Below are 72089 nucleotides of genomic sequence, written 5' to 3' on the forward strand. Positions count from 1 at the left end.
TCATTGTATTTTCAAAAAAAGAAGAAGAAGAAGAAGAAAACATCAACTTAACATAAAAAAATAGTAATCAAGAGTAAGGTTATAGGTTCGAACCTTAATGTCATCGTTTATAAAAAAATAATATTAATACAAGCTATAAAAAATGAAAATATCATTTGTTTTATGAGTTTCTTAATTTAATCATATATATTTATTTTTAAAGTGAAGAAATGGATTATATAACCTTTGGGTGCATTTGATTTGCTTTTATTGTCATTGTTAAATGATATGTTTTTAATAATAATTATAAATTTTTATATTATTTTATTATGTTTCTTATATTTAAAAATTTGCAAAAAAATTGTTAAGATAATATTGTTTTCATTATTTCCTTTGTAAATTATTAAAACAAGAAAAAAAATAATATAATATTTGTATCTACACTGACCCGTACTTGCACAAGTGTGGATCCCGCGGTAGCGCTGTGTATGTATGGCATGGAAATATCTAAAATATTCCCGTTGCATCCACTTTTTCATACATCCTTTAAATAAAATTCAAACACCAATGGCATGTTAGCACATAAAAGAAAAGAGAGAAAAATAGAGATAATCACTGGCAAATATCTTATTAAATACAAGCGTTCCATGGTACTAAAAATGCGCTCGGCATCATGCATGTTGCATGCTAACACACCCGGAAAAACATGAGTAAATAAAAATAACACAAACAAAAAGATTTTAATTTAATTGCATACAAAATTGTGTTTCTTGATTTTGCTTTTCTGCGATGATAATTCCGTGTCTCTTGAGAAAGAAAACAGTTGTTGCTTATGAACCACGTATAATGTCCACCGAAACAAAAAAAGGTGGCGTCAAATCCAAATCAAAATCTTATAACAACGAACACGATGCGTGACGCACGTCTAACTAAATTAATTAATAACTATTGATTAATAAGAAAACCTGTCAATAGGAAGTGGACTTGAATTACTTACACAGAACTCGATACGTTTATGATCCAGTACACCGGCACCTTACAGGATACTAATATCTGAATATGCCACGTCAACAAGGAATAATATCCATCCGTTGATTGTAGCAGTTTTTGTTTACAGCCACAAGATGGAAACTCCATCACGTATTGGAAAATTGCTCTTTGCCTTTTTGCAGCCTCATTTGGTCTTTGTTTGCTAGCCTCTAACTAAAAGGAAATTTGATACCTGCGGTTCTTCCCAGTCAACAACGCAACGCACCATTGAAAGGGAAAACGACGGAACAACAGTAAAGAAGAAAAGAAAGAGAGTGGTTTACGACACTGTGCTGGATTCTCACCAGCTCAATTGCTGCGGAATTCTGAAGCGATAGCTGATCCGTAACCTATGCGCGATTGAATCATCTACCAGAACAAAACGACACGCGGGTTTTGAGTTTAGGTTCTGATCGATCGACGATGCTGGCGAATCATCTCCAGAACGGAATCGAAACGGCGAGACTCGTTTGGTCGCGGATTCCCAATTCAGAAGAATCACAGTTCCTCGACGACGCCGGTGGGCTATTGAAGAAGAACGATGGAAGCGGTGCTGAGAGCCTTGACTACGAAGTCATTGAGAATTTTGCTTATCGCGAAGAGCAGGTTTTATTTCATTGATTTTCTTCTGTCTCTCTCTCTCTCTCTCTCTCTCTCTTTTTAATTTAATTGTTTTCTTCTGCAATTGTTCTTCCTCAATAATGAATTGATATTGGGCTGTGCTTTGAGATTTGTAGGCGCAAAGAGGGAAGGTGTATGTGAGTTATTTGCTGGTGGTGAAATGGTTCTTTGCCTTGCTCATTGGCATTTGTACGTTCTTGAATTTTTATCTCAGCTTTGGAAGTGCTATTTTAATGCTAACGCACTTTTTAGTTTCCCTCTTGCGGACATTCAATTTTAAACGCGATGCTTTAGTTAGTTATTGAGAATAGCAAATCTTGTGTTTGTTTTGCATAGATATCCGAATTAATTTGCTGATTATAGTTACGCGTGCAAAGAGATGCGTTTAAATGTGTAGGATACTCCACTTGATGTTAAATCTGCTGGTTCCTTCTAGGCTTTACATCTTATATTTCAATATCTGAATTTTCTTCCATTAGGTAGCGCTTTTTTATATGCGGGCAACCAGAAGGAGAAGTAGCATAAATGAGTGAAAACGGATTAAAATGTCCTTACGTAGAATGCTTTCAGCGGCAATTCTTTCCTTATTTAAATTATTTATTGAGACTATTTTCCTTTATTACACTACTGTTATTTTATTCAATGGCAACTGTTTACTTTAACACACATTTAAGAATAAATTTTAATGACTAAGAATTTAGTAAATTTTTGGGGTTGAAGTTTCCAATTTTATCAAACACACCTTCAGTTCGATTCACACCTCACACGTCTTTAATACTATCCTCATAGCAATTTTCCAACTTCACTTTTTTTTAATGCATATTTTTCTCTTTGATTGCTTGCAGGTACTGGTCTTGCTGCTGTTTTCATCAATATTTCCGTTGAAAATTTTGCTGGCTGGAAGTTCTCAGTGACATTTAATATAATTCAGAAATCATATGTTGCTGGCTTTGTTGTATATGTCCTGATCAACTTGGTGTTGGTGTATTCTTCTGTCTATATTGTCACACAATTTGCACCAGCAGCTGCTGGATCTGGTATTCCTGAAATCAAGGGTTACTTAAATGGTTAGATAAACTCTGCCATGTTTCTTGGTTTGTGTTGAATATTGATCCTGCTTATCCAAAAGTTCCATGTATACTGAGAGTGCTGATTCTCATTTATGCTCAGGAGTTGATATTCATGGCATCCTTCTTTTCAGAACTTTGATTGGAAAGGTATGATGGATTGCATTTTTTTTTTTTTTGAGAGAAGAGAGGAGGAGAGAAGGGGGGGGGGGGGGGGGGTTGATTTATAGAAATGTGTCTGTCTGTTAATTGCAAGATTCTTCTTATGTGCTACAGATATTTGGAAGCATTGGTTCAGTGGGAGGAGGCCTTGCTTTGGGTAAAGAAGGTCCTCTTGTCCATACTGGTGCTTGTATTGCTTCTTTGCTTGGACAAGTAAGTACTTATTACTCAGTATATGCTAGTATCTATAGTATAAAGTAAGTTAAAAGTAGTGTATTCAGATAGTAGATGCATGAGACCTTACATATATCTCTTTTCAAAACTTTATTTACCTTAAATAACTGAATGAGACTACCAAGTGATATTGATACCACCTTAAGTGTCTATTATATTTTAACCGACCATTTTGATGAACTACAGTTTGTACTTAGCATCTGCCTAGATTACCTAAAAAGTCCTCAGTGCATGACCATAGCCTTGGCTATTCCTTTCTGTAAAGAACCAATTCAACCTAAAAGCTTAAGCTGTTGGGTGAGGCTACATTAATGGTTTTATATATCTCAACACGCCCCCTCACTCGAGAGCCCACTGGGCTTGAAGAGTGGACAATACACAAGCTCACCTACCTGTGCGAAGAAAGAAATTCCACTAGAAAGAAAGTGGGGGGCGGTGAGGATTGAACCCGGTACACCGAAGCTTTGATACTATGTAAAGAACCAATTCAATCCAAAAGCTCAAGCTGTTGGGTGAGGCTACATTAATGGTTTTATATATCTCAATACTTTCTCTCCTAAAATGATAAAAATACACCAGGCTGTCCAAAATTTAGCCTGAAATTAGTAATTGGATCATCAGCCTGATTTCAGTCCAATAGTAGTGACTAGTGACCTTGCTGGCCCAATTCCAGCCCAAAATTAATTATTAGGCCAGCCCGATTTGACCCTGAACCCATGCAGGTAGAAGTTTGATTCTTCATAGATATGTATCATTAATTTGAGAAACATTTAAATATTCAATGCACTTTTCCCATGGCTAGGTTCATCATCCAGCTTAATATGTGCATATATTACACAGGTGAGGTATTGAGTTGTGTTGTTTGCATTTGTATATTTATAGATAACCATTTTCTGATGAGGTGGCAACAAAAATTATCATCCCAAAGGACTTCAATATATAAAAATTTTATTGTATGTGTATGTATGTAGGCAAGAAACTAAAATAATCTTTGATGTCATGTCTTGAGCAGGGTGGATCCACAAAGTATCATCTAAATTCAAGGTGGTTTCAAGTATTCAAAAGTGATAGGGATCGCCGTGATCTTGTAAACAACTTTGTGCCTTTTAATCTACTAGTTTTAACTTAACAAATTTTACATGAGTAGAGCCGAGAATGTAATTTTTATATTGTATTCCATGATTCCCCTCCTTCCCTTAACATGGATGAAGAAAAAGCTCATTTTTAATTTTGTTGATGCCTTGAAAAGGTAACCTGTGGCTGTGCAGCTGGAGTTGCTGCTGCATTTAGAGCTCCGGTTGGTGGTGTATTGTTTGCATTGGAAGAGGTTACATCTTGGTAAGGATTTTTAGTTCTTCATCGACTGATTCTGTTTGCTTAGAAGCTTGTGCAGTAAAGTTAGTGTGTCTGTTTTAGTTATATTTATTTATCACTGTTGTACTTACAATTCGTTTCCTGTGCTGTTGAAGGTGGAGGAGTCAACTGATGTGGCGTGTCTTCTTCACTTCTGCTATTGTAGCTGTTGTAGTGCGAACTGCAATGGGGTGGTGTAAGAGTGGAAAATGTGGACATTTTGGGTCAGGCGGATTCATAATATGGGATATATCAGAGTTAAGATCTGAGCTATCACCCTTTTCTCTGTCAGTTGATTATTAAGGTTTTGTTTTCTTCCTTTCTCCTTCTTGACTGATTGTATTTTTAGTGGTCAAGAGGATTATTCCTTTGCAGAGCTATTGCCAATGGCTATTATTGGGGTTATTGGAGGTCTACTAGGTAGGAATATTTGCCCTTGTTTTGCACTTAAATTGTGTCATGGATTTTAGTTTGCCTTGGTTCATTTGTTAATTCAGTGTAAAAAAATTATAGGAGCTTTATTTAACCAGCTTACACTTTATATTACAACTTGGCGTCGAAATCATCTTCACAAGAAAGGAAGCCGAGTCAAGGTATGCTGTTGATTTTGATCTGATTGTTATCTGCCTCTGCTTTTGTAAAATAAAGAAAAATCAAAAGGGTAGATAACTAGATATTAAGAAAGAAGTAACAAGAGAAAGAACTGAAGTGAAGTGAAGAAAGTGATTATTGTCGATAATGTTATTGTTTATTCTTATGAGGGCGAACCTTAGAGCAGGAGTAAGGTTGCTCCTTTTGGTCACATGTTCAAATCTTGGAAATAGTCCCTTTACAAAAATGCAAGGGTGAGACTGTGTATAATTGACCTCGACCCTTAACCTCGCAAAGTCGGGGAGCCTTATGCACTAGGGTTTGTCTTTTAATGTTATTGTTTATTTTGTCTCTGGTATATTTTCTTCTCTCTCATGTCTGTTTACTTTTTGCTTGTTCCACCCTTCCTCTGAACTGCAGATTGTTGAAGCATGCCTTGTCTCCGTTCTAACATCAGTCATTTCATTTGGTTTGCCGCTTCTAAGAAAATGTACTCCATGCCCTGAATCTGATCCTGCATCTGGTATTGAATGTCCACGGCCTCCAGGAATGTATGGGAATTATGTAAATGTAAGACCATAAGACCATTGGTTTTATTTTGTTTCTTTAATGTGCCTTATTTTCTTCATAACTATTTTTTGTTTGATCTGTTTGTACTGATTTTCAATTATCTTTATCCTAATCTTCATATTTTTTATGCTACTTAATGACTGTGCAAACTGGGAGTGAATGAGGGATGAATTCAATATTGAAGCATTTTTCTTTTGTTTCTTATTGTGAATTGTGAAATATCTCATGTAGTCTTCTTTCAATAAAAGATCAAATTTTATTAGAGGGAAAAAAGAAAATTACAAAATGTCGTGAAATGTTGAAGCAAACAGTGAGCTTGAATAAGCTCAAAACTACAGCATAAAAAGACTCAATACTCAATGGGGTTTTCCTATCTGCATGCCAGACTAGATTCCCATAAAAAAAATGGGCAAAACACTGAAGAGAGGTCATTGAATGCTTGTTTTAAAAGATTTTGCCCCTCTTCCCTTCTGTTCTCAATGTAGATGTTCTTTTGAATTTAACTCCTTTCTTTTTGAGATTGCACTTTGGTTTTAATTTCTTTTGGAGATTTTATTGTAATTTTCTGTCCTTTGCAGTTCTTTTGCAGCAAAGATAACGAATACAATGATCTTGCAACTATTTTCTTCAATACACAGGTCTTGAATGAACTGGAAATCTTAGTTTGTTTCTCTTGTTACATTACATTAAGTTAGTTTTCTATTGTTTCAGGATGATGCCATAAGGAATTTGTTCAGTGCAAAAACGATACATGAGTACAGTTCCCAAAGTTTATTAACCTTTTTGGTATTGCATTCTTGCTTTCTGCTTTGGACTTTGCATACATCAGACAGTATGTTGTGATGTTTTCTATGTTATGATTATAATGGAAATTTGGACTTCGGCATATGCTAGTATCTGCATGTTTGGCTTGTATGTAAAATTTTAATGAGAATACAGCAAGGAGTCACATGATAGAAACCAGTAACAGAATGTAATTAAAGATATTTAGAATGGAGGTAAGGTTGTGTCAAAAGGGCATGAAAAATCTACTTTCTTATGATTAGGATGCAACAAATAATCCATTATTTTTTCATCGAGGCCTGTTCATCAAAGTTACTACTGGAACTCCAGTTGATGTATCTTCATGTTCCTATATTGGATAGAGTTGGAACTTGGTACTTTTGATGCTTTACATGTTTCTATGGTGATGATTATCTCTATTATCTGGCAGGTTATGTTTTATGCTTTAGCAGTGGTGACATTTGGTACTGCTGTGCCAGCTGGTCAATTTGTTCCTGGTATAATGATAGGATCAACATATGGACGTCTTGTTGGCATGTTTGTTGTAAAATATTACAGAAAGCTCAACATTGAAGAGGGAACGTGAGTCTGTTGCCAGTTGTTTTTCTTTAAAATAATGATTAACAAGAAACACTTTTCCTTCCTACTATTTATATGAGTTCATTTTATCAATTGATCAATCTTTTATCCTGTTTTCGGGGTAAGGCATGGTCCCCCCTCCTTCCTCTCCATCTTGTTTGTGATGTCCATCTTTTATACTGAAACCTTGGATAAAGTGCAAAGGGTAAATTTGAAGCAGTGGAAAGTTCAGTTCTCAGTTAAAATTACTTTCAGGAATCTTGTTTTTTGTTGGGCTCCAGTCCACTCCTCTTGCATTTTTTTTCTTTGGTTATTTTGGGGAGGGCTCATTACATTTTTCTTTTATTGTCTTTTCACCTGGTGTGGCTCCTTCAACACTCTGCGTGTTGCGTTTTTTTGTTCTTCATTGACGATTGAGTTAAGCCTGCCTTAGCATCCGTGGCACAATTTTTGAACTTGTTTTAAGTATTCAGAACTTCTGATATCCTTGGTTGGCAACTCTGTTGGTGGGTTTCACCTTTGTTTGCTGCTGATATCCTTGGGATTGTCCTCCAGAGTCCAGACAATTTGAAATGACAGCTGAAATGTGAAATTCAGCAACTGTTACTATTATGAAGGATTTCCTCCTTTCAACTGTTTGTTTTAATAGATGCTGCACATGTATGATACCCTCATTTAGAACTTCTGCTACTGATTTATATTTTTTTGTGGGATTGGAATATAACTTTTTCTATTTGAGCATCTAGTATCCAGAATGATTTTTTATATTTTCCTTGAAATGTACATGTGATACTTTTCTTATCTTCAGGTATGCTTTGCTGGGAGCTGCATCTTTTCTTGGAGGTTCAATGCGGATGACAGTGTCTCTGTGTGTCATTATGGTTGAAATCACAAATAACTTAAAATTTTTACCTCTGATTATGCTGGTTCTTCTTATATCGAAGGTATGATTATTGAAATTCCCCTTTACAAAGAAAAGTCACTTCAAAATGTGCTAAGTTTTTCCCTTACAGGCTGTTGGTGATGCTTTTAATGAGGGTATTTATGAAGAGCAGGCTCGATTGAGGGGTATTCCGTTACTGGAATCAAGGCCTAAATATGAAATGCGTAATATAACAGCAATGGAGGCCTGTCGGAGTGAAAGGGTGAATTTAATTTTAAGATTGTTTAAGAAATTCTTATACATTATCAGTTATTATCTAAGTAAATTGTGTTTTGCTGCTAGTTATTATCTATAAGATTGAGTGGTAGGGTGAAAGCAATTTTGAAATTCTTTTAAGAAATTGCTTTTAAGATGTCGTTAGTTGTTTGGAACAATAGAATATATGTTTGGGCTACCCAAGTTTAAAGGAAGCCTAATTAAACTACTGGCCATCCCAGATTCTTTCTAATATAACCAGCTTAGAGAAAAAAAAGGTTGTCTTATATTTCAAGGCAGATTGAAATATTTTCTTTCTCCAGGTACGGTGTATAAAAAGGAAAATGAATATGGAGAGAAGGAGAGGAGAAAGGGGGGATTCAAAAATAAAAATCTGGTTGAATATATATAGGCAATAAATTATGGTAGTGGATACAACCTAAATATCATGGGGTGAGCTTGACCATTATACCTGGGGGCCAAAGAGAAAGCACACGGTTTTTTTTTTAATACATATAAAACATTTAAGTTAAAAAAAATTACTTAATTAAGTGCTGCTTATAACAGATAACGTGTATGAAAAATGAGGCTCACTGGTTAAATTATGTTTCACATACTGTAATCCCTTTCGCAGCTGATTGTATGTGTAAATCTGTCTATTGAAGGTGGTCTCTTTCCCTCGTGTTGTTAAGATTTCAGATGTAGTTTCCATTCTGCAGAGCAACAAACACAATGGTTTTCCAGTATGTATAGGTCTTGTACTCTCTTTTATGATAATTATCCCTTGCATTTTATAAGTTGTATTCTAAAATTTACTATGCACAGGTGATTGATCACACAAGAAGTGGAGAACCACTTGTTATTGGATTAGTGCTTCGGAGGTGAGCAATGAACATAATAAACTTTTGTCTATTCTGATATCTTTTTGGTTGTAACTCGAAGTTAAAGCTTGAATCACTTGAAAACTCCAGCTTATATATCCTTTTCTTCTGTGCAGTCATTTATTGGTGATTCTGCAGTCAAAAGTTGATTTCCAGCATAGTCCTTTATCCTCTGATCCCAGAGGTGGGGGCAGGTCAATAAGGTAAGGCTTCATGAGATTTGTTTAGTTTGGCCTTTTTCATCTGTATTCTCAATTTCTGATGACTTTTCTTAACTTCAAGGCATGATTCTGGTGAATTTGCAAAGCCTGTTTCTAGTAAAGGAATACGTATTGATGATATACATCTAAGTTCTGATGACTTGGAAATGTACATAGATCTTGCCCCATTTTTGAATCCCTCACCATATATTGTGCCAGAAGATATGTCCTTGACAAAGGTCTGTGGTTTAAAATCCTCTATATGAAATCTTTTTCATTTCTATTCTCCATTTTTCTTGTCAGATAATTATGATGTCTTGCTGATGGCCCAGGTATACAATCTTTTCCGCCAACTTGGTTTGAGGCATTTATTTGTTGTTCCTCGTCCATCTCGTGTGCTTGGTTTGATAACCAGAAAAGATTTGTTGATTGAGGTATTCTTTCTTAGTATCTGTGGAATTTTTTCGTGTGTTGGAGTTGAATCTACAGATTTTTTTTTCCCCTTATTATACTTTGTAATTGAGCAGGACACAGAAAATGTGAATAATCCATTAGAGCTCCAGTCAACTAGTGTAAGGTCTCTGATGCTTTACTCATTCTACATCCTATTCAGTTTTTCAAATTTTAAATTTAAATATTTTGTCAAGCATATTTGTTTAGATTCTGATAGCTGTTTGAGTTTTTCTTTGTAGTGGATTGTCACGATAACAAAATTATGGGTTCTATTTTGGTGGCTCTTTGCAAATTTTAATCTGATATTTAGTGTCAACGATGTAATTGCTATTTATCTGTCCAGGCTTGCACTTGAATGCAACTTGTCTGAGTACCATAATTTAGAAACTTAATTGATTATTGTTTTGAATAGTGCTCTCGAGCTTGATAGGAAGGTTATCCATGTATTACTAGAAACTGTATGGTTACATTTCATCCTTGCTGACAATTATTCTCTTTTAACTCAATGATCTTTTCAGAAAGATGCCATTATGGCAATGTATGCACAACTTTACTGAACAGAAAGGTGTCATTATGCATTTGTTGACATTTTTGTCAAATTGTCTCTTAAAATAATTGATTATTCATTCGAGTGAAAACTTCTAATCAAGCGGTACTTTTTATTTATGCTTGTTCATAAATGGTAAAGTATGCAAGTGACCTGTCCAATCAAAGTGGAATTTTTTATGTTGTTTTTATATATATATAGTTTGATGCTGTTTGCAAAGTTATTTTTCAGCTTCCTGTGAGATTATGAGCAGCTTATACATGGCTTGTCCGATTCTAGTTCCATTAAGGATGAATGAGATGTAAAACTTCTATGAATTTTCATTTATTTTTTGTTATTTTTCTGCAGTTAAATTTGTGCAACAGTGATGCCTTTGCATTGTAAATTGGTTATGCATCTGCCAGGGTTAACAAACTTACTCCGATAGATTGGTTTAAGTAAGTTGTGTTCATGATTTTCTCATTACAGAATGTGGCATCAGAATAAAAGATTGACGACAAGGAATGCAGATGTGGAGCGCCCTTTGCTAAATGGTCTTCTGGTTCAGAATCAGACACCTGACTAATATTGCCTGTAACTTTCCTGCAGATTAGTCCGTTCCGCTTCCAATTTTCCTTCTTGATCATTCTTTATTATTTGATGTATTCACGTTCAAAAAGGTTAGAGAACCCAATCTTTTGCATACCCTAGAATTTTGTATATTGTCCGCTAGGGAAAGAGGGAAGAGAATTCATTACAGATGGGTCAAATTATAGTTGAATTTAGCATGATCGATTAAAATCAGAGTTATCTTTACATTTCTTTTTGGTTGAGGTGTCAATGTAATGAGGAGCGTCTATACTCCTTTGTTAGTGTGTTTCGAAGCCTTCACGTAAACTAATTTGACCAAGGTTGAGTTGATTCAGTTAGGTTATCGAATTAAAGTAAAAGCATTTATTGTTATTTTTTATTTTGTTTTTATCTTCACTCTATTATTTTTATATAAAAATTTGAATATTTTTAATCAATTTTAAAGTAAATATTAGTTCCTTACTCATTTATGATTTAAGAATTTAAAATCTATGAAGCACTGACATTTCAAAAATCTTGAAGTGTTGTGTTACTCATCGATATTCTGACATTTTTTGACACTCCAATACACGTTGCAAAGACTCAAAAAAAAGTTACGTTGCGTTGCATTTTGAGTTTCAACTATTAAATTTGTTAGATTATGATTATAGTTTTATTAAGTTTAATATAAACGTTTGAGATAATATTATGTTTCTTTGCAAAATTGATGGGTATTTTAAGTTTAATTTTATTTTTTTGTTAAATTATTAATACTAAATATAATATACTCTATATAATTAAAAATATTATATAATATCAAAACGTGTCTTAATCCGTAAATAAAAATTTGGCTCGGCCGTTAGGAGTGTGCAAAAATATTGGTTCATTTGTCCTGTCTTTGATCCGACCTTGACCTGACCCATAAATACCTATTTTTTTAAACTGGGTTTAAATATTGATTCACTTATATTTGGGTAAATTTTATACCTGACTTGTTTTAATAATGACTCATTGACTCAAAACTTAACCCACACCCATTAATTGAAAAAAAAAAGAAAAAAACAATAACGTCAAATTTTTTTACGTAAATTATTTCAATCAAAAATTTTTGACGAAAAATATTTTCATCAAAATTTGTGACAAAAAATATTTTTTTAAAAAAATTGATGGAAAATTTTTTTTTCAAATTTTTTTATGGAATTTAAATTTTGTCAAAATATTTCAAAAAAAACACATTCATCAAAAAATTTGACGTACATCGAAATTTTTTGATGAAATTTTTTTTTATCAAAATTCTATACAGAATTCAAATTTCGGCGAAAGTTTTTGACGGAAACATTTTCGTTAAACTTTTGACAAAAAAAAAATTTAATCAAAATTTTTAGCGAATCACATTTCCATCGAAAATTTTCGACTAAATATTTTCGTCAAACTTTTTGATAAATAATATTTCCATCAAAATTTTCAACGGTACACATTTCTGTCAAAAATTTTCATAAAATTTTTTGACAGAATATGTCGATAAAAAATTTTGGCGAAAAAAATATTCGGTCAAAATTCTTTAGAGAATCTAAATTTCGTCAAAAGTTTCGAATGAAACATTCCCCTCAAAACAATTTTCGTCAAAATTTTTGTGAGAACACATTCCCATCGAAATTTTGAACGAAAAATATTCCGTCAAAATTTTTGACGGAATTCTTTTTTCGTTTAAAATATTTGATGGAGGAAATCATTTTCGTCAAAACTTTTGACAGAAAATAAATTTCGTCGAAAATTTCGATAGAAAATTTATTTTTGTAAAAATTTTCATAAGAGAAAAAATTCCGTCACTTTTCGACAAAAAATATTCCGATGAAAAAATAATTTTGTGACGAAATTTTCGTCGTTTGCAATGTAAAAATTTCATCGAAAATATGATATTTTTAGTATTGTGAAAAGTACATAAATAATTTGTTAGAAATTTTAAATTTAATTTGTAAAATATAATATTTATATTAACTTAAAAAATGGTTAAAATATCTCATTAACCTTCCATTTTTCTCCCTTACCATTTTTTTAACTTCCAAACAAGAGAAGAAAATACCCTTCAATTTTCTTCCCTTCTTTCTCCTCCCTCCCCTTTGAATCCCTTTCATTACCTTCCCCTCCAAACTTCCATACAAAGCCTTAAATTTTCTATTTTCTTTGTAGTTGATAACTAAAATTATATATGTACAATCATATATTAGCCAAGAGTTGCCTTAAACTAATTGATCTCTCCCTAATAATAATTGTATAATTTGGGTTTGAATTTATGAATTTTCTATCAGTAGACATTATGTAATTTTATAATATATCATTGTTAAAATTAGTTATTTGTCATCTTAAGATGGGAAGAGCGTTTTCTCATCTTTTACTTTTCATTAATTTTCACTAATTTTGCTTCACATGTTGAGGGGCTTAAAATTACATTCCTTTATTTATTCAACAAATATCAAATTTATTATAAAATTTATATATTTAAACAAATAAATAATCAAATTACATGAGTTTAAAAAATAAATCAATAACTATAAAAAAATCAAATTTAAAACAAGTTTTGAAACCAAGTCAAAAACGGGTCAGGTCGGATTTGACCCACTTCAGAAACCAAGTCAGGTCAGATCCGACCCGGTTCTGAACTAGTTCAAAAAAATCCAAACCAAGTCAGACCTGACTTGGATCAAATTAAAGCGAGTCGGGTCAAAATACCTGACCTATAAAAACTAAGTTGGGTCGTGTCGGCACAAAAACCTGACCCATGCACACCCTTACCGGCCATCGACCCGGTTGAGGTCAGGGGTCACGGAGTCACGGGTTCAACTGGGGGATCACGAGGTCACTACGCTGACCTAATTTTATATATTAAAAAATATAAATATATATATCCTATATGAAAATATTAAAAAATAAACCACCAATCATCAAAGATTCAAAATATATTTAACATAATTCATCAATTATAACCACAAGTCAATATTACGTAACCTAATTAAAGTATCAAGATACCAAAGTACAAAACTCATATTCTAATGGGGTCACTACGCTGACCTAGTTCTACCTCTTTTGAGAAAGTCCATGACAAAGGAAAATTTAAAGGAAGTAAGAATGAGTTTTTGTTTTTCATTGACCACTGTAAGAATTTCAATTGAATGGGTAAAATTCTTACCTTTTCTTGAAGATTCACGGCAACGAGGTGAAGATTGAAGACGTCTAGGTCGCTGGGAGAGAAGAGAGCGATTAGATTTAAGTTTGCAAGCATTTTTATTTTATTTTTTTAATAAAACGAAGTTGTTTCATGGAATTTTTTTAAAAATAAAACATGCAGTGATCCCCTTTGACCCCTATGACCCGGGAGTGAAACCCGACCAGTTTAGGGTTGACCCGGGTCAACCCGGGGGACGAGATGAGGTTTTAAAACACTGGTCCTAATGTGTCAAAATTTAACAATTTTTAGAATTAACTTGTCGGAGTGTCGTGTCGTATCCTGTGTCAGTGCAATATAACTTAAAATAGTGGGTTTTTTGATTGTGTTTTGTTTTTTTTTTTAAAAAAATTGTACAATAATTACTGAAATAGGTATTTTTTGTATTTTTTTGTGTTTTAAAAGTTAAAAGTCAAAATATAAAATAGAAATAACTTAGACATGTTCTCTAAATTTAATTTTAAAAATTAAAAATTAATTATAATTTTTATAATTATTTTTACGAAATAGGTCTTATCAAATAGATTTTTTTATTTTTATGTTATGAAAATAAAAAATAAAAATTGTTTTTGAATACAGAATTGAAACATGCCTTTAGTTTTCCTTACAATGAGGGTTTTATTTATGAGAAACATCCAAACTAAATAAACTCTAGAATCTAGATTTTAACCCATATTATATAGGACCAGCATAGTTATTCCAAAGTCCATCTCCAAAACTATTACTAGAAGAACATCTTAATTACATGTTCATCATGACAAGCAATCTAATGGTAAAACTGAGCAGAACAAACCAACTCCATCAAATCCGTATGTCTATTATTTCCTTCTAAACTATATTGATCCTCAAGCAGCTAGTCCATGTTCTGGTTTTGAATCTCATAATCACAACAAGGTGATGAACTGTCAGTTCCATTCAGCAAGTGAGAGAGAGAGAGATCAGAATCAAGGTAATTGATAGGTGTAGGAGTCTTTCTAGGTGTGAGACGACTCTCATCCAAGTACATGTTATGTGAACTTGGATTTGGGTTGGAATGAGGGAAACCACCCTCAATCACATCAGTGAGAAGTTGATCACCATTAAGAGATTCAACATTGGCAAGTTGTTGTTGGGGCTGATTCTCCTTGAAAAGTTGTTGCATGAAAAGCAACTCATCATCATATTCAGCAACTTGTGGGGATAAGGAATTGTCATCAGAATCAGAGAGTTGAGATAAAACGAGGCGTGATTGAGTTGTTGTAGTTGTAGTGCTAAAGGGAGGAGTAGTTGTTGTGGCAGTGATGATGCTCTTTGTGGGGTTAATGAAGGTGGTGCTATTAAGAGTCTTGCTTTTGATATAGTCTTCAAGTATAGAGGATTGTGGCTTTCCATTAGAAGTTACTGTCCTGTTATTCTTTCTCCTTGAATTTTGCCTCCTTTTAGTTGCATTCCAATGGTTCTTTATTGCATTCTCTGTTCTTCCTGGAATAAGCTTTGCCATCTCTGCCCAACGATTTCCAATCTTAGCATGTGTTTCCACTAATATCTTCTCCTCTTCTTCACTCCAACTATCTTTCTGTAAAATGTTTAAACAGGCAAGAGGAAAATGATAGTTTAAAATATTTTACATTATATATAAAGAATGAGGATATTCTAACTACCAAAAATTTTCACTACTAACTTACTATCCATCACTACCATTGGATCAAAAAGAGAGAATGTTAAAAAGTTTTTAAAGAGAGAGAAAATATTAATCTAATAGTGATTAGATAAGTAGTAAGTTGGTAGTAGAAAATTTTGGTAGTAAAAATATCCCTCCTCATATATAAATGACATTATTTTTTCATACAAATAAACTATCAATTACATAAATTTATAAAATAAGAAACAAAGAATTGTGTAACTATCTTTCATGTTAAGCAGTTAAGGAAAATTATAGTTTATATATTTTACATTCTATATAATTGACATTATTTTTTCATATAAACCACTTTTGAGGATCCAAAATTGGTTTTTAGAGGCAAATTAAATAAGAAATCGTGAGAGGAAGCAAGATCTGAATAAAAAAAATAAGAAATATATGAATGATTGATTAGAAATATGTCAAACAAAAATGACCCATGTCAGTAATGATATGTGAAAAGAAAAATAGATCATTTATAAATCATAAATTTGGGATAGGATATTGTGACACATTACGCACAATGTTACGCACAATCTTAACCCACATGCATGGTGGTAACATTGTGCGTAATGTTATTTGTGTGTCACAATATCCTATCCTCTTAAATTTATAGAAAAAGAGTAGGAAGAATGGTCAACCTACATATACCAAAACAGATCATTAAAAATCTTAAGTATCTATCTAGAAACTCCGAAATAAGAAAATATACATAGATTTCAGGGTGATCTTCAAAAATCTTTGTTAAGTTCTGATCAATTATTACATGCATATATTTAAATAATTGATATTAAAATAACCCTAGGGCATAGGGCATTTTAAATTCGAGACTTATAAAAAGTGTATATATATTGAACATGAACAAAAATTAGCATGAACATCAAGGATTACGAGAGCAATTAATAGACCTTAATATCTGGGCCCAGATGATTACGCCATCTCTCGCTACACTGCTTGCCAGCTCTTCCATCCAAATTCTCAGCTATTTGAGACCATTTTCTTACACCATATTGCTCCACCAACTTTAACAGTTTCCTTTTTTTTTTTTATAACAAATAAAAAAGAAAAACACCTTAGAACTCTAGTGCAAATATATAACAATCAAACTAAAACATGTATATAAAAAATGTACACAAAAAAAAAAAGTGTTGTTCTCAATACTCAACCTGTCTTCTTCTTCACTCCATTTTCCTTTGACTAGAGACACAGAAGATCCTTTCTTAGGCATTCTTCCCACAACTTTTGCATTATTCCCTAAAACTTGCACATCTTTCTGACACAACGTAGGGTTTTGGTGTGTCCAATTCAGAGCCTCTTCATTTGGTAAGAGGTGATGAGTTATAAAGCTTGCTTCTTGAGTGTTATGCAAGAGATCATACTTATAGGTTGAATCACCCGAACAAGCAAAACTGCAAAACTCATCATCAAAAACACTTGCATGGTTGTTCTTTGCAATATTGCTCTGTGGGTGTTGCTTCGGAGGGCTCTGTGGGTGTTGCTTCGGAGGGAAGTGATTTTGTTGGTTCCCTAAGAACTTATCTATGGCTGTTAAAGGAGGACCTGAACAACACATAAAAGAAGGGTTTGTGAGCTTTATGTTTCCCCAACCATGAGTTGAAATAGTGGCATTATCATAGTCACTACCTTCACCTCTTGGGGTGTTCATGGAAGGTTCTTGATGGAGACTAAATCAAAATGGAAAAAAATTGGTTTTCGGTGAGGTTTATTTTGAGGAGGAAACGGTGGATATACAATATATATATATATAATGAAGCTTATTTTAAGCTATGTAATTAGACACATGGATTAGAGGCTATTGATTATATGCACTAAATCGAAGGGCTAATTAAGAGTCAACAATGTTGTAACTCCTGAACTTCATTTTGGACAAAATTTAGTCTGGGGGAGGAATCAGAGTGTTGTTAACCCCCATATTATTTCATTAATGGTATGTTTTAATTCGTAATTTAATTTTGAATTTTCTCTAAATTATGATTTTAAAAGAGTTGTTCAATATTTTAGGTAACTGATGTTGAAATATTAATAATCATAATTGACTAATTAATGGTGTTTTTAAATTTTGAATAAAATTTAAAAAAAATATAAATAAAAATATTTTAAAAAAATTTAAAATCACAAATAAAGTATGCAAAATTATTATAAAAAAAATATGCAAAATTAATTCATGTTAAATTTTTAAAACATATATATTAAAAGAGAACAAAAATTAAAATTATAAAATATGTATATAAATTTATAATTGAAAATTGAAAAATAAAATGACATGTATCCTTATTAGGGTAAAATATAGACAGAGATTATTCCACTTTCAAAAAAAGTATTCTAATTTATATATATATATATATATATATATATATATATATATATATATATTCCATGGTAAAATCACTTATCTGAGAGCGGATACTATTTCAAATTCAAATATGAAAACTTCATTTTATTATATGTATGAGTAAGCGTTATTGTATATTTAAAATCGTTGAGGATACATATTTTTTTCTTAAACATATCACATGCAAAATGATTTAGGATTGCAAGGCTTTTAAAATACACATATGTGAGTAGCACATTGCAAGATGTGATAATTTCAAATATGCTTGTCGACCTTGCACAAAAATATGGTTCCGCCAATTTAATCAATCAGATAATTATATTTTAAATAACGCTCTACTGCCAAATAATAATAATAATAATAATTGAAAAACGAGAACATTACATTTGATTAATTTCATCAATGCGAGTGCACTGCTTAACACTAGAAATTTGCTTAACACTTATAAGTGCCACTGGTTTTGTGCTTGTCTTCTTCAACCCCATCACATGAACAAGAAAACAAGTATGCTGACGGTGAGAGAGCAAGCATTTCCTAAAAGAGCCCCAACAATTTCTGTTGGAGATTATATATAACAGTATATTGTTTGAATTCTTTGTAACGTATATTGTTTGAATTCAATTCTTTGTAACCATAGGTTTGAATTCTTTGTAACGTATATTGTTTGAATTCTTTGTAACCGTAGGACTGTTTAGATAGAGTATTTATTTGTTTTAGTCTGTTACGTTGTTACCATTTATTGTATGTTCGCCTATTTAAAGGCTACCAATGAATGAGATAAACATGTAGTTGAAATATCAAGTTTATCTTGGTATCAGAGCAATCCTAGTATACACGTTTCCGCATTCCCTTTCAGTGCGAAAGCTGGTTCATTTAACATGGCACCAGGTGGTGGCAGCAAGTCCAAAACAACTGATCCTAGTTCGCCATTTTACTTGGCTGGATCCGACAGTCCAGGTCTCTTATTAACGACTGTCGCGTGGTGAAGCCAACTATGACAACTGGGCCAAGCTCATGAAAAACGCATTGAAGGCGAAAAACAAATTGGATTTTGTGACCGGTTCAGTCAAGAAACCAGGAGAGGATGATGCCGAAGAGTGGCGTGCCTGGGAGATGTGCAATTCGATGCTCAATGGTTGGATTCACAACACCATTGATGCAAAACTTCAACCATTCATCAAGTGCTTTGATGACGTCAAGGACTTATGGAATGACCTAGAGGAAAGGTAAGCAGTGCAAAACTTTCCAAGACAGTATCAACTGAAATCCAGTTTAGCCAATATCAAGCAACATGGAGATAGCGTTGGTGATTATTACACCAAACTCAGGGTTGTATGGGACGATCTGGAAGGCAGCAAAACTCGCAAGTCTTGCGGTTGTGGTGATAAGTGTGCCATTGCCAAAGCAATCGAGGAGGAGCAAGAGCATGATCGCGTTTATCAATTTTTGATGGGGCTGGATGAATCTACATTTGGCAATCTGAGATCCCATATCCTCAACACTTCTCCTCTTCCTAGTGTCAACAAAGTGTACGCAATTGTCACTCAAGAGGAGACCCATCGTAGTATTTCTCGCGTTCAAGATGAGAGGAGTCAGGTAGTGGGATACTCAGCCCAAACCGATTCCATGAAGCAGTCAGACACGTCCATGCAGCAGCGGATGGTTCCTAACAAACCACGAGACAGAATACCTTGCCCTCATTGTGGCAGGACCAATCACGACCCTTCCAAATGCTGGAACGTTCATGGGTTTTCCACCAAACAGGAGTGCTGGTCGCGGACGAGGAAGGGGAGGACGTTCGGCAGGACGTTATACGCATGCTCATGCGACGTTTGCAATGGATGCCTCACACCCAGTTGCTGCTAACTCTCTTCCTCCAGACGTCTCCCATTCTGCCTCTTCTCAAGTTGCTACACACTCCGTTTTGACCCCAGAAATTGTGAACAAACTGTTAACATTGGTAGACCATCCTCAGTCACATGAAAAATTATCTGGTAAGCGTATTCATTCTCAATGGCTCATTGATAGTGGGGCCTCACGTCATATGACAGGCACTTTGGCTTTATTAGCTGACATTACACCTATTCCCCCTCTATCTGTGACTCTACCAAATGGTTCTATTACTTATGCTGCAAAACAAGGCTTGATGGTGTTTAATACAAACTTCAGCTTGTCAAATATTTTATATGTGCCTAACTTACGCTGCAATCTCATCTCTGTTTCCCAATTGCTTCACTCCAAGAGCAGTAGCGTTACATTTACTGATAAAAAGTGCATTTTGCAGGACCAAGTGCTGAAGAGGGAGATTGGTTTGGGTGAACTTCATGAAGGAGTCTATGTGTTTCAGCCTTCATGTGCTTCAGCTTCGGCAGTTCAAGCAGGAGAGTCAATTGACTTGTGGCACAACAGGCTAGGCCATGCATCCTATGATATCTTATCTCTGGTTCCAGAATTTAAAGCTTTGCAAAATAAAGTAGTATGTAAGGCATGTGAAGTTTGTCATCATGCCAAGCAAACTAGATCAATGTTTCCTATAAGTTTTTCTCACAGTAAAGAATGTTTTGATTTAATCCATTGTGACACTTGGGGTCCTTATCAAAATTCTTCTTCTTCTGGTGCACGTTATTTCTTAACTGTGGTGGATGACTATAGTAGGCATGTATGGGTTTTTATGTTGGCCGATAAAAGTGAAACTTATGATCGGATGTGCAAATTTCTTACTATGGTTCTGAACCAATTTGGTAAAACCGTAAAAATAATAAGGTCTGATAATGGTACTGAGTTCAAATCTAATAACATGGTGAAACTCTTGAATGAAAAAGGTATTTTGCAACAAACAACTTGTGTTTATACGCCTGAACAGAATGGTAGAGTCGAAAGGAGGCATAGACACATCCTTAATGTATCACGTGCCTTACTGTTTCATGCAAATCTCCCTGTTGATTTTTGGGAGGAGAGTATTCTTGCTGCTGTTCATATAAATAATAAAACACCTACAAGAGTTCTCCAAGGCAGGTCACCACATGAAGAATTGCATGGAGTTAAACCAGATTATACATACTTGCGCACGTTCGGTTGTCTGTCATTTGCTAATACAAGACTGAAACCAACTGACAAGTTTGCTCCACGTTCGCGACGATGTGTTTTCATCGGATATGCAATAGGGCAGAAAGGTTGGAGATTGTTTGATATAGAAGCGCAACAAAGCTTTGTGTCCAGGGATGTAAAATTTTTTGAAAATATTTTTCCTTTTCGCGAAGCTCCTGTACAATCTGTTTCTGCACCAAATTCTCGTGTGCCTACAGAGCCAAATTACTTTGACGAAGGCCAAATTGTCCATGACGGTTCTGATGCATCAAATGACAGCCCAACGCCTAGTGGATCATGTGTTCCTCTGGACGATAGGGGGAGTGTTTCGCTGGAAGCAACACCAACTAACGAAGTTGCCGCTAGGGAGTCCTCCTTACTAGAAAGAAGTTCGAGTTCTAGTGATGCATCAACCCAACAGCAGTTGCTGGAAGCAAATCTGCGTCAAACAGTCACACGCCAGCACCGTAACATGAAGCAGCCATCTTATTTGCAGGACTACGCATGTCAAGTAGCTGAAACACACACTCCTTCATCTCTCCCTACTCAAACCAATGTCACCTCAGGTACTCGGTATCCTATGTGCAATTATCTTAGCCTCACTAACTTTTCTAAGCAACATCAAGATTTTGTTGCAGCTATTGACACAGGTCATGAACCACGTACATTTCAAGATGCTATGAGAGACTCCCAATGGGTGGAAGCCATGAGGGCTGAAATCACAGCCTTAGAAGACAACCATACATGGTGCCTCACGGATTTACCTCAAGGGAAGCGTGCTCTTCCAAGCAAGTGGGTGTTTAAAATAAAATATCGTTCTGATGGAACGGTGGAACAATATAAGGCAAGATTGGTGATTGCAGGTAATTATCAGATTGCCGGAGAAGTTACAGTGAGACTTATGCACCAGTGGCAAAGATGGTGAGTGTACGTACATTGCTTGCAGTGGCTGCAGCAAGAAACTGGGATTTGCACCAGCTTGATGTTCATAACGCATTCTTGAATGGAGAAATAAGTGAGGAAGTTTACATGAGATTCCCCCTGGATTCAGTACTGGGTCTAAGCATAAAGTATGTCGTCTTACAAAGTCATTGTATGGTTTGCGCCAATCACCCCGAAACTGGTTTTCCAAACTCAGCAGTTCGTTGATGGCATATGGATTTGTTCAGTCAAAAGCTGATTACACGCTCTTTACTATGCAAAAAGAGGAAGTGTCTCTTGCACTTTTAGTTTATGTCGACGACATCATCTTAGCAGGTAATAATTCACATGCTTGTCTTGCAGTCAAGGAGTATCTGAATCAGTGTTTTAAAATAAAAGACCTGGGTAGTCTGAAATATTTTTTGGGTATTGAAATTGCCCGCAGCAAGAAAGGAATATTTTTATGTCAGCGTAAGTATGCCCTGGATATTCTTTCTGATTCCGGGCTCAGTGGATGTAAACCGGCGATTTCCCCCATAGAACAAAATCACCGTCTTGCCTTGGATGACAGACCAGTATATGAGAACCCTGAACGGTATAGAAGACTCATTGGTAAGTTGATTTACCTCACTATCACAAGACCCGAACTGAGCTATGTTGTTCATATCCTTTCTCAATTCATGCATTCACCGCGCCTAGCTCATTATGAGGCTATTCTCCGGGTTATTCGATATGTAAAGAGAGATCCTGGTCAAGGACTTCTCCTCAAATCGTATTGTGACCTAAAAATTCATGCCTATTGTGATTCGGATTGGGCTTCATGTCCTCTTACCAGACGATCTCTCACTGGTTTCTTTATTATGTTGGGTTCTTCACCCATATCCTGGAAGACCAAGAAATAAGTAACAGTGTCTCGCTCTTCTGCAGAAGCAGAGTATAGATCAATGGCTGCAGCTACAGCAGAGATTGTGTGGCTCAAGTCGTTTCTCACCTCTCTTGGGGTCACTCACTCAAGTCCTATGGAATTGTTTTGTGATAACCAAGCTGCTTTACACATTGCAGCGAATCCGGTGTTTCACGAGCGTACCAAGCATATTGAGTTAGATTGACACTTTGTACGTGAACATATTCTAGCCAAGCATATTACAACAGCTCATGTGCCTTCTCGTTTCCAACTTGCTGATTTGTTTACTAAAGCCTTGGGACAACGCGAGCTTCTTAGTTTTCTTCCCAAGTTGGGCATTTCATCCTTACATACTCCAACTTGAGGGGGAGTGTTGGAGATTATATGTAACAGTATATTGTTTGAATTCTTTGTAACGTATATTGTTTGAATTCTTTGTAACCGTAGGACTGTTTAGATAGAGTATTTATTTGTTTTAGTCTGTTACGTTGTTACCATTTATTGTATGTTCGCCTATTTAAAGGCTACCAATGAATGAGATAAATATGCAGTTGAAATATCAAGTTTATCTATTTCCCCAATCAATCACTTCCAAAAATAATTTTTTTAAAATATATTATTTATTGAAAATAAATGTTATAAATGTACTTTTTGACAAATATGTTTTCAAATTCACATATGAATTTCTAACTCATAAACAGACTAAAATTATTTAAATATATTCATAAACTCTTTTAAACTCCTTGTTCAGGGGTCGGGTTCGGGAATTTTTAAAGCCGAATTAAAAGATGTTGGCTATAATGTGTCTAATGTGTTTCGCATCACTCTTGGAAAGACACTCTCCAAGAGGCATGGATCGATGGACATTATATCAAAGCCACCATCTTATAATTCAACTTTCTTACTTCCCCAACCCAACCACATCGATGTTTACATCCCAAGCATTGGTTGAAATGTTGAACCATATTCAGTAATTCAAGATTCTCTACAAAGATAATATCAAAACTAGATATATGTCGTGGGGACATACCCCAGTCCACATTTAACTTGGTCAAACATGATGCATTTAATTTACGAAAACATCATGTCATAAATGTAAGTGGCTAATACAATTCGCCACTTACACCAAGCAATTGCCATTTAATTAGGGGTAAAAATGGGTCGAACCGGCCTACAGGGACTTACGGCCTAACCTATATCAGGTCGGGTTTGGCCTACTATATATAGTCAAATAAAACAGGCCTGGATTTTTAAAGAGACTTATTTAGAAAGTAGGTGATAGGCTTTTTTTACATACCGGACCTATAAGCCTATAGGTCGGCCTATATCATATTATTTATTTTAAATTAAATAAAAAAATATTATTCATAGTAGTACCAAATGATGATAGTCCAGTTGGTGCATGTGAGCTAAGTAGGTGGTGGAAGGACTTAAGTTCGTTCCCTCACCAATACTATCTTTGAAGTGACATAAGATCTATACCAATCTCTACAGTACCATCAGAATCAACATTTACTGCTGGAGGAAGAGTTATTGATGCCTATCGTTTTAGCCTGGCTGAATATATATACCATCCAAGCTTTAATATACGGCAGAGATTGGCTACACAATAGGTATGACTTGAAGAAAAAACAAAAAGTATAAATTTAATCAATTGAAATTATTTTATAATTTAATTATATTCGATTAAATTTTAATGGAAATTTGACTTCATTTTTTATCTAAGAGGAACCAACATCTCAGCATGTGAGATGGCCTATATGAATTTATTAAAATATTTTTTGTTTCTTAATCTTATTTTTTTTGTTTCTATTCTTTATTCTTGTTTTTTGTTTTATACATTTACAAATTGTTTGCCAACTTATGTAATCTTGGAATTGTATTTGTAAGGGGGAGAAGATGAAGAGAAGTTTTTGGTTACTACAAGCATTATGATGTGTTTGTTGGATTCATGTAGTTATTTAATTTACATAGTGTAGATTTGTTTGTTGGATATAATGAAATATATGTTAGGGAAAAATGTTTCTGCAGTTAATGCAGATAAGTTATCTGCATTTATTTCCAAAACGACGTCGTTTTGGCATTGAAATCTTAAAAAATTATAAAAATAAAGACTATTATAACCCTGAAATAATTAAAATTATAAAAACACCATGATTTCCACCTCAAAACGACGTCGTATTGAGCTTACTGCAGATAACTTATCTGCAGTAATTGCAGAAAAAAAGAACCCTATATGTTATTTAGTTTGAGCATTTTGCTTTTGAAAGTGACCTAAATGCAGATTATGATGAGTTTCGTTGTGATTCATGGTTTTGTTTGGACGTTGAAATTGCGATTTTTGTTTTAGCAACAAAATTTGAGTATTTTGTGAAATTAATTTGTGGTTCTGCTTGCAAGTTAAAAATTAGCAAGCTAACGGGTAAAGTCAGGGCATTTTTTTTTTTTTTATAAACGGGTCAAGTCAGGCTAACAGTTAGACTCGTATTAGGCTCGGGCCAGGCCAAATTAAATTTTTTTGGCATAGGCTTGGGCTTTTTGGGACAAAGCTCACCCCATCCCAGCTCACTTTCACCCCTACACTTAATCAAGTAAGTGACAAACATAATACTGTCAAGTGGGTCCAGGGGAAGCCCGTGGCGGGGGACCACTACCAATGAGCTAAGTAGATCAAATACACCAAGTGAGTCCGACACCACATCTCAACCTAAAACCTTAAGGCATTGGGTTCACATAGGTCCTTCTACCTATATACTCTTCACTTAGCTCATTACCAACCAATGTGAGACTCATCACACTTGAATATCTCAACAATCTCCCCTCAAGTGTGAAACTCACCCTCAAGTGTTAAACCCAACATTGATATGCTTGACCGAGTACCCAAGGGCCCAAGTACTCAACTCGCCTCTTAGTCAATCACCAGGCTAGCTCGAACCCAACCTGGCTCTGATACCATTGTCAGGCGGGTCCAGGGGGAATCCCGTGGCGGAGGACCACCACCAATGAGCTAAGTAGATCAAATACACCAATTGGGTTCGACACCACATCTCAACCCAAAGCCTTAAGGTGTTGAGTTCATGGGTCCTTCTACTTATATACTCTTCATTTAGCCCATTACCAACCAATGTGAGACTCATCACACTTGAATATCTCAACAATCTCCACCTCAAATGTGAAATATCAACAAATAAGATCCACACAAGCAACCAGAGAATGATGATAGTACACCAAAAGACAGAGGAGCAATTCTCAAGTAAGTATATTCTATGATGCACCGACACCGACACGGGACACGACACGTTACGACACGCCGACACATTAATTCTAAAAATTATCATATTTCGACACGTTAGGACACTTTTTGATATTAAATAATATTTTTATTATATATAATATAATTTATATTTAATACATAAAACAGTTCATAATAAGTAATATAATCAATCAAATATTCAAATTCCATAACATAAATATAAAGCAAAAGTAATTTTTTATATCTTGTTAATTTTTTATGTTAAATTCCATAACAGAAAAAAATTGACTTATAAATTAATTTTTCATATTTAGTTAATAAATTAAAATATAGACCTTAAAAAAAAACGTGTCGGATGCGTGTCAGAGCGTTGACTGCGTGTCGAAAACACGTGTCAGAGCGTGTCGAAGCATTGACCGCATGTCCCCAAAATGTTGACCGCGTATCAGACGCGTGTCGAAGCGTCCCAGTGTCCGACACGTAAATTGTTTTTAAAAAAAAACCTTGTCCATGCATTGTAGAGTATGTAGTATATTAACACCTATTGACCATGTTTTTTTTCCTTCAGCTACTAGGTTAATATACTATTAATTTTCATAAGAAATTTATTGTTAAAGATTTAAATTTTAAATATTCATAATAGTTTAAAACTGTCAAAATTTAGAAATTTTATTATATAATAAAATATCCCCAAAAATTTCAAATTTAAATTATTTGTAAGAAGACAGTAATGAAAGTGTAAATTTTTTTAAAAGTTTTTTGTTCATGACTAATGGTCCAGAAAGATTGTGATATATGTAAACTTTGAGGAAGGATCCGTTTATAAATTTTTTTTACAAATTATACTAAGTATGACCGGTCATACATTCTTAATTAAAGTATGACCGGTCATACTTATAATTTGTAAGAATTTATAAAGAAAAAATTTGTAAATATAATTTTCCCATAAATTTTTAGTGAAATTATTAGCAGCACAACTTAGTTATAAACAAAATTCTTCTTCTTTTATATATTATATTGATTCCGTAGCTAAATAACTTTTATATATATTTATACGTGACTGAATAATGCAACTAATACATTTTATGTTTGAGAAAATGAAAAAAAAGTGCAGTATCATAATCCCATATGTCTATCCAATTAAAAAAACAAAAACAGAACTTCCATGCCCAGATGCAAATTTATTTATGTGTATTTTTTTTTCTCGCATAAACATATTATAAACGTGCGGTCGAAACCCGACTTTGGAATATACTGTATAGTCTTATAATATAAGAACATGAAACAAATATGATTTTCTATCACATACATGCTTGTCGTCGTCCCCTCGCTATGAAGCATAGACTCAATACTCACGTTTCTTGTTAAGATATATAGTCCTACATTGGTTGTATGTCTAACTAATGTAGAGTTTATAAGGCCTTGAGCACTTCCACCATTTGAGCTAGCTTTTGGGTGGTGTATCTCAAGGTTCTTTTACATGGTATCAGAGCTTGAATGTATAGTCCACCCTTCTAGCCCAAAGGGCTCTTGCGTGAGGGGGCGTGTTGAGATATATAGTCTCACATTGGTTGTATGTCCAACTATCATCACCGTCCCCCACTTTAAATGGAATTAAATAAAAAAACACAAAAAGGTAAACCAAAATTTGGGTCTGCGCAATTCCACGCTTCTAGCCCAGAGGGCTCTTGCATGAGGGGGCGTGTTGAGATATATAGTCTCACATTGGTTGTATGTCCAACTATCATCGTCGTCCCCCACTTTAAAGTGGAATTAAATAAAAAAGCACAAAAAGGTAAACCAGAATTTGGGTCTGTGCAATTCTACGCTTCTAGCCCAAAGGGCTCTTGCGTGAAGGGGCGTGTTGAGATATATAGTCTCACATTGGTTGTATGTCCAACGAATGTGGAGTTTATAAGGCCTTGAACACTCTCACCCTTTGAGCTAACTTTTGGGGTGACGTATCCAAGTTTCTTTACACTTCTATAATCAGATTTGACCTTGTTATATGGTAAGGTATATATATATTGATAATAGTTAAACTTTTTTTTTTAAAGAAAGTTCGACTCTTATATTAAATTATTCACAATTGTTATATGATCATTTAATTTTTTGAATGTTAAAAAAACGTTTAAATTGAGTAACAGCAATAATTCTTTTAATAGATAGCTCATTTTTTTACTTTTTGAGTGTTGCCCATCCTTAACTTCAGATATTAAGTAAATCACTTTTCAACCTACTGTTGGAGGTAAATATTTCGAGACAACGATCAAAGTGTCACAATTTTTGCAAAAAATTATCTGAATGTCACGCTTTGCAATTTTTTTCTCCAAAATACCACGTTAGCTAACTAGCTACAACACCTAGCGAGTTAGGTGCTGATACATGGCAGAAGGTGCATGGCCTCGTAAGCCGCTACACAGTGCAACTAGATTACGTGGCATCAAACATGTTGTGCAGCATAGCATGTTTAGTCAGCTTCTGACACGAGGCAAAACATGCTATGCAACATAGCATGTTACATGTGTGTCATAAAATAATTTAAATTAATATAAAATTAAACTAAAATAATTAACAAACATAAATTATATTTAATTCATTAACACCTAAATTATTTTTAGGAATGTTAATTAATTTCATTTGATTTAGTTTAAGTTAAGTTAAAAAAAATTGAACTATTAAGTAATGGTGTTGATACGTGGCAGAAAGTGCATGCCCACGTAAGCCATTGCGCAGTGCAATTAGATTACGTGGCATCAAACATGCTATGCAGTATAGCATGTTTGGTCAACTTCTAACACGTGACAAAACATGCTATGCAACATAGCATATTACATGTGTGTCATAAAATAATTTAAATTAATATAAAATTAAAATAAAATAATTAACAAACATAAATTATATTTAATTCATTAACACCTCTAAATTAAATTACATTACTTAATAGTTCAATTTTTTTAACTTAACTTAAACTAAATCAAATGAAATTAATTAACACTCCTAAAAATAATTAATTAATAGTTAAAAAATAATTTAAATTAATATAGACTGAATTAAACTAAAATAATAACAAACATAAATTACATTTAATTTATTAACACTCTTTAATTAAATTAAATTACTTAACAATTCAAAAAAAATTAACATAATATAACTAAATTAAATGAAATTAATTAACACTTCTAAAAATAATTGATTAACAGTTATAAAATAATTTAAATTAATATAGATTGAATTAAACTAAAATAATTAATTTGAATTATTTTTTAACTATTAATTATTTATTTTTAGGAGTGTTAATTAATTTCATGACACACACGTAACATCCTATGCTGCATAGCACGTTTGCCACGTGTCAAAAGCTGACTAAACATGCTATGCTGCATAGCATGTTTGATGTCACATAATCCCTGCGTACCGGCTTACGTGGCCATACACCTTCTGCCATGTGTCAACACCCAACTCACCAGGTGTTGTAGCGAGTTAGGTGACGTGTCATTTTGGATAAATTTTTTGCAAAATGTGGCATTCATGTAATATTTTGCGAAAAGTGTGGCACTTTGGTGTCTATAAAAAATACTTGAATGTCAATATGACACGGATATAATATATTTTTTGAAACTGTCACTGCACTGAAGTCGTTAGGTGATGTAGTGACTATATACACACCACGTGGCACATTTTTAATGGCCACCGAAACTTCTGTGTACCCAAAGTCACTAGATGGTGTAATTACTTTGGATTGGTTTCGATACGTGACACCTTCTTTTGGCCAAAAGAAAATGTCATGTGTTGAAACCAACCCAAAATAGCTACACCATATACCCACTTTGAGCACATATAGACTTCCCAAACTTCGGTGACTACTGAAAATGCGTCATGTGATGCATATATAGTCGCTATATTATCTAGCAATTTCAGTGCCATAACAATTTGGAACAATATATTAAATTTATGGCATTCGGGTATTTTTTATTGCTAGACGTGACAGCACTGCCAATGTCGCCTATTTGCAGAGCATGCTTTGCTGCGTTACTTGGTCCCAGCGACCGATTTTTGTGGGTACATTATAACTCCTTGTACCAATTTTTAACTTAAATCATTCACTAATTTGTATCATAAAGACAAGATGATTGAAACATGTAAAGCTAAAAAGAACTCAATCTCATAGTCTTGAGATCAAATTACTAGAACTTGGAAGGATGATTACTAGAACTAAATGCCGTTAATGAATCCTTATATTTACAAAATTACTATCGCAGATACAAAAAAACAAGAAAATAACTTTTGAAAACATATTTAAAGGGGTGTTTGATAGAAGATGAATATATTTTTTTTCCAGGAAAATGGGGTGAAAAAAATCATTTGCCCATGTTTGATAGGAGGAAAAATAAAAGTAAGGCTGAGAAAAATTTCCCATCATTTGCTTTTGATGGGGTGGAAAAAAAGTTTTTCCATGCGGTGTAAAATTATCACATAACATCAGTAAAATTAACTCAATATTCTCGAAAAAAATTTGGCCTACCATTACTCGGGAAAAAATTTTCCATCATATTTCTGAAAAAAAATTTCCTTTACCAAACACCTTCTAAGTGATTTTTCTTTTTTTTTTAGTTTTTAAAACTAAAAATAATCTTTGTTTTGGAATTCATTTTCCAAAACAACTCTATCCGAACAAGTTTTTTTACTTTTTTTTTTTAAATTAAAAACTATTTTCGAGAATAGAAATCAAAGAGGCTCTAAATTTTAAATTTCATTTATGTATTTATTTCAAGCTAGTCTTATAAACTCATCCAACCTATACCTCTTCGAAAGAATCCTATATTAAAAAAAAAAACACACACACACATCGTAAAATATCTAATATCTGTTTTTCTTGCCATTCATATAAGTTTACAATCATGCCTATGATCTAGGCGAAGGATCTTGATAATGAACCTTCAGAGAAATTAACTTGGCATGTTCCAACACCAAAAGAAAAAAAAAGAAAAAAGAAAAATCCAAATGGCCCCACAATCCAAACTCTTAACAACTAAACAAGGACAATTCCTAATCATGCATAGCTAGAAAAAGCAAGTGCAAGGACTGCCATGGCCAAACCCATGAAACCAACATCTCTCTTTACAACAATCAATGAAGCTGCATTGTTAGGAGTAGGTGCTGGCATATTGGCTACTGGAACTGGAGAGGCCATTGCTGATGGAGTTGGTGCTCCATCTGAAGAAACCCTCAGCACGTTTATATCAACCTTCTGTCCTGCTTGGCAGTGACCAGGGACACCACACAAGAAGAAATGGTGACCATAATTTGTTATCTTTATGGAGTCATTGCCAGTGGTGAAGGTTGTCAAGGTTGATGATGCATTGCATGACTTGTACATGGAGTGTGTCACTCGCATCACATTGTGGAACTGGGAATTGTATTGGAAAACTGATCACAGAAATTACCAACAATTTGAATTCTTTAATTACTTCTTTCACTTTCATTAGTAATCATAATAATCAAGAAAAGACCATGCTCTACTATATTTGAGTTCACCGTGAGACCAACCAACATTCTCATTGCATGTTGTTACTTTCTTTCAGAATGCAAAGCAAAATGTAAACAAAAAAGTTAATGCAAATGAAAGTTGTGGGTCATGCTAGTTAACAACTATCATCATTAAACAGATAGCTAAATGTCTCTTACAAGAATAATATCCATAAGAAAACAAAAGTTGTGTATGTGACTAAAATTAAATTCTCTTTTGTAGGGACCCTAAACACAGTTTCTCTTCAATTCATAATAATAATTACAGCATGATCAGAAACACAATTTTTCACCATCAAAGTGCAATGTTGGGACACTTGAAGTAAATTAAACCAAGTAATTAAAACATGGAATTTGAGTAACACTGTTCGTTTTCTTTTGATTCTGAAAGGAGGTTACAGGTACTATTGAAAGGATTTTTCACTTTCAAGAAAATTTTGAACTTATTTACCAACATTGAACACAAATAAATCATAAACCATTGGAGTCAGGGGACTTACTAACAGTGTCACCAACTTGGAAATTCTTAGTAGCAGCCCACTTCTTGTAATCTATATTTCCAATGATGGTCCAACCAGCAGAGTCCCCAACCTTGTGCACAGCTGCATATGAAACCTGAAAAGATGCCATCATCATCAAGAAAACCACAGCTCTCTCTAGTAATGCCATGGCTATAAGCTCTGCACAGTAATTAGATACCCCTTTCTCCTTTTCTTGAGGCTCTTCTCTTCTCTATGGGATCTTTATATATATATATATCCTTTCTGGCTACCCGGCTTTGGCAGTTAGAGATTGGAACTTAAAGAATGGAAAAGTGAACTAATTGGTCCCTTTCTTTTTGTTATTAATTGTTCTGATGAAAACCTCCTTTTTAATGTAAAAAACCGACATATGTGGCCCCCTAGTTTTCATTGTAATGAAGTTTGGATGGTGGCGAGTGGGTCCAATACTGTTTTCCTTATTTTGGCTATACATATTTTGCGTGAGAGATGTGTAAAATGTGAAAACATGTCAGTAAAATTGGTTCAAGCTTGCATGTAATTGCGGATTATGTGGGTTGGATCATGGATCTTGGCCTATCTTGACAATGCTAATGAAGAGTATACCCGTTTAAGTAAACCTAGTCTAAGCAAAAAGGACAGACTTGTAATTGATGGTATTGGTTGGGTGTGGATATGGGTTTAAGGTTATGTGAGACTTGTAAGGAAAGAATGTTTGGTTCTGTGCTGCTACTGTACTTCATTGCAACTATGATGACCATTTTTGCATTTTTAACATATTTTTTAAACAAACGATTGGTAAGTGTAATCATAAAATGGCTACCACCTTACTTTGTTCCTCCGTTTGGTGATCACATTGCTTTGCGCATGAGAAAAGCATTAAGCATAGCACTCGCTATATACAACATCCAATACGTTATCATTATGTATGAGTATCAAATCCAGGTGCCAAGCAACTGTCAAAGACATACAAATTAAGCGCCCTACAAGTTCTTTTTATTTTTTATTTTAATGAAAGACAATTAAGAGATGAGTGTTCAATGTAATTTTGTTCACAATTAAAATAGGGTAAATTTGTTAAAAGAAACTCTTTCATCGTAGTCAAAGATTTAGTAACTTCTTTTTCAATTAAAATGGTGCCGTACTAAACAAAAAAATTCTTTACGCTATTTTAAAATACCCTTTAGTAATTTAGTGCTTGGATTTTTTTTTTTTTTTTTTAAGCTAGAAGTTACTTATAAGCATAAGCTAGGCCAAACAGGTTTTGGTAAAAGCTCTTATAGCAAAAAACTTTTTTTTATAATAAAAAAAAAGCTGAAAACTAAAAGTTACTTGGAGGAGCTTTTTTTAAGCTCTTATCTGTTTTTCTTGAATTGTGTACTTTTTGTTAAGATGAAGTGATAAAAATATAGAGAGGGATAATTTTCTTGAAATATGTGCTTTTAAGTTAAAATTTTTATGTAGTTTCCAAACAACTTTTAGCTTCTTTTTTTTAAGCTCTCTTTTTTGCTTTATCTTATAAGTAGCTTCTAGTTTAAAAATAAGATGATCCAAACAGGCTCTTAGTTGTTCAAAGACTTGTGATTCCTTGTTTACAGTAATAAAAGTAAGAAAAAACTCTTCTTATGTTGTATGAAAAAAAATTCTCGATCCTTCGATTTGTGTGCAAAAATCTTTTTATTTTTATTTTCTCAATAAATATGAGGCGCATTATTAATTAATTAAGTAATGAGAATTGAACATAAAAGAATCAAAACCCATAAAAATAATACTTTAAAGTAAATGAACTAGCAACATCCTGTATAGAACATATATATAGGCATTATGAGCATGTGTATTTATTCACAGCAAAAAGTGTAAGCTGGAAATCAATATATATATTATTTCTTCCAAAGACAAACAATTCTGTTTTTTTTTTATGGAGATAAAAAGACAAATTCTTAGCATGTAATCAAAATCCTAAAATACTCGATAATTTGACAAACCAAAATATTTCCAGAATCCCTAATATTGCCGGAAGACATATAATTTATAACTGGGAAGCCAGATCAAATCCATTATCTAGCTTAGGGTGATTGGCTACTTTCTCATCAGCAGCATAATCATCTTCAATGTACCTCTTCCAGAACCAATGCTGCTTCCATACTCTCTCTGTCATCTCTTCAATGGGGATATTCTTTGTCTCGGGTAACAGGAAAAGCACGAAGAAAGACATGATCAAGACCCAGCCAGAGAAGAACAAGAAGATGCCAAACTTGAAGTGGCACAACATAGAGAGGAAGGCCTGTGCAATGACGAAGGTGAATAGCAAGTTGACACAAACGGTGATACTCTGCCCAGCAGAGCGAGTCTCCAATGGGAATGTCTCACTGGGTATCAACCAACCAAGAGGACCCCAAGACCAAGCAAAGGAAGACACAAAAGTACACACCATAACAACCACCAACACCGCAAAACCTTTTGAAAGGTCATCAGAATGGTCCTTCACTTTTATTCCCAATATGATTGCTATCACCACTTGAGACAAGAACATCTGCACACCAGCTTCCAGTAAGAGCATGCGACGTCCAATTTTGTCCACCGAGTAGATTGAGACAATAGTTGAGAGCACATTAACAGCCCCAGTAATCACAGCAGAATACAGAGAAGCATCATTCTTGAATCCCAAAGTGTTGAACAGCACTGGAGCATAAAACATGATCGCATTGATGCCCGTGAATTGCTGGAAGATCTGTTTTACAACACCCAAAAAACATAGCAATTGAGAATGCAGAGCTATAGCACTTTAATGTTATATAGTTTATGTAGGTTAGAAAAATGTGATGGAGTTATTAGTACTGACCTGCAAGGCAATGGAAATAATAATTTGGGGTCGGTTCCTACGCTTGAGAAGATTCCTGAATGGATGTTTCACTTCTTTAGCAATACGACTTGCCTCAACAAGCTCCAAGAACTCAGGTTCAATGTTGTCAGTACCACGAATCTTTCTCAGCACGGCTTTACCTTCTTCCAAGCGACCACGCTCAATGAGACTGTTAGGGGTGTCCACTACCAAGAGAGCTCCCACTGTGATGAGAATTGCTGGGATACCAGCCAATCCTAGAGACAGCCTCCAACCCCAACCACCTTTGATTCTGTCATTGCAGGCCAAAACATTAATTATTAGTCAATGAACATGAGTCTAAGGTAAATTGAGACAGCAATTTCAGAATTCATTTATTTTGTCTAAAAAAACATTAGCAATCATTTTACGCGAAAACAAAATAGATTGCATGACTTGCATATGAAATGAAAGTCAGTGTGTGATTTTACTCTCTTTTTCTTACTTAGCAATATGAAAATAAAAAAGTAACTATTTCTAGGAACAGGATCACATTCAATAGAAAAATTAATTAGAAGAGGTGTAGTTAAAAAATTACTTTCAAAATGCATTGTCCCTTTGCATATAACACACTACAAATATAACATATTGAATCCTAATCCATGTTTATTTGGAGTACCCATCTTTAATCTAGGATTCAAAACAGACACTTTATGGTTAAAAAAAAAAATTAAATAAACAATTGTCCCTTTGCATATAACACACTAGCTACAAATAGGTAAAACACGTGCTAGACTTTAAATTATGGTGACAAAGGTCTTTTTTTGACTTTTCTATTCAACAGTATCTCTCACGCCCATCAATATGCCAATTTTGACCGGTTACCACCCACACTATCCATTCATTCAATTTGCTAACTACTACTAGTGATGAAAAACTGAGCATGAATGACGTTCTAACACTGGGAAAATATTTAAGTATTTACTACTATATTGAATATGATTTGTTCTTTTTTAGCACATAAATCGTCTAATTCGTTTTCATTTCCAGTGATGATGCAGGAGCACACAAGATACTTACTTGTTGGTGCCATAGTTGACAAGGTTAGCGAATAGAATGCCGATGGTGACATTGAGCTGGAACAATATATTCAACGCTCCACGTATTCTTGAAGGAGCGATCTCAGAAAGGAACACTGGCACGGCCTGTCATCAAATTGAAACAAATAAGTTTAATGAGATACCGCACCAAAACATAAGTCTACTAAGGCAACTGTTATCAGATTTTGTTGATTTACTTTCTGGTACCATTAATTATTAGTCAGAGAGTTGATTTTTAATTACATTGTAATTTATTGGGACCACAATTAGCTTGTGTGCGTAAGGAATCAAAAATAAGGTCCCAGTACGTAATGACTAAAGAGTTACAGGAAAATAGAATTTGTGCAGTACAAAAATATTGCAATGCTGAAGACCTTAAAGTCAAAAGCAAATTCAAAGATGGAAACAAAATTCAATATGAGGAACATTAAAATATAGAAGGGAAAGGGGTCTCTATCAAGTGTCAGTACGTGTATTTAAGGCAAAAAAAGTAGTGAGATCGAATATTGTCACAAAAGTCTCAGTTCAAACTATAAACTTGCCTTCCATTGGACATGACAATCCACGATATTATTGTGGGGTCATTCATCTGTCTCCTCCACGACAAAACCCCTTGTTTTTTTTTTAATATTTCAAATTATTTATATATTCATACGACGTCGGCCATGTTCTCTCCATATATAAATATACACCCACACAATACACACCAAATAAAAACTGCATAATAATTTTCGTGTTTAGACGAAAGAGGCAAACGAATCGCATAAAACAATATCAATGATACTTCAAATCGCATTAATAAAGTGCAAAATAGAGACGTGCACTGAATCAATATCCCATTTAAATCTTTCCATAAATCAAAACCTTGACCTTATTGAGCAAGGAGTAGAAAACAACTACATATGATAAATTAAGGATGAATCATTTTAAAGAAAATATTATATAGATAGTAATCAATAAACGAGTCACATGTATACATGTACACTAGTTTTATTCCATTAGCATCGGTCCAAGGAACAATAAGTCAACAGTGTCATTAACTCCAATTACTTAAAATAATTGATTCTCTTATGTGATAGAGAGTAAAAGACAATGACGAACCTGGTTAGCAAAACCGACTCCACATCCAAGTAAGATCCTACCAACGATGAGCATGGCAAGGTTTTGAGCAGCAACATTAAAGACAACTCCTCCGATGAAGAAGAAGCCAGAAATCAACATGGTAAGCCTTCTTCCCAACTTACGAGTGGTGTAAGAGGCGAAGAACGTGGCAGTTAAACCAGCGAGGTACAGAGACGACGTGAAAAGCTGCAATCCTTCGTTGTCGTATTTGCAATAATTACTGTCCAACCCTTTCTCCTCCACTGTCCTTCTATATACAACTGGAAAAAACTTCTTCAAGAATGGTGGCATAGACGTCACACCACCTGTTTATTCAAGCACCAGAACACAAAAATATTATAAGATTTTGACAACAAAAAAACAGAGGTAGAAAAAAAAATCATTTAAATAAAAGGAGGATATGATATGATTAATTACATAAAAAAAAATAAAGAAAAAATTGGGCCAGTGATAAACTAGTAATTTGCACTAGAAAGTGGATATAAATGCGTAGTAATTTAAATGGGTGTATATAATTTAACAAAGACATGTAACATATTTGCACTAGAAAGTGAAATTGGTGAAAAAGAATTAATTTGATTTGACGGTGCAAGCAATTGAAAATCTCATAGACACCCTTGTCAGGCTGTTGTTGGCTTAGGATGGTAGTTGAGCAATTTCGGGAACTCACATGACTGCTTGGATTCCCGCATCATCGGCTCACGAGTCATGATCTTTATTAAAGCAAACCAAAAACAATTGAACATTTTTTTTTTCGATAGAAAATAAAATAAAAGATCTCATTATCCACACAAAATTATCCGGAAATTGATTTTCGACAACTGTGTCCGGACACAGACACAGTTGTAAGACTTTTTGCATACTCTGCCCAGAAAACCTATCACCCTATGTACTGTGCATTTTTTCTTAGACCGGTAAATAAAAATATACGGCCCCCATCCATCAAAAAAAACTTTTTTACCTTTTCCTTTTCTTTCGTTCATAGGGTAATAGATTTGGAACGGTTCATGATTGAGTTTGTGAAAAAACAAGCAAGAACAATAACCATTATACATGAAATAAGGGAACGGGGAGAAAACCTGAAACGCCAACGTCGTAGCCGAACATAAGACCACCGGTGGCAGCCATAATACATGAAATGATGACGATTGGAGTGATCTTGGCCTCAAAATCGGCACCTGAACCACTCGATATGATAACTCCGACAGCCATGGATGGTAACTGTTTCCGAGCAACAAAGGTCTTTAACCAATGTATACAAAAACAATGCTCTAGGAAACACAGATAGAGAGAGTGATGTGTAGTTGTTGAGGAATGAAAAGATGGGAGAGGCAAGGGGTATTTATAAGGAAGCTAGAGCGTTAACTTTTAATTTTTTTTTTTTTTTTTGGATAACATTACTTTTAATTTGATCTAATCTACGATGATTATGCAATAGTGGGCGTTACCACTCTGATGGGCCCACGTGCCCTTTCCCATTTTCCTTTTCTTTTTTTGAACAAAACTTTCCCATTTTCTTTATTCCTTTTTTTCTTCATCTTTCTATTTGGGCGGCTGACAAGTCAATGCCATAATACTGTTTATAAATGAGTAATTCAAATTACTGCAAATTACTTTGACTGATTTGATTGAGTAAATCAAATTACTGCAAATCAATTTTCTTGAGTTGATTGAGAAAATCAAATTATTACAAATTATTTTTAGTGATTTGATTGTGTAAATCAAATTACTGCAAATCAATTTTCGTGAGTTGATTGAGTAAATCAAATTACTGCAAATCAATTTTCTGCAAATAGTTTTCTTTAGTTGATTTTGTATTTGTTTTTTTATAGATTTTTTGTATTTGTGTGGATTACAAAAGTTACTTTTCCTAATAGTAATTAAATTCATTTCTGTGTAATAAACATGGATACTTAATATAGATTTAAAATATCAAGATTTACTATCTTATATAAAAAAAGTTACTTTTTAATATAAAAATTAGTATATTACCCGTGCGATGCACGAGAAAAAAATCAATCGATTTGTCAAAAAAAACTTGTCGAATTGAAAAAAAAAAAACAGAGTTATGTACTATTTTTACTATCATGAAGCGATTGTATAGTATTGTAGTAAAAAAAACATTTATTACAGTGCACCCAAAGTATTCATCTTTTCATAATCAAAAACCAAGTATCCACATTTTGTATAAAAACTTTATTTTAATAATAATATAGATAATACAAGCTCTTTTGCTTTATTTCTTAAGTTCCTTTTATTTTGATATAAAAAATGTGTTCTACAAATTATTTTTACTGATTTGATTGAGTAAATCAAATTACTGCAAATCAATTTTCTTGAGTTGATTAAGTTAATCAAATTACTGCAAATAGTTTTCTTGAGTTGATTTTGTATTTGATTTTTTATAGAATTTTTGTATTTATGTGGATTACAAAAGTTACTTTTTTAATATCAATTAAATTCATTTCTGTGTAATAAATATGGATACTTAATATAGAATTAAGATATCAAGATTTAATACCTCATATAAAAAAAGTTAGTTTTTTTTATATAAAAATATCTTATATACCAAGAATATTAATCAAACTCAAGAAAACTGAAACTTATCATTTATCCATTGTTATATTTTTTCAAACTTGAAAATCTAAAATTTATTATAAATAATAGAGATTTAATTACTGACTTTTCTTTTCTTTTCTAATTTATTTACAAAAAATCCTTATAGAAAAATTGTTCTGATAAATTGACATTAAATTAGCATATTTTTTTATAGAATTAAATATTTGTATTATATTACCAAAAATATATATATTGGTATAAAATTCATTAAGTTAAATATACATAACATCATAAATAATTATAATTTTTCTTGCGTCATTTTTTGAAATTTTTATAAATTCAAATATATTATATTTATTGTTAATAATAATAATTTCATGATCATACCAAAAAAAATATTCATGATTATTTTTTCATCTTTTTTTAAGATTTTCAGTAAAAGAAGGATGATGCTTTTCCAGAAATTTCGTTATAAATTCTTCTAAAAACAAAAAAAATAAAAATTATTAAAAAATAAAAATTCCAAAAACAACATATTTTTCTTTTCAAAATACACTTCTAATAAAATAATTTATTCAAAGACAACTTTATGTCATTTACACTCTAATTTCAATATATTATAATGATATTGATTATAAAAATATTTTTATCTGTGGTTAAAAATAAAACATAATTTTGGAATATTTCTTGTCAAGTGTCAACATAAACAACAACATATTGTCAAGAAAAAAATTATCATTGTGGACACTAAATTAATATTTTTGAAAAAACAACCCCTTACGTAGCATTGATTTTTTTTAAATAATAAAATGAAAAGAGAGATCAATAATCAAATTTTCATTTTGACCATAGTTATCATTATCGTACGATACCCGAAACGATTCACAAGCCTAGTGATATATATCGTGGAATGTATCAAAAAAGAGTTTGTGTCGAGTGATACGATATGGTATCGTGCGATACGATACGATATTGTATCATGGAATAAGATATGTATCGTGCGATATGATACGAAATGTGTATTATACGATACAAAAATTAAACTAAATTAAAATTTATAATATTTAATACAAAAAAATAAAGATTTGATTTGTAATTGAAATTTTAAAAAATCTGAAAAAAAATATTATTAATAAGGGAAAAATAAAGAATAATAAGGAGAGAAGACATCAAGATATTTGAACAAGAAATGAGAGATGAGTAAAATAACTATGGGTGTTCGCGGTCTGTATTTGATCGATTTTGAAAGCAAAAATCATCTGATCCAATCCCTTTGGTTTGATCATGTAATCATCCATTCACTTTGGATTTTTTTAAAATCATCCGATCCAATCCAATCCATTTTTTTTCAATTTGGATTGAATCGATTTTCGATTTTTTGAAAATCCTAAAAACAAATTCATGAATATTGAGCAAATAACATCCTTTGTATATATTGACTTTGTAAATTTTTATTTTTATTTTTTGAAATATAAAAGCATTAGTAAACGATAATAAAGTTTTTTTTTGTGGGGCAATGAGATATGAAGCTCTACACAGATATAATTTTGTTGATGAGATGTGACTAGGCTTTTTCTTGGTTTTAGTTGATGGGTTTTGGGTTTAAAAAATTTTGGGCTATGATTGGGGAAAGGTCCAAGAAGGTAGAGGGGAATTAATATATTGGATCGGTTTGGATTAGATCAATTTTCATCAATCAATCCGAAAACCGATCCAATCCAATTAAAATTTGCGATTTTTTTTTGTTTTCGATTTTCGGTGTATTCGGTTATCGATTTTTCGATTCGGTCACCGCGGTTTGAATCGGTCGATGAACACCACTACAAGTAACTATGTTAATAAGAGGATGATGAATTAGTCATATCACTGATAGATGCTGATAGTGATATTAGTGATAATATCTATCTATATATAACTAGAAGAGAGAAATCACTAGAGGACAAAAATGTCATGTGTGTCTACTTTAGACCCCATGAACCAGATTCATTTTCACACTTAACCAGTTAATAACAATAATAATAATAAATTTAGAAAAAATAATAATATGTACCCTTAATGGGAACTAAACGAAAATAGTAACCTAAATGAAAATATTGAGGAACGAAAACTAATGAGTCAGAAATATTAGAAGTTGTTGGTCCCAAGTTAGCTTAAAAGAATAATAATATATACCCTTAATGGGAACTAAATGAAAATAGTAAACTAAATGAAAGCGGAAACTAAATGAGAAACGGAAACTAAGCGAAAAATGTAAACAAAATGAAAAACGTAAATTAAATGAAAAACAAAAATAAATTAAATGAAAAACGAAAATCTATGTCTGTATCTATATCTATATATAACTAGAAGAGAAAAGTCACTAGAGGATAAAAATGATGCGTTCCTGCTTCAGACACCATGAACCAGATTTCTTTTCATACTTAATCGGTTAATAACAATAATAGTGACAATAAAAATGCCATGTGTCTACTTTAGACCCCATGCACTAGATTCCTTTTCACACTTAACCGGTTAATAATAATAAATAAATAAATAAATAAATATTAGTATATATCTTTAATGGGAACTAAATGAAAACCGTAAACTAAATAAAAACAAAAACTATATTTCAAATAAAAATTAATTGGAAAACGAAAACTAAATTGGAAACGTAAACTAAATGATAATAGTATATATCCTTAATGGGATTATAGCACAAAAACGTAAAATAAATGAAAATGAAAACTTCATGAAAATCAAAAATTAATTTTGAAACAGAAACTAAATTAGAAACAAAAACTAAATGAGTCAGCAATAACAGAAGTTTTCTATTCCATTAAAGGCTCAAAAAAATAATAGTATATACCTTTTATGGGAACTAAATGAAAACCGTAAACTAATTAAAATGGAAACTATATTTCAAACGAAAATTAATTGAGAAACAAAAACTAAATGAGAAATAGAAACTAAATGAGTCAGCAATAGCAGAAGTTTTCTATCCCAAGTTGAATTAAAAAAACAATAGACATTATTTTAATCTATAGTTGCAGTCTCCATACAAAACCTGTCCTTTTAAATGCGTATGTTCATGCTTCACAATTCTCAATACAAGAGAAGGAGTGCAACAATAAAACTTTGTGACTTCACCCTGGTTTGTCTGTTGTGTATTTGGTTATCTATTACATTTTCAAATGGTTTCAATTCAATTTTTTAACCTAGCACTTTAAGAGAGACACATGTGTGTTTAAATGAAAAGCTATAAAATTCTTTATTTGCTTCATAAATTGTGGTTGTCTGTGCGGATAAAAGTGGGTTGGGTTGGGCCAAACTTTATCCCGAAAAGCCTAAGCATATGTCAAAAAATTTTAATTTGGCCTGGTCCGAGCCTAGTACAAGTCTAACTGTTAGCCTGGTTTCACCTCTTTATAAAAAAAAAACCAAAAAAATGGCCTTTCTTAGCCCATTAACTTGTTAATTTTTAACTTCCAATTTAATAGATTCATATAAGCAATCTCATATACAAAGATGTTGGTTCCTACTATATAAAAAATATAGCCAAATTTCTATTAAAATTTAATCAAATATAATTAAATTATAAAATAATTTCAATTGATTAAATTTATACATTTTATTTTTTCTTCAAGTCATACCTATTACGTAGTCAATCTTCGTCATATATTAACGTTTGGATGGTATCTTCAGCCAAGTTAGAACTATAGTCATCAATAATGTTGCTTTTTATAGTATTGTAGATATTGATACAAATCTTATGTAACTCTTAAAGATAGTATTGGTGAGAGAACGAACATAGGTCCTTCCACCACTTACTTAGCTCATATGAACCAATTGAGCTATCACCATTTGGTACTACTATGCAATGTTTTTAAGATCGAGAAAGGATAAAAAAATCATAAATCGTAAAATCGGCACGGATCGTAAAATCATAGCTGTTCATATAAAATATTAAAATTACATAAATAATTAAATAATTTATCACATAATCATATTATCTTAAGTTTTTTATTTAAAATAAAAAATAATTTATTACATAATCCATAATTGATACAGCTGTAACATAAGGTTGGTGGTTGCATAAGCTTTTTTAACATAAGGCAGTGATGTGGAAAGTATTCACATATACAGCTATTGTCTAGTAGCGAATAAGCGACAAAGTGGAAAATGTGCAAAAACACGGTGCTCCTCTGAATCCGAGAAGCACAAACAGAGGCAAAGAGAAACCACAATAAAGGTGAGTGTCTGAGAGAAGATGGTGATGAGAATGGACCATATTAGTCTGGTTGTCGATTCCAACGGCGTGCACGACAAAGGTGAGTGTCGGTGAGAAGATGGGTGATGAAACTGGTGTAAGGTTGTGAGCGATGAAGCTCTCCTCTCCATCTCCATCTTACAAAGTTTTGTTTCTTGTGATAGTTGTTCTTCTCTTTCTAAGGTTCTTTTCTGTGGGTTTTTTTCCTGATCTCCGGTCTTTAATATCAAGCAGTGGGGTTTTTTTCACGATCGTTAAAATGGTGAGATCGGACGATTCCAGCGATTGAACGATTTTACTCGTCGATCTCACATGATCTTGGTGGAGAACGATCTCACTTGCAATTTGGATTGCTGGGTTGAAAAAAATCGCATGATCGTACGATCCCGCGATGTTAATCGCGATATTGACAACATTGCTACTATGAATAATATTATTTTATTTAATTTAAAATAAATAACATGATATAGGTCGGCCTATAAGCTTATAGGTCCGACATGTAAAAAAAAGCCAATCACTTACTTTCTAAATAGGTTTCTTTAAAAGCCTAGGCCTGTTCTATTTGACTATGTGTAATAGGTCAAGCCCGACCTAATATAGGTTAGGCCATAGGACCCTGTAGGTCGGCCCGACACAATTTCACCCCAAGTTGTCTGCATAGTTGGATATTTGATATTTTAGTTTCACAATATAATTCTCACTCCATTGCTTTGAGAGATAATTCGCAATTAGTTCTCAAGATATAGGTGCATATTCTATTTTATATAGGTATATATCAGTACAATGCTTATATTTATTCCAAGACAAAAGCTTATTCTTATCACTTCGGCTCCATAAAGTACAATTTACATGAAGATTGCATATAATAGGTAAAACTAATTTATTTAATGATAAATCTCTTAAATTATTTTAGAGATTGTAGTTTGAATTTATAGGCTTATTTAGTACATAAAGAAAAAACATACTTATTAAACTCACTGCTACGAATAAGATACTATTTTGTGCATCCACTCTTATGCTTTTGATTAATGCCTCTTGAAAATATATATATATATATATATATATATATATATATATATATATATATATATATATATAGAGAGAGAGAGGGGGGGAGAGAGAAAGAAAGAAAGAAAAAAATATTTCTCAAGTCACCTTGAGGTAACTTTATATCCGGTCACACAAAAACTACGTCGATTTGGGTGTTATAAATTAATGATGGGTGTTTTGGTATTTTTATTTGTTTATTTATAATTCTTCTATCACCCAAAATGACGTAGTTTTGGCCTGACCGGATATAAAATTATCTCAAGTGACTTGAGAAATGATAAACCCATATATATATTCACTATAATATGCGGCTATCCATTTAAATAATTACATAAAATTGTTTTTACTTTTACTTGTGAGTAAGGAAACTCATCGAAAAGCGACTATACAAGGGCCTAATTTCAAAAAATCATCCAAGCCTATACATTTTACCCAAGATGAAAACTTGCTGCATATTTCATACAACATTGTGTTTACACCATCCAGAATGGGTGAAGCACTTACTAATATATCAAATGGTAGTTTTTAACTTATCTATGTTACTTATTACACAATTTGGTTATATAGTGATTTGTCAAACAAAATGTTGTTAATTCATTATATTTCATGAATTTATGCAAGCTGAACTCTCGAATCAAAAAAAGACGCAAGACTGTTAAGGAGAAGGATAATCTTAGAAAAGAGATATGCGAAGTTGACAAATAATGACTCGCAAGGAAATATATAGTTCTATGAATGGTAGTTGTTCTGCCCAACTAAGTATACTTCATTTATTTAATTCGTTGTCAAAGTATTTATATTTTTTATAGTGCCATAAACTTGCATTAATTACTTTCATTTGTGGTACATTCTATGAACCTTAATAATTTGTAATTCTTATAAACTCGTGTCATATGTATAAGAGTGCTTGCTTTATTCATTGTATGTTAGATTATTAGGATATTGGTGATGCCACTTTCTCTTGTGTGCATTGTGGAGCGTGGTATGGTACGATGAAAGAAATAGAAAGGATAGATAACCTCAAAATCCAGAGTTTACAATATGTTGTATGAATGGCAAAGTCGATCTTCCCCTTCTAAGAACAACACCTGACATTTTGGTACAACTTCACAACAATGCTAATGAGAGAAGCAAGCATTTCTTACGTAACATTAGGGCTTTCAACATGATTTTCTCATTCACTTCGTTCGGAGGCAAAGTTGATGGTTCTGTAAATAATGGTAGTACTCCTTATGCTTTCAAAGTTGGTGGACAAGTACATCATTTAGTGGAAAGTATTCTTCCAGTGGAGAATACAGCACATAAGTTTGTACAGTTATACATATATGACAGTGACAATGAAATAGGGAATAGAATGAGTTCTCTAGGGTAAGTTTCGTATATATACATCTTGGTTTTCTTTTGATTCATAATAATAATTGTAAATATTTAATGTACATAAATAGTTATGGTATTTTTTGTAAGACATGTGACAAATCTGAAAATTTAGATTCGGTAATAGTTTTCTCAGTGCAAAAAACGATGGATGACAATAACATCATCGTAAAGTTATTTCGTTGTGCAAGAGATCGTTACAAAGAAGAAGATTTAATGGACTGAAAATGAGGCTAATTTGGAAGAGGGATAAAGATGGCAGAACTTATAATCTTCCAACTGCATCAGAAATTGCTGCTTTGGTTGTTGGAGACATTGTCAGTTCCATTGGTGATAGAGATATAATACTAGAAACTCGGTCCTGAACTTTGCAACTTATAGATGTTAAGCATCCTTTCTATCTCGGGCTGCAGTATCCTTTGTTGTTTCTTTTTGGTGAAGATGGGTATGGAGATTATGTTAGTTTGAGATATGCTCAATATTCAAATAAAAGAAGTAAGGCTACTGTAAGCATAAGGGAATATTTTTCCTTTAGACTGCAGAAAATACTGAGGGAATCGTAAATCATTTTCCAATCTAGGAAGTTATTCCAACAATTTTTAGGTGATGCGTACACAATGATTGAGTCTGAACGTTTAAATTTCATTTGATATAACCAATCCAAGCTTAGAGCTGATATTTACAATAGCGTAAATGATGCTTTCCATGGGGTGAGATCGAAGCTTCTGTCATTGGCAAACGTATAGTAATTCCATCAAGCTTCACTGATGGACCAAGATACATGGCTAAGAATTACTACTAGAAAAACCTGTGTAGCGACGGGATTTCAATAAAATTTTCCTCGCAAAATTAGCCTAGCAAATTCTGTCACAAAACTCGGATCGAAAATTAATTTGGCTGAGATATTGGATTACTGGATTAGTGATTCAATTAGGTTTAACCGAATTTCAAAATAATGTATAATAAATATTAAATTATGAACATTGTGTCAAACAAATAAAAAATATCCAGTGATAAGTCTTCTGATTTGTAAAATGTATATATTTCACACAATTTAATATAAAATTGGTTAAACCCAATTTTCAATCCGATTGAACCTGTATTTGGTTTGGGTCAACAGGTTTGAATAAATAACTGATCTGATGCCTAGCTCGAACCATTAAAGGCACTGTGTTGCCGAAATCCTGGTCGACTTGGCCGGTTCGAGTCGGGTTATAAAATACTAATTTTTATCATCCATTTCAAAAAATATTCCAAAAACAGATAAAGTAATATTTGATAATTATTAATAAAAATATAATAATAAAAAATAAAAAATGAAGTACCACTTACGTATTGTTTTAACTGAATATATTATTGTCAGTAGATTACAAAAAAAAGAATATATTATTGTCAGTAAAATGCAATGATAGCCACATGTTTTTTTGTTTTGGAGATATAGCCACATGTTTAACCCGCGGCATTCACATAACCAATTAATGAATTAACCACAGGTTTGCCATATGGTGTGACCTTGTTTGTTTGTAGGAGAGAGTATGAACTTAACGTTTGAACAGCAACTGGGTTTCAAATAGTTGATGGATGAGGATTGACATTGATTGGAGCTTTTGCATGCAGAAAAAAAAGAAGAGAAAAATCCAAACCACTTTGGGAGTTGGACCACGACTAAAACGTAGGTCAAATTATCACAACTTCGCATATGCTTTGGAAAATGACGAATATGTATTCTTCTTCCTCTCTTTTTTTTTTTTTTCTTCTTGTTTGCACCCGAATCCCGATATTGGTCAAATTAAAACCCTCTTTTTTTCTCCTAACGCCGACTCATACTGCATGTACCAACGAGTTGGTTAGTTGGTTACAATTCCAATTAGCGACTGGTCAGTTCTGGCCCAACTCTATAATCTCAGTGATGCATTTGAGAGCTTCAACTTTTCATGCCCTTCTCTGAGTCTAATTTCTCATCCTGGTGAGACTATAAACTATCAATGTGCGTGGAAGCATATTTAGTTCTAATTCAATTACAGCAGGATGATTATCTATCCCATATGTCTAATAGGAGGAATTCATTAGGAGACGTTTGGTATAAGAAGATTTTTTTTTTATCAAGAAAAAAAAATTGTTAGGGATTTAGTAGGAATTTTTTTATCCCGGATAAGTTATAAAAAAGTGTTTGATTAGTTAAAATTTTGTAAGAAAAGTTGGGTTAATTTTATGTTTGGTTGATGGTAAAATATTGATCAGAATGTGAATAAAATTATCAAAATACTCTTAATTTTTTGAATATGGCAAGTGAGTCATCATATCAAATGTTGCTTTTTTTTGGGGGGGAAAGTGAATCAAATGTTACTTTTTGAGAATCCAAGGTCAAGGAAAAAGAATACCAAAGGTTAAGTGGGAAATTTTTTTGCTTTTGTGTAAATGAGATTATAAAAGTATTTCACACCCTACTTTTCCACCATTCCATACCAAATACTCATACCAAACACTCCCAAACTTTTTTAAGAATGTTCAATGTATTCATTCTGAAGGGTGCATGGATTAAGATTATAAAAGTATGACTTGCATATACATATTATGAACATCTTTTTAGTTTGACCCATATTTTTGTTTGTTGATGTACATAATTTTTTTATTATTATTATTATCAGCAATTAGGTATGTATATTACAAGATTACGAATATAATTTAGGGAGAATTAACCGCCAACAGTACAAGAATGTAGGTGAATGATTAATAATATAATTCTCATAACAGTAATGGTAATTCAGAATGGTAAATTGATTATTTGAATAATTAATTGATCCTTCAAATTAATTTTGTTATTATTAGCTGGAAGTTAAATTTTAATGTACTCCTCAATACTTATACTTGATATTAAATTCATTATATAAAGTTAAAGCATAGTATTAGAATTGACTTAATCTGATCCATTTTAACCCCGACAAAAAATATGATGAGGTGAGTTGACCCTATTTATAAATGGGCAGAAATACCAACCTATCCCATATTTTTCCGGGTTGGTGGATGAACTCACTTAAATAATAATAAAAAATCATAAACTAGGAGAATCCAAAAAAAATATTATTAATTCAAATGCAAAAAAAAAAAAGTGCTTGAATATGAAATATGCATTTAACATAATGAAATGATTTATTTAGGTGGAGATCGATGGGTGGGTTTGTTACAGAGAGAAATGATTAGAGAATTTGGAAAGTGAGAAAAAAATACAACCCAACTCATTTTAGAGAGAGAGAGTAGGTTAGTGGTGTAAATGTGTTAGATCGATCTACAGGACTTACGGCCTAGCTTATATTAGGTCAGGTTTGACCTATTATAAATAGTAAAATAGAACATGCTTAGGCGTTTAAAAAAAATTATTTAAAAAATAGGCCATAGCCTTTTTTTTGTATATGTCAGGCCTATAAGCCTACAGGTCGGCCTATATCATATTATTTATTTAAAATATAATAAATAAAATTATTATTTTAATAATTTTAAATAATAAAATAATATTATTTTAATTATTTTTTTAATTGTTGAATGTTTAATATTCTTAAATAGCTAACAGGCTAGGCCAAGACTTTTATTTTTTTAATATAGGTCAAGTCAGACTTGTAATTTGGAGCCTACATAGACTAATAGGCCAAGTCATTCCTAATATTTTTTACTCAGACCTGGCCTATTTAAGCCAAAGCCTAGACTATTTACACCCCTAAGTAGGGTTATATTAGCAAACATTTTTTTATAAACTTACAAACTACATTATGTTTGACCAGTAATGCTCTACTCAAGAGTGTATTACCTAGGGGTGTTCGTGGTCTGGATTAGATCGGTTTTGGAAGCAAAAATCATCTGATTCAATCCCTTCGGTTTGGATTTTTTTTCAAATTCAATTCGATCCAATTCAATTTTTTTTCGGTTTGGATTGGATCGGTTTTCGATTTTTTGAAAATCCTAAAATTTGTTTCATGATTATTGTGAAGATAACACCTTTTGTATATATTGGCTTTGTAATTTTTTTTTAAATACAAAAGCATCAGTAAACGATAATATAATTTTTTTTTGGACAATGAGATATGAAACTCTACATAGATGAAATTTTATTGATGAGATGTGACTAGATTTTTTTTTGAGTTTAGTTGATGGGTTAATGGGTCTTGGGTTTAGAAATTTTTGGATTATGAACGAGGAAAGACTCAAGTAGATAGAGGAAAATTAATATATGGAATCGATTTGGATTGGATCGGTTTTCATCTACCAATCCGAAAATCGATCCAACCCAACTAAAATTTGTAGGGTTTTTTTTTCGATTTTCAGTATTTTGATTTTCGGTTTATTCGGTTATCGATTTTTCTGTTCGATTATCGCGGTTTGAATCGTTTTGGATCAGTTGATGAACACCCCTATTATTACCGGTCAGACATAGTGTAGTTTGTAAATATAACATTCTCTTTTAGAGAATTTTTTAAAATGAAATGATAATGTAATCCAATCGCATTTTTTTCTGTTCGCTACGTCAGTCAACAATGTCTGAGGAGAAATATATATATATATATATATATATATATATATATATATATATAGATGCAGGATCCTTTGACACCGGTGTCAAATTTGAATTTTGACACCTCATCTGAGCGCCATAAGAAAAAAAAACATCGACTCTGATTTGTAAGCATGTGACACCATTGATCTTTTTTGATCTAATGGCTCCTAGATGAGGTGTCAAAATTCAGATTTGACACCGGTGTCAAAGGATCATGCCTCATATATATATATATATATATATATATATATATATATATATATATATATATAGAAAAAATTCTTTTCTAACAACATAAAAAAATGATTTCCATTAAAAAAAATGTCAAAACTAATAGCGTGTCCCACCTGACAAAGCGATTTAATCTAATTTTTCTAATATTATGAATCGTGTTTTGAATTAATCTTATATACGTTTGTCGTAATTTGTCAAAAGCGATACGTCAATTTGATAATTTAATGTAGAATGCAGTATCAGCTGCTGGATTATGCCAGAAATACCTGTACATTATTATATTACACTATTAAAAGAATCGTTTATCGTTTTTCTTATCACAAAAGATAAAGTTATCTTTATAATTTTAAAATTACATCATTATGAGGATTAGAAAAATTAATTAAGATTATTTTGATAAAATTTATAAATAAATAAATAAAATTCCTAAAATATCATTAATTAATTTCCTTAATCCATAAAATGACATAATTATGGGATTCTTGGATATAACCTTATATTTTATGGTTGGAAAAATATTTTTCCTTTAAAAAAACATGCAAAATTATTTTTACTCTCTATTATTTAATATTTTAAGGTGATGATGCTGAAAGTTTGATACACTATAAAAATACTTATCCTCTTTCTTTACTTAAGCACTTACGCTTTTGATTTATATATGAAAAGGCAAATCGGTAGTGCCCAATTAAAATTAATTTGAGGTTTCTTTTGTCAATAGTGATGTAGCGTTTTGAAATGTAGTAATAATACCGACCAATTGTTGTGGATAGTATGTATTATCAGCTGTTAGTCCATCCCATAAACACGTGTACTTTTTTTTTGGATATTTTAAACACGTCTATATATTATATATTTTACTACACTACCCACAATTTTTCTGTTGCATAGAGCATTAGGAAATTTGCAGAGAGAGAAAGGAAGTAAAAAAAATAAAATTGTGAAATTTGAATCTTTATATTCTCATTTCTCCACTTATTTATCAATTAAACTTTCTACCTTTGTTTATTAGTATTAGTTAGGAAGAGCTTTAATTAGGGTTAGGTAACTTCAAAAAAAAAAGTTATGAAGAGCCCACATAAAATTAATAATTCTTTGTTCGTTACATTATAGGAAAAAGAGTTTTCTCATGTTTATCGGCAAATAATTTTTGCATAATATTTTTTAGGGTTATGTTTATCTCATTTACATGAGATAAACAACTCTCTTACACATACAAAAAGGAATTGGATCCCACCACTCTTTTTTCTCTCTCCTCTTACCTGTGGGTCCCACTTATACTTTTATTTCTACAACATGAGATAATTTTTTTCCTACAACATAAGAAAAATATATCCCTATTTTTTATCCAATAATAGAACTGAGATTTAACTCTAATAAACCTCATGTAAATTACTTAAACCCCTTATTTATAGGTCACTTTGAATGACTTTTTTAATATTACGTTAGTAATAATTGAGTTATACCTAAGACTTAGATACAATAGCTAAATTCCTTTCACAGAGATTGAAGACTAACTGATGATGCTACGAAAATATTTCGTCACATACACAAACGTGTTAAAATAGCAACCATATCATATATTGATACAATCTGTTTAATTAATTAATTTACTTTCTAAAAAAATCTTAATAAAAGTCAACAATTGAAATTAGAGTTTTATTCAAAGATAACTTTCAATTTGATGTTGTATATGCACCTATTTTCCTAGTATATTTTTTGGTATAAAGATTCAGTTCTAATTTTTAGATAAAAACATGTAAAGAGATTATTTCATCTTGTATACATTAGTAATATCTTGAAATCACTATGTATTCATGACAATAATTTTCTAATCTAGTCATTTCCAGTTTGAAAGACTTGGAAATAGTTAGATTTTTTTTACTACATAATAAGAGTGAAAGATTCATGTATCCCTTTATTTCAAAAATAAAAATAAAAAAATGTTTAATGTTTCTACTTTTGTTGTAGAAAAAAATTTCCTACCATACTCACATAAAAGTGAATCTCATTATAAAGAGAGAAGATAAAAAATATTAGTAGGACCTATTTATTTTTATGTGAGTGTGGTACATAAATTATTTTTGCAGTAAAAGTAGAAACATTTTTCTCTAAAAAAGAAGTTACAATATAACCTCTCGTGAAAACTTTTTATTCGTCAATCCATCTATATAAGTTCTATTAACCCACAAGTAAAATTAGACTACCACATAGTAGTATAACCTGGTGAATTTCATTGGGTAATTACAACAAATTTCCTAGTCAAGCTAGCGAGACTCATCAAATTCTGTCATAGAGTTGAATAATGATCATACATCCTGAATTTCACTTCCTCCCTCGAGTGTCAGTATTTTCACATGTGCCATACCATATATATCTTCTGCACACTTGAAGTGCATGCTTCAAAGGAGACTCAACCGCAGGACTCTTATTAACCCATAATTACTTGGACTAATTAAACAAGAATCAATTAGGCATGACTCTATTTGTATTTATTAAATGAAACAAAACAAAGTGGAGTCAATTTATTTAAAATGGGAGTCATTTAAAAGATATTGCCAGAAAAATAAGACAAAAAATAGCTGAATGAATTGTTTGTAGCATGTGGCAAATTTTTTTTGATATTTTGGTTTCCTCATACAAATAATAAAGAAAACGTGGATGATTTAATCAAATTATAAATAATAAATTCATCTTTTGAATAAATTTTCATATAATAATTAGCCAATAATATGACTAGCTGTTATGGTGTCGCAGTCCTTACGACAATTGCTGTTTAATAAAAGTCACTGTCATGTGCACAACTAAGATTGCTAGCATTATTTGGAAAAAGAATAAGAAGAAACTTGTTTTTCGAAGAAAATTGAATGGCTTTGTAAAAATTCAAAATTTTAATTTAATGATGCTAGTTATGTAAGCAACATAGAGGGTGGAAAAAAAGGTAGCTGAAAAGTTAGCATCAAAATCTCATTTTAGATGCGGGGCTTAGCCCCTCTTTATTTAAAAAAAAAAAAAAAAAAATCTCATTTTAGATGCAACATAGATAATGGATGATGATATATCCGTATGACGAGGCAGATTGCCTCATGAAAGTGAAGGAATTCTTATTGCATTCACATGTGTTGATAATGCAATATCTGTCACCTAAAAGGCTAAAACGTGTGACGATGTTTTGAGATGGTCATCTAGAAACACGGAGATCCTTAAAGAAACAATTTATTTTACCCTGTTTTGCTTTATTTGTTTTTGAAGTTTTTGGGACTTTCTTACTTGGCTACAACAGATAACACAGAATCACCAACCCGAGGAAGTTGAAAACCAAGCAGAAAATACTGAATGGAGAAACATTATCCAAAGACAAACTTTTTTTTTTTTTGGAAATTACTCTAAAGACAAACTTTGACTAATCATAAAAATGTTACAAATTGGAACCGAAGTCAGTATTAATTAGATAAGTAATTAATAAGTTTGTAATTAATTATGATCCAAATATGGGGATTCACAACCGACCACGGGCACCAGTTTTAACTATTTTTAATAATTTTCAACTTTTTGGTTTGCTTATTAATAAGTGACGTGGAAGCCACTACAAGAAAATTCCCCCTCAAAAAAAGTGGTTACTTTTGATATAGGAAGCATTGTGTGAGTTGGAGTCCTCAAAATTGACCATTTGAAATTCCTAGTCCAAAACAATCGTAGCAATATTTGAATGTGGGAAGGTCGGAGATCCAGTTTCGTTTCGGATAAGGACATAAGAAAAAGAGGAAAATACTAACTGTAATAATTATAATGTTAATAAGAAAAGCATTGGTGCAAACTGGTCAGGGCATGCATTTGGTGTTCACGTGAAGAGGAGGGTTCAATGAAAAGAATAAAGGAGGGCACGGATAAATAATGCAGTGGTGACAATCCTCCAAAAAGTATGGGTAACTTTTCTCCAATACATTATTAATGTACAAATGGAAGAGTAATGGTTACCGTACTGGTTTTCCCTCTTATCTCATTATATTCATCCACACATTCTTGCTCTATCTGAAATCATCAACAGTTGAACACATTCGGATAAGTTTAAATTTATTCTACCCTTTCGGATATCCCACTAAAGGTACACCACTAGCTAATGGGGACTTTTTTTTGGAAGATCTAATGGGAACCAAATAAATGTTAAGAGGTATTAAAACCCGTTTTCCTTTGGCTTTGGGTATGAATCGGCTCTTGGTGTCGTTATCATATCTCTTCCTCTATTTGCTTACAACGCATTGCCTCAAAACTATTAGAACAAATATTTATTTTGATGGTCCAAAATATACGTTGTACTATATTGACTATCTGTTTGCAAAGCTATTAGATTGATTCTTCAAGCCCACCAAAAATATAAAATAGTCCTTTAGTAATAATCAATTTATCAGTTCTATTTTTTAAAAAAATTAAATTCGTGAGCCAATCTAATACTTTTTATGTGACATTAAAAAATTATTTTGGTGTCATGTCTATTTTTCAATAATGAATTTAACCTAATTATGAATGAAAGATTAATATGATGCCACGTATATTTTAAAAGATTTTTAAATTATTACTATGTTATTGAATTGTTTTCCTCAAATGAAAAAAATATAAAATTATAAGTAAAATTATTTTAAGTTAATATATTTAATAACACTATTAATTATTAATTATTAAGCCAGATATAAAAATAGTGAACAGTCTCAATACACAGAATAATAAATAGTTTCACACTCTTGTAAGAAAAAAAGAAAAACTGTTCACCGCATAATGACAAAAGTTTGCAAGATCGACATATAAATAAATCAAATAATGATTTCAAGTAAGCAATATGTTGTATTTATATTTGAAATACAAAAAGGAAAAATATGTTGCATTTTAAAGAACTAATATATAGGATATGTTGGGCTTTTCACAAACTTTTATTGGCCCTTTTATCAATTGGGCAAAAGTATGGGCCCAAGAAGACTGGCCCACTTTATTCTATGTGGCCGTGTGAGGTTATGTCTATTCCCGGCTTTTTCCTCCTTACACAGCCAGCACGTTCTCTTGGTCTTACTCTTACCCCTGTCAATCATTCCATCTACATGGCGGAACTCATTCATATCCGGACGCTCAATCTTTCCTCGTGATTTCAAGGAAGTATGTAACGGTAATTTTATGGAAATGGATCCTCTAATGTTAGAAAAAACATAACATAGTCATGTGAGAAGATCACAATCATACAAAGTTAAATTAATGGTTATGATTTTGTAACTACCTATTTTACTATTGATTCTCTCTCCTCTTTTATTAATCCATTTTTGATTTGGCACTAATAAACACTATTCTTGATATTGGTTGTTCGTCAATTCTAGTTCAACAATTTCTATATAAAAAATTGTTGATTTTGTATGATTATGATTTCTCACTTTACCATGTAATGTGATTTTTCACATCAAAGGATCCGGATCCTAATTTTATAAGATTTGGGGAAAAGAAGAAACACTCTGGAAAAAGAAGAAGATTGCAATAAAGGGGAGATAAGTAAAACCAAGAAGGAAGGAGAGAATCAGGGAGAGGAGGAAGACTGGGGAAACGAGTGAGAGAGATTCTGATATTTTTCAGTGTTATTACCACTACTTATATCCAAGATTATGTTATAATAAGTTACAAAAATTGAAATTTCAAAAATAAAATAATTAAACACAGGGACTAATTTATGATAGAGTTACATGTAATATTAAGGATTTTTCTAAAATATTATATTCCTTGTATTTGTTGTTGTTTTTTTTTTTTTTTTGGTCTTTGATAGGTATTTGGGTCCTCTTAGCTGCTACATTTCATTCCCCTCCAACAAGTTTGTTTAGCGCTTAATTTCCTTTTCTATTTTTTTCCTGTGAAGTTTCTTGTAAATTTCCTTCTTTAGTGTTTTTTTACGGGTTTTTGACCGTGTTAGTTCAATTTTTTAAAATTATGACCAAACATGGTAATCCAGGTTGCGCATTTAGTCTTAGGACAAACAAGAACGCAACAATCTAACTAGCGCGTCATTGACAAGATTCACGGAAACTGGACATGCGCATCTAAACGTAGCACAATTCCCAACATCGTCTCGCACACATACATGACATGCGTGTCTTGGCAAATATATAACCAACCCCAAACGTTAAAACCGAATTCAGTTCAAGTCTCGAATTCTCTCCTCTTCCAATACCTAATTTCTTTTAAGTTCAACTCTCGAATTCTGTTCTTCCAGTACCCAATTTCTTTTTAGTTCAACTCTCTTCTTTCAATACCTATTGTCTTCTTCCATGTCTTTTCAACCCAAAAGCTTAAGCTGTTGGGTGAGGCTATATTAATGGTTTTTTATATATCTCAACACGCCCCCTTACACGAGAGCCTACTGAGCTTGAATGGTGGACAATGCACAGGCCCACCTACCTGTGCGAACAAAGAAATTCCACTTGAAAGAAAGTGGGGGGCGGCGAGGATCGAACCCGGTACACCGAGGCTCTGATACTATGTAAAGAACCAATTCAACCCAAAAGCTTAAACTGTTGGGTGATGCTACATTAATGGTTTTTCATATATCTCAACATTCACCTTCTTCCATATATCAGTCTTTATATTCCCTTTTGTTTAGCAATGGACGGAAAAAATGAGTTCAAATTTACAAACAGTTTGTGCACTTATACACTATAATGGTAGAAAAGTTATGGGTCATCACGGTGTAATATTTAAAGGCGATAAAAGAACAATGCATATTACACGTGTAACTAGTTTCGAGGAGTTGAAGGCGAAAAAATTTATTTGAAATTGGGGTTGCAAGAGAATCAATATATTTTTAAAGTGAACGTAAGATATCTTGCTAACAATATTGAATACACAACAATATCAATTACAAATGAAGATATTGTTGATATTATATTAGATATATCCAGGGAACAATCTGAAATGAGTTCTGATCAGAGCAGTGCAAGAAAGTTTGTTGAGCTACATGTAGATGTTGAAAATGCTGAAAAATTGTCAATATCAGTTCGATCGCTTGATCTGAACACAACATCAAATACTGATAATATATGCAGGTATGCATCATCACCTATACATCTACCAGCGCAAAACAATGTTATTATTGAGGATGAAGACATTCCAACATGGGTCTGTAACGATGATGACAAAGAAAAAGAAGACGAGAATGCATGTCTGGCTACTGAGCATGATGGCGATCAGTCAAATAGCGAAGAGGACGAGGATCCTAATCCAACTACGGTGCCGACAGAATTTCGAAACACCATTCTTGCACATCCTTATTCAAAACACCATATTCTTCATGACCTGGATTAGTCACGTCGCGATCCGTGAAACTGTATAAAAAAATATATTATTAAAAAACAGTAATAACTATATGATAAATATGTTATTTATATAACAGAATAATTAAACTATTAAATTCAACAACAAAAGATTGTGTGTGTGTGTGTGTGTTATTTATAATATAGGCTTGTGCTCTCCTCTTATAGCTGAGCTCTGGGCTATCCTGAAGGGGGTGCAACTTGCTTGGGATCGTGGCATCAACCAGCTCATCATAGAGAGTGACTCCTTGTTAGCTATTGAAGCTATCAAAAACGAGAATCCAACAGCGAGCCTCCCTTATCTGGTTTTCAGTATCAGGAATTGGAAAAAAAGAACTGGGACATCTCCTTCGTCCATGCCTCTAGGGAAAAAAACTCTTGTGCCGACTGGCTTGCGGGTCATGCATCCACGATTTTGGATCATCTTATGGTTCTGCAGGAAACTCCTTCTGCTCTGGGTTCCTTGTTGACCCTTAATTCTCTGTTTTAATTTGTTTTGTTTTGTTTGTTTTCCTTAGACTTCGGCCCTTTCATGTACTAAAAAAAAAAGACATCATAATTATGAGTATATAATTCGCACCCGACAGAATAAATTAATTTTGTCGAAAAAAATAGATTCGATCTCGGAAGATTATGCCTAGTAACTTACTCCTAAAACATTTTTCTCCATTTGTTCTTTTTTAAGTGAATTGAAATATTTATGAATACGAGCTTTGAATCACGTCCTTTTTACCGGTTTTGTACATAGTCTTTAATTAGGGATATAAATAGGTCGAACGGCTTCTTAAGAATTTAAAACTTGGCTTGACCTGATTTATTTAATAAATAGAACGAGTTCAAACTTTAAAAAATAATTATTTAGCAAATAAGTCCAAACCTGATTTAATGAGATTTGACTTGAAAATCTGTGAGCTGACCTGATATATTATTATAAATAAATATATTTTCATGCCATGGAATCATTAATCTAACTTTTTTAACCCTATTTTTTTACAATTGTCTACTGCCATTTTCTTACGGTCATAGTTTCACAATTAAATTCTCTGACTATTTATCTCTCTTTTTCTCTATCAGTCAGTCTCTTTTTCATGGCTTTACCTTAACCTTCTAATTAGCTCAACCAACTAGATAGCATGAAAGATATAATTATTTGTGGATTGATTATTTTTTCTCTGACGAAGGAATACATAATTGATATGCATATATAGTCTCAATATTTGGAGTGAATTTGAAAAAATATATTTTATAAGTATAAATAAATCAAACCAAACCTTTAATTTTTTATAAATAAGTCAAGTCAAACTTAATATTTAGCTCCAATAAGATTAATAAACCAAACTAAACTCAAAATATTTTTTATAAACTTAGACCCGTTTGCATCAAATTAATTTATACCATTAACCATGATGCCACCACCATGATGCACTTTGCAAGATTTCAAAGTACTGCACGTGTCTTACCAAGTCTTGTGTCAGAAGCACCCAGATAAAAAATAATAATTATTCTAGGCAATATATTTTCAACAACTCGTCCATAACATATGAAGTTGGATCTTGGGAATCAGATACACGATGACTATGTTCTTTTTTTTCATATTCGTTTAAGCAAACAAGGCATGAAAAGAGCTTGTCGTGTCCCACTATCCCAACAGAAACCAAAGCTATATTTTTCTAATCACTATTAAACTATAATAAATCATGACAAGGTTAGTTCAAAACAATCCAAATTCCATTATATAGAATGAATGAGAACAGTGTATATTTTAATATTCAAGGGCAAAATGAGGATAACATTCCCTTAATTGGGCTAGAATGCTCGGAATCCATTGAAAAGCCCAAAAGAACCAGAACAAGAGCGCGTTCGAAAGGCTGGCTGTGTGTTTTTTTTTTTTATAAGAAAAAAAAATACTTTTTCAATTGAAAAATGTGTTTAAATGAAAAATGTGTTTAAATATATGATTATAAGCTTTTTTAAATAAAAAAAACTAAACTACAAGTAAAACACACACAAAAAGAAAAAACTCTTTTAATACCTTTGTCAAAAATTAAAAATAAACAGCCTTTAAACATTGGTGCTCTATGAACTTTACAGATCAGCGGTGTAAAAGTCACTGCGTGCCGTGTGGTACTACACACGCCTTGTGGAGCTTTTCTCTCAAATTTTCGTCTTTGTTGATTAAACCAGGAGAGCTTTTTAGCCAACTTGGACAATCTCAAAATCTGTTTTATGATTAGTATTTTAATTTAGGGTACTTATACTCTATGTTGCACCGATACTGATATAAGACTTGAGATACAACACGTTATGTCGACACATTAATTCTAAAAATTGTCATATTTCGACAGGTTAAGACTCATTTTGATATTAAATAATATTTTTAATATATGTAATATAATTTATATTTAGTACATATAACAGTACATAATAAATCATATAACCAATCAAATATTTAAATTTATAATATAATATAAAACAAAAGTAATTTTTCATATCTTGCTAATTTTTTATGTCAAATTTCATAACAGAAAAAATTTGACTTATAAATTAATTTTTTATTTTTAATTAATAAAATAAAATTTAGATCTAAAAAAAAATGTTGGAGCATTGGCTGCGTGTCGGAAAAAGTTGATCACGTATCCAAAAATATTGACCGCGTGTCAAAAAATGTCGGTATCCGACACGCAAATTTATTGACGGTATATTTTAGACTTATTATCCTTACTATGTAATTAGTTATTGACGGTATATTTTTTTAACTGTTGATTTTGAATTAGGACCGGTATGGATGAGCTTTTAAAAAAATGACTCTTTATGCATTGCTTTTTTTAAAATAACTTTTTTTAAAAGGTAAAGTTATTTTACGTTTGGATGTATGATCTGAAAATCACTTTTACATAAAAAAATTGTTGGGATGTTAAAATAAAAAAAGTATTTTTATATATAAAATTGTGGGATAAGGAGACATAAAATAGGTATGATAGGATAAGGTTAAAATTATATTTTAAAATTTTATATTATCTATTTCCTAAAATAAAATTACATTATATTTTAATTTCTACTTTTTTCAAAAGCAACCAACTACTGACTATAAAAAAAATAGCATTTTAACTTTTTTTTTAATATTTTTTTTTTTAAAAGTTGTTATCCAAACATCTAGAAATTCTCAAAATGACTTTTATTTTTAAAAAAAACAACTTTTTTAGGAATAAAAGCCCATCCAAACAGGCACTTAATCTAACAATAATTAATCATATAATAAATGGGTTCGCTTTTTGTGCAGTTACTGCAGATAAGTTATCTGCACTAACCCCAATGCGACGTCATTTTGGGCGGAAATCATGGTGTATTTGAAATTTTAATTTATTTCAGGGTTATAATAGTCTTTATATTTATAATTTTTTAAGATTTCAATACCAAAACAACGTCATTTTGAAAATAAATGCATATAACTTATCTATATTAACTGCAGAAACTCACAAACCCAGTGGATAGTGTTGAGTGATGATTGAAGGAATGTAAGATGCTCAAGGTGGTGTTTGGTTCAAGGTTTCCAAATATTTTTCTATGTATCTGATGTTGGGAAATGGTGTAAACCATGTTTGGGAGAGAGAATTGCAATATTTACCTAAGCATCACATTTGCATAGGGTTTGAAAATTGCAAGCAAAAATCACTGTTTAGAAAGACAATTATGAGGTAGTATTTTGTGGTTGTCTGACTAAATGGGGAAGAAGGAGAAATAGATTCAAACTAAAATATCCTCATCTTTTTGTCGTTAACGTGACCAACATTTCAAAGACCCACGCAACAGGGGAAACATCACGACACATATTATACAGTAGTCATTCCATTTTCGTAAAATAGATACAATGAAATAGTCACTACGGTAACATGAAATAAATGGCAGTCATGCGCAACAAACAACTGTTCTGTTCTAGAAATGTTCTGTTCAACAAACAATTGTTCTGTTTAACAAATAACATGAAAGGAGAGATGAAGAGAATTACATAGATATGAAAACTTGTTTATTTGATGTTGGTAGAAATGTCTAACGGTAACACATTCAAAAAGTAAAAGAAAAAACGGAGAGGGTATTTTAGTATTTTTAATCAATTTTTCATCAATATTTTACCTTCATCCAAACATATACTCAAAAAAATTGACCCAATTTTCTCAGAAATATTTAAGCGTACCAAACAATTTTTTTTAAAGTTTCCTACTAAAATCACTTTCCAACAATTTTCCTAATAATTCTATTTCCTTAGTGAAATTTTTTTCTCCCAAACCAAACACCCCTTAATGGAACTCGACATCGGAGATGCAAAAATTCGGTGCCGAAGAGCGAAATATCAGTGCTGGATGAACAGTGAGAAATGCTTAACAAGGAGTGAAAAATCTGAAGAAGAGAAAAAAAAAATTGTTATAATTGTCACGTTCTGTCCATAACCATTTAAGGTTCATTTGGTGGACAGGATAGTATAAGAGTAAGATATGATATTTAGCTGATAAGCATATATCATGTATTGTGTTTGATGAGCACCTGATTAGCAATCTAATAAGATTATGTAAAAGGTGAAAGAAGAAAGAAAAAATAAAAAATAAAATATAATGCAATAAATATAAATATATTGAATAACGTGAGAATATATTGGATAGCGTGGAAATATATTGGGTATCCAATATTAGTATCCTATTATGTTGAATCCTGACTTAGCTCCCCCCATAAGATAAGAAATTATGTATTGGATAGGATAAAATGAGACAATAAAATAATCTAATCATATCTTATTGACCCGCCAAATAAAAAATAAAAATAATATATGATAAATTATCTTATCCTATATTCTTTATTAGTCGCTCTAAATAAGCCTTTATTAGGGACAATACCCGAAAGTAGTTGGAAGTAAATAGTTCGCGGAATTTAATAAGAATGCGGAGTTATCAGTTAAGGCAGGTATGATATTGAGGTGTCGATATTAATTAGTTACGTGATGGCGGACTAGTGGAGTTCTTATAATATTTATGTCTAATCCGTTCTTTTTTTGTGTTTTGAGGATTTATCCGATATCTGTAATTCGAAATTTCGAATGCTTTTCTGGTGTGACGATGGTTTTCAAAATTGATTACGACAGTATATTTTATATTTTAGATATAATATAAAATAATTTTTTTTTTTAATACAACATAAATTGATGCGTCACATTTCTATTGGCCAACTGTAACTGCAACGATAATATTAAAAAAAATTCCGTGTCATTCGTGCCTTACAGATTTTTCCCACTACCAATATTTTCTTCGTTGCGATTAACTTTATTTTTTTCCAAATAGGGGCAATGCGACCGTGATTTTTCACTTGCATTTCACAAAAAGTGTATTTTTGAAAATAGGATGCTTCAAATTTTTATATCGAACGGTTTACATTTTTATAAGGAGATTAATATTTGTGGGAGGAAAAAAAAAACAATGGAAAATGGTATTGGGTGCTCAGCTCACGACTCAATTCAAGGGGTCACTTAACTTGACCCGCATTTAATTAGTCCGTGTGAGTTTTAAAATTTAAACTTCGTGTATTTTTAAGACTACAATTTTATTGGGTTTGAGTAGGGGTGAAAGTGGACTGAGTTGGGCCAAACTTTGTCCCGAAAAATTTAAGTTTATGTCAAAAAATTTCAATTTGACCTGACCCAAGCATAGTACGAGTTTAACTGTTAACCTGACCTGACCCATTTATAAAAAAATAAATGGTCTGGCCTAACCCGTTAGCCTGTTAATTTTTAATTTCTAAGCAGAACTATGAATAAACTTTACAAAATACTCAAATTTTATTGCTAAGCAAAAATTCATAATTTCAACGTCCAAACAGAATCATGAATCACAACAAAACTCATACAACTACATTTAAGTCAATTTTAAAAGTAAAATGCTCAAACTAAATAAAATATATTTCATCAGATCCAATAAACAAATCCATACTATGTAGATTAAAATAACTACATGAATCCAACAAACATATCATGATGCTTGTAGTAAGTATAACATCTCCCAAAAACCTTTTAATATATTCAATTCATGTACACAATCTAACATGCTGAGATGTTAGTTCCTCCTACATAAGAAATAAAGTCAAATTTATATTAAAAGATAATATAATTTAATTAAATTATAAATAATTGCATTTGATTAAATTTATATCTTTTATTTTTTCTTCAAGTCATACATATTCTATTTTATTTTATTTAAAATAAATAGTACAATATAGGCCGACATGTAGGTTTAAAGGCCAGGTCTTATGAAAGTGAGCCTACGACCTTTTTATTAAACAAGTTTTTTCAAGGTTCAAGCCCGGCCTATTTTATAAAATATAATAGGTCAGATCTGGCCTGATGTAAGCTGAGTCATAGATTCCTGTAGGCCGACTCGGTCCAGTTTCACCCTAGGTTTGAGTGACGTTTTAAGTTGGTAATTAGCTATTGCATAATATTTTGAGTTTTTTTTTTAATTTTAAACATAAACCATAAAATATATTAACTTAATCTAATACCTGTCTTATAAGTTATAATGTGTTATTGTCTTTTGTATTACTATTTTATTTTAATGTATATAAAAAACTCTGAATTTTAATTTTATATTTCTAAGATTTCATGACTGAATAATGAATAATATTCAAAATTATATATTTTATCCAAATATTGAATTTGATATGATATTAACTCAATCATTAGTTAAGTTACACTTAGTTCGAGGCCAATTTAATGTACCCCTTACTTGCAACACTGTCTTTTCTTTGTACATCCAGTAAAAACTTATTGTCATTTATAATTATAAATCTGGAAATGGTCATTTTAGAGTTTTTGACCTAAAAAATGTGAATTTCAAAAAAATGTACGAGTTTAATTCGTTGATCAAACGTTTTATTGGATTAATGCAGAAAGACGCGTTTCAGATGGCTACGCGTTTAGTCGTGCACCTGACACATACGTGTTTCTGACTGTGATGCGATTATACCACGAAACACGTGCCTGGACATGATGCGTCTTGATATTGTGTTGGTCAGACTTGTCAGAAACACGCACCTGGTAAAACATGTTTAGACGCGCACCAGGTACAAACGTGTTCAGATTTGTCAAAAACATATACCTGATATAGACGTGTTCAGACATGTACCTGATACAAACGTGTTCAGATTTATCAGAAATGCGCAAGTGTCAAGTGCGCGACTAAACGCGTAGCCATCTAAAAGCCTTTTTCTGCATTAGTCCGATAAAACATTTGATCAATGAACTAAATAAGTGGATTTTTTTAAAATTCACATTTCTTTTGTCAAAAACCTGTCATTTTATAATATTATTTAAGACTATATAACGGTTAGTATATAAATTACAAAAACAAAGTGGGATTTGAAATGTACCGTGTCAATAACAATGTAAATTTAACTTCGGAGTCAATTATTATCTTTTATAAAAAGGTAATATTTTTTTATAATAATAATATTGAGGTTTAAAATTATAATCTCGCATAAATTATTTAAATTCCTCCGCACTAGGTCGATGCTAATTGCTAATGGCTTAACATGTCGTCCTTTTGATTTTTAATTTATTTTTGTGAAGGTAATGTTAAATATGAAAAAGAAGACTCCAGTCTCACACTCCCGACCACTATTTTAAAAACCGGCTCGGATCGGCCGGGTCAATCTGGGTCTGGATGATTCGGTGGATTCTCCGGTCTGAGTGGTCATTTGGACCTAAACTGCAGTCGACTCGGTTTGGATCGGTTGACTTGGCCGAGACCCGACGACTCAGTGACCTAGTTAACCCGAGTTAGACTGGTTGACCTTTTTTTTTGGTAATTTTTTTTTTGGTTGATGAGAACTCTTAAATTAAATCAATTTCATATTTTGTGATAAATATGATTAATAAGTAAGGTGCAAATAAGAAGGTATTTTGAATTAATGAAATCCGTTTATGTAATTTAGTTGTATCTTATAATGATCTTAATAAGTTTAGTGGAGATAAACACTAATGGTCTCATATCAACGGTGGACACTTTCTCCTTAGTGTATATTTCATGCCTACTATTTGTTATCATGATTTAATTTATCCATGTTATGTCAAGGTACAAAAGGTGTATTTAACTTATATTGCAATTTTAATCCAATATTAAGATGTGGTCTAGAACGAGAAGTTTAGAAATATATGATATTTATTGTCATTGAAAATCAATTTATTTGTCGAAGCTCATTAATAGTTTTCATATATGAATTCTTAATATAAGTAATATGTTTATATTTTTTTAATATGTGAACAGTAAAACTGGTTGAACCGGTTGAACTAATAATCCAGTCAACCACGGATCTGAATTTTAAAACACTGCTGTCAACCGGTTGGGTAAATGTGAAGATATAATTTTTTATTATACTTTTTTTCTTCGGTTTTTAAAGGGAAAGGCAATTCAATCAATCGACGCAACGCGTTTTTATCTGACGTAGTTTTTTTTTTTAGGTTACTGAAAAAGAGAATAGCTTTTTTAGCCATTTGGATAGGCTTTTTTTTCTTTAAAAACTTTTATTTTCTTGAAAAAAAGCACTTCTCTATTTTAGTTATTTGGATATTTACTTTTAAAAAAAATAAAAATCATAAAAAAAATAAAAATCTACTTTTTTCAGAAGTTAAAAATTTTAACTTTTAAAAAAAGCAGAAGTTAAAAGTCAATATTTTTTTTCAAAAATTAAATATTTTTATAAAAATATAAATTACTTTAACTTTTGTTAAAAAGACTTCTAAAATAAAAAAGAGATAAAAGTTAATTTTTTTAAAAAGGGAAACAAACGGGCTCTTAGTTTGGATCACAGTAACATTAATTTTAAAAACTGTTAATTCTAAAATATTAAACGATACAAATCGATTTTTGTGAATCATAGCAAAAAGTTTATTAACATTCTTATTAAATTTTATGCTGAGAAAAAAAAAAAAGAAACAAAGACGCATGGGGCCATTAAATTATTGAAAAAATGTTGAACGGCTAGGAATATAATAATAACAAGTTAATAAATGAAGATGTTGGAAAGATTTTAAGCGAGGTTATGGTAAGTGGTTTATTTAAATCAAGAGCTAAAGCATTGATTTACTTTAGATTATTATAATGGGAAAAGATTGGAATGGAGTTAGCATTGATTCAAATGTTTTTAAATTTTAAAAGTAAACTCATTTTAAAATATTTAAATAAAAAAGTAACTAATAAAGGAGAGAGTGGTAGTGGTGCTATTAGCTATTGTGACGGCTAGGGTTTCTTAGTGTATACGGTCATAAAGGTGGCCACGGAGGCCATCTGACGCAGAAGTCTCCCTCGACATCTGGCAATGGCTTCACACTCTCAGATTTTACGATAGCGAGATATCAATCCGCCTCTCACTAAAGACAACCTTTTCAGAGAGAGAAACTATATATTATGATGTGCTTAACCATTTCCTCTAGTGGATCCTTTCTGACGTGTCATCCTTTATTCCAAATTTATCATTATTTAGTATTTAATTGTATGGAATTTGATTTTCTCATGTTGCATGAGAATTCAATTCTCATGTTGTGGCTCAACTAGTAGTGGGTCCCATATTTATTAAAAAAAGAAAAAGAAAAGAAAAGCTTTGCACGCAAATCAAAGAGTCACTAACATGAGAGTTGAATTCTCATGCAACATGAGAAATTTTTTTCACTAATTTTATACAATGAAATAGGATTTTCATTCTTGAAGTAGAATAATATCTCAATATTGCGTTTCTTCACATGCGAGATCATCATTAAAATACTTCTCACCTTTTTTTAGTTTATATTTTTAATATTTTTATATAGAATTTTTTTTTTAATTTTCTCATTAATTAATAATTACTATTTTCGTTATCTATTTCATAATCTTTTTTATGCATTTTCAATTTTAATTTCATAGCTTTTAATGATAATATTTTTTAAATTTGAAAGGATATTATGATCATATATCTATATAAATTTGTAAGTAATATTTTTGTATATTATAGAGAGAACTCTTTAAATCAATTCATGTCATTTTCAATTTTCGTTTTAAATATTTTCAATTTTAAAATTCACTATGCATATATTCTTCATCTATTTATTTTATTTTAATATACATTTTTAAAATTATCTTAAAATGCTCATGTTAATTACCAATTATAATAATAGTTATGAAAACTCTATCACCCTGTACATATTGAATTACTTTCATCTATTTATCATTTTTTTACAATGTTTAATGAAATTAAATATATGAGGATAAATATATAGCTTTTTTATTTTCCATTTTTGACACACTCTCTCCTATAAGGGCGATTTCCAAGCTGAAATTCAAATTTGTTCTTTTTAGCCGTGAAAAAGTGAAATGAGTTTAGACTTGTGAAAATAGCTTTGCCTTTTTCTAGTTGAAGGAAAGGAAGCTTGGGAAAGCAACCTAGTCAGTGAAGCTATCTTCCCCTTACATACAATATAAATTCACGAATATATTTACCTAATCCCTGGATTTGTGGGAATTTTTTTTAGTGGATTACTATTTGTTAAAATGTTAAAAAGGGAATTTTTATTTTCTATTTTCTTTTATAATTATTTTTAAATCCTATTTTTTTTTTCCATTTTAATAAAAATGTAAAGCTGTTACACCGAAAGATTTCTTCGATTTGTGAACAAAAGTGGAGAGGTTGTAGCCAATCACAAGATCCGAGCTCATTAATGAGAATGACCACGGCAACAACCACCACCTGTATGACTCTTTTTTTGACACGTTAGAAAAACGACAGTGCCACGCTGTTCATTAACTAAAATCAGGACCGGCGCGTGATGTGAAAAAAGAGAGTCGCGTTTGCGTTAGGTTTAGCATTATTTCCCTTTTTAACTGCGTTGTAAATTTTGACCGCAGATGCCTCATCTTTTTTGGAGAACATCTCTAAGTATTAGAGTATTATTTAGCGCCGGGTATAAAATAGTTTAAAATAAAATTCAAATTATGTATTCTTATAATTATAATATTAAATTTTTGTTCCTCTTTTAAAAAATATGTCAATTGATGTATTATGTTTTTATAAGTGGAATGTAGATACGATGATAGCATATTAGATTTTTTTTCATATATTTTCATTCAGTTTTTATGAGTGGGGTCCACGTACACGTCAGCAAAGCTCACATATTGCCAATGTGACAATAAAAAATTTAAAAAATAATAATCAGGGCCCACACACTGGTAAATTCAATGACCGCCTTGCTTCGTCTATCATTAGGACCGTGAGATTAGAAGCCTTAAACGGCAGCGATTCGGGCTCGGTGATCGACGCATCCGAGCCTCTTGGCTCGGTGCCAGATCGGACTGTCTTTCGTTGGAATCTGCTTGTTTTTAAGTGAGTGGCAGAGCCACGTCGGATCTAATCCCACGATGGACAAAGGTTGTTTTACTGAAAGCGGGAAGATCTGGTCCCTAGATTAGAAAATGAATGTTTTTATTGTTTATTCCTTGCGTGGGCCCAATGCCCCAATACCATAGTCTTTTTGATAAAATAATAATTAAAAACTGAAAAATAAAATAAATAAAGAGAAAACGGGAAACCAAAAAAATGAATTTGACTAGTTGGAACGATATTTTCTGCGGTCACCTAGATTCCATGTGTTGTGATTGTTGTGTTTGTTTAAAAGAAGGTCAGGGTAACCGGCTATATCCGGTCACAGTAACTCCTTTGGAAATTTGAAGAGCTTATTGCTCAAGCATTGCTGTCAGTTCCAATGGAATTAGATTATAAACTGTTCCCTTTTCTTCAGTCCTTAATTAATTATTAGTTACCAAACATAAAAAAAGATTTATACTCATAGAATAAATATGGTACCAAGTCAGTAGCGAGTAAACATGGAAGCTTGGGAAGAAAGAAAGAAGCGACACGTGGGGGTGAACGGGGAAAAAGGTTAGAAAGGAGACGGTGCGGATGTTGCCATGTTGGCACGGAAGAAGCAGAACCGTTGGATATATGCGGAGGGAGGGGACGGTAGAGATTTAATGATGGAATTAAGTGAGTGAATCGTAACCGCACAAGAGGATTTGGAGTGGGTTTATAGCGGAAAGAAGATGAGATTGGAGCACAAAAAGAGGGAGAGAGGAGTGGAGCAGCAGCGTGAGCGTGAACAAGAGAAGAATAGATAAACGAAAATTCTGTTGTGATGTTGAAAGCATCAAATAGGTCTGGGAATTTGGTTGTGAATGAATCAGTGTACTTGCGGTGATTATGGTTGGGTTTCGTTGTCACTGATATGAGAGAAGAGATAGAGATAGATCTTGTGGGTGCAGCAGCTGATTTGGTGGCGTGGAATGGACAGGAATAGAGAAGGTAGGAGAAGCACTATGGCTGCAAATGGTTTGGCTAGAAGAAGACACAGGACTAACAACAACAACAACAGCCACAGCCACAGCCACAGCCACAGAGATTCACCAGGTTCGAAATTCTCTCACTCTCTCTTAAGTCTCAGATCTAAAACCATCTCAGAAACTTTGATGATGGTGGTTTTTGTTTTGCAGAGGAAGACGGAGCGGTGGAGCTGCATGAGACGGCGAGGCTAAGAGATCGAGGAGGTAACGGGAAGAAGGATCGAGATCGACTGGGGCGGAGTAAGAGGAGGAGGGGTGGTGACAGGGTGATGCATAGCAGAGAAGAAGGCGGAGAAGATACTTCAGAGGATAGTATTAACGATGAACCAGAAGACGACGACGACGACGACAGAGGCGCTGCCTCCGTTAGAATGCTTTCTCTCGGCCCTAACCCGTCGCTGCATCGGAAGAGCTTTCCACCGCCGGCCAAAGTTTTTAGACCAGCGCCGCCTACTTGGAAGACCGCCGATGAGATGATCGGGGTGTCGGTTCCCAGAAAGGCTCGCTCAGGTACGGTTCCCAAACGGACTCACTCAATTGGCTCAGTCTGTGTTCTAAAAAATTGAAGATTTTCTTTTAACTTGTTCTTCTTCCTTTGTTTGTCTCTTCTCTCTTCAGCCTCCACGAAGAGGTCGCACGAATTCTGGACTTCCCCTCCTGCAATAGCAGCCGACCAAATTCGTCGTCAGCCTTCCACTTCGCCGGTGAGAACGACCATGCCTTCGGTGGCGTTGTCTCCGGCGTCGCCATCGTCGTCGAATGCTTCAGTGAGGAAAAAGATAGTGAGTTGTCGCTGGTTGTCACTCTGTTGTGTTGTGTTTTTGATGGCTAGTTACTAACAAGTAATGTCTTGTGTTGCTGTAGAAGACCAATGGACCCAAGTTCAGACCCCCCAAATCCTCATCCAAGTCATCTTCTGCAGCTCAAGACGAGATCGAGATAGAGATCGCAGAAGTGTTGTACGGCATGATGAGACAGCCTCAAGGGCCGTCTAAGCAAGAAATCATGGCCAACAGCGATTCTCGTGAAGGACATAAATCTTCCAATGATGCCAAGTCAAGGATATCTTCACCGATCTCAAATTCACAATCCGCACAGCCTCTCTCGTCATCGCTTCCACCTCAAAATTCCAGCTC

At 32.6% G+C, this 72089-nt stretch overlaps 5 protein-coding genes across 9 annotated transcripts in view; 2 read left to right on the plus strand and 3 right to left on the minus strand.

The window, feature by feature from the left end:
- Positions 1-1192: 1192 nt before the first annotated feature.
- LOC133299019 (chloride channel protein CLC-d) lies at positions 1193-11112 on the plus strand. 4 transcript variants are annotated; one of them, XM_061498406.1, is made up of 23 exons: positions 1193-1614; positions 1746-1818; positions 2475-2696; positions 2800-2846; positions 2973-3071; positions 4105-4179; positions 4342-4430; positions 4562-4702; positions 4795-4865; positions 4959-5038; positions 5457-5606; positions 6185-6244; positions 6318-6392; positions 6820-6971; positions 7777-7912; positions 7982-8113; positions 8772-8849; positions 8932-8987; positions 9104-9190; positions 9270-9426; positions 9520-9621; positions 9715-9764; positions 10656-11112. In XM_061498406.1, exons 1-23 carry the CDS (start codon positions 1432-1434, stop codon positions 10750-10752), a joined length of 2412 nt encoding a protein of 803 aa, XP_061354390.1. In that variant the 5' UTR covers positions 1193-1431; the 3' UTR covers positions 10753-11112. The 4 variants fall into 4 exon arrangements, with proteins under 4 accessions (XP_061354390.1, XP_061354392.1, XP_061354393.1 ...); XM_061498408.1 differs by having other exon boundaries at positions 9715-9759; XM_061498409.1 differs by lacking the exon at positions 10656-11112 and adding an exon at positions 10536-10635.
- A 3700-nt stretch (positions 11113-14812) lies between these two features.
- On the minus strand, positions 14813-17285 carry LOC133299206 (transcription factor MYB119-like). Its single transcript, XM_061498644.1, has 3 exons — positions 16786-17285; positions 16528-16654; positions 14813-15514 (listed from the first exon to the last, which is right to left on the minus strand). Exons 1-3 carry the CDS (start codon positions 17283-17285, stop codon positions 14813-14815), a joined length of 1329 nt encoding a protein of 442 aa, XP_061354628.1.
- Positions 17286-31190: 13905 nt separating this feature from the next.
- On the minus strand, positions 31191-32344 carry LOC133299024 (mavicyanin-like). The gene is made up of 2 exons (XM_061498412.1): positions 32167-32344; positions 31191-31567 (listed from the first exon to the last, which is right to left on the minus strand). The coding sequence occupies exons 1-2, from the start codon at positions 32333-32335 to the stop codon at positions 31191-31193; spliced, it is 546 nt and encodes a 181-aa protein (XP_061354396.1). The 5' UTR covers positions 32336-32344.
- Positions 32345-34026: 1682 nt separating this feature from the next.
- LOC133299022 (sugar transport protein 13-like) lies at positions 34027-38501 on the minus strand. Its single transcript, XM_061498411.1, has 5 exons — positions 38289-38501; positions 37189-37514; positions 36068-36192; positions 35009-35300; positions 34027-34897 (listed from the first exon to the last, which is right to left on the minus strand). The coding sequence occupies exons 1-5, from the start codon at positions 38419-38421 to the stop codon at positions 34196-34198; spliced, it is 1578 nt and encodes a 525-aa protein (XP_061354395.1). The 5' UTR covers positions 38422-38501; the 3' UTR covers positions 34027-34195.
- A 32156-nt stretch (positions 38502-70657) lies between these two features.
- LOC133299026 (protein TIME FOR COFFEE) overlaps positions 70658-72089 on the plus strand; it is a 7596-nt gene continuing 6164 nt past the window's right edge. The window contains exons 1-4 of one of the 2 annotated variants that reach the window (XM_061498416.1): positions 70658-71020; positions 71104-71463; positions 71572-71735; positions 71821-72089. The exon at positions 71821-72089 is cut by the window's right edge and continues 26 nt beyond it. In XM_061498416.1, the coding sequence (XP_061354400.1) occupies positions 70897-71020; positions 71104-71463; positions 71572-71735; positions 71821-72089 (917 nt within the window). In that variant the 5' untranslated portion in view covers positions 70658-70896. Of the gene's footprint in view, positions 71021-71103; positions 71464-71571; positions 71736-71817 lie in introns of both variants that reach the window. The other variant, XM_061498414.1, reaches the window with a different exon arrangement.

Source organism: Gastrolobium bilobum, unplaced genomic scaffold (assembly GCF_033153095.1).
Source record: "Gastrolobium bilobum isolate Gb01-03AN ecotype WA unplaced genomic scaffold, APGP_CSIRO_Gbil_v1 utg500, whole genome shotgun sequence".
NCBI classification, from domain to species: Eukaryota; Viridiplantae; Streptophyta; class Magnoliopsida; order Fabales; family Fabaceae; genus Gastrolobium; species Gastrolobium bilobum.

What these genes read in the sequence shown, in the direction of transcription:
- LOC133299019 (XM_061498406.1), top strand. Translation starts at nt 1,432, where the DNA reads ATGCTGGCGAATCATCTCCAGAACGGAATCGAAACGGCGAGACTCGTT. An exon ending in TGGTTCTTCTTATATCGAAG is followed by an intron (nt 7,913 to 7,981) that starts GTATGATTATTG and finishes TTTCCCTTACAG; the next exon opens with GCTGTTGGTGATGCTTTTAA. An exon ending in GGTGGGGGCAGGTCAATAAG is followed by an intron (nt 9,191 to 9,269) that starts GTAAGGCTTCAT and finishes CTTAACTTCAAG; the next exon opens with GCATGATTCTGGTGAATTTG.
- LOC133299206 (XM_061498644.1), bottom strand. Translation starts at nt 17,285, where the DNA reads ATGAACACCCCAAGAGGTGAAGGTAGTGACTATGATAATGCCACTATT. An exon ending in TGGAGTGAAGAAGAAGACAG is followed by an intron (nt 16,655 to 16,785) that starts GTTGAGTATTGA and finishes AAAAAAAAAAAG; the next exon opens with GAAACTGTTAAAGTTGGTGG. An exon ending in ATCTGGGCCCAGATATTAAG is followed by an intron (nt 15,515 to 16,527) that starts GTCTATTAATTG and finishes AACATTTTACAG; the next exon opens with AAAGATAGTTGGAGTGAAGA.
- LOC133299024 (XM_061498412.1), bottom strand. Translation starts at nt 32,335, where the DNA reads ATGGCATTACTAGAGAGAGCTGTGGTTTTCTTGATGATGATGGCATCT. An exon ending in CCAAGTTGGTGACACTGTTA is followed by an intron (nt 31,568 to 32,166) that starts GTAAGTCCCCTG and finishes TTCTGTGATCAG; the next exon opens with TTTTCCAATACAATTCCCAG.
- LOC133299022 (XM_061498411.1), bottom strand. Translation starts at nt 38,421, where the DNA reads ATGGCTGTCGGAGTTATCATATCGAGTGGTTCAGGTGCCGATTTTGAG. An exon ending in GAGTCGGTTTTGCTAACCAG is followed by an intron (nt 36,193 to 37,188) that starts GTTCGTCATTGT and finishes ATTTGATGACAG; the next exon opens with GCCGTGCCAGTGTTCCTTTC. An exon ending in TTATTTCCATTGCCTTGCAG is followed by an intron (nt 34,898 to 35,008) that starts GTCAGTACTAAT and finishes GTTGTAAAACAG; the next exon opens with ATCTTCCAGCAATTCACGGG.